This window comes from Miscanthus floridulus, chromosome 13 (genome assembly GCF_019320115.1).
Source record: "Miscanthus floridulus cultivar M001 chromosome 13, ASM1932011v1, whole genome shotgun sequence".
Lineage (NCBI taxonomy): Eukaryota > Viridiplantae > Streptophyta > Magnoliopsida > Poales > Poaceae > Miscanthus > Miscanthus floridulus.
Window position 1 is genome coordinate 35,318,010 of NC_089592.1, and position 71,381 is coordinate 35,389,390.

The window sequence follows — 71,381 nt, forward strand, 5'->3', positions numbered from 1 at the left end:
CTCTTGTGGGTTGTAGGTTCAGTAATGGTGCCACGATTAGCGATCTACGATGCCACGACAAAACCGAGAGCCTCCTGTGGTGGCCGACATAAGGTTGTGCTACTCGGCATGTGCTGGTATTGAGGTTTCTAGTCATGTCCCATTATGGAACCACACCGATGAGTTGTCTCCTTGTGAGCTTTTCCTTGGTAACCTCTCCATATCCAATCAAAAGATCCATATATCAGACCAAAAGTAGTAGAGCTTCCTTCTAAAGTTGCAAAGAGGATAACCTTTGAAGAATAGGTCATCGACATGAACATTAGCAGACTGCAAGAGGTGGTAGGCCAGTGACTCTGCTTGACTGTCATTGTAATGACATCAGCCATCTAGTGAACAACTTATGCCACCACTGTTGGGTCAAAAGGGCACACAACACTTAATGTTAGACAAGTTATCAGTCGGATAAGGATCGATCATCACATTGTGCTTATGACCTGGCTATCCAAGTCTTAATCTCTATGTGCAAGATGATCACACAGTCAAAATCAACCATCTCTAGTGTGACCCTTGTTTGCTGACTTCAATGGCGACCATCTGTTTATGCATCAACCACAATTCTTGTTGTCAAGAGTGAAGATTTGGAACCTTTTTAGTGTTTAGAGACAACTAATTAGTTACCAGTAGGAAGGTTAATCTCTAGCTAGGTAACAACTCTTTGGTAGCTATGAAGGCTATGTCTCACAGAACAATGACCAACAAGGAGTTAATCAACTAGTCAATAGCCTAAGTGGCACTCTATCTTCTAGAGCCACTATGATCAAGTCAATTCCATCTTGAACCATCACATAGATAGTGAAAATGTTGTATCAGCTAAGTAAAGAGCTAGAGAAAGCACATCCCTAGTTTCGGTCAGCATCATTATGTATATGGTGCTATCAAAGGATTTGTTCAGGACTCTATTGGATGAAGCCCAGGGGGTAGTTAGAAATGGTTCCTTATCTTTGTAGGACTGTCCCCCCACATGGAGTATGCCTTGTGCCCCGCAAAAACAACCCAAAAATCAAGTGCTTGTGCATCGGCGAGTTGGTGTCTAAATCAACGGTTGAGGTTGTTTCCTAAGAGGCACGTAAGGAAAAACCCTAGCCTCCATCCTTAGTGAGAAAGCTACTGTTGCTTCTATAAGAAGAGTTCGAGAGTGCAGAACACACTCCACAATGTGTGATACAAAGAAAAAGAAGAGCGGAAAATCTATCCAAATTTTATGGCACCAAACCAGTTATCTTTAAGCCGGTGATTAGAAGCTCAAACATGGTTGGATTGCCACAAAACTTGGCAAGCTCATTCCTTGCTTAAGATACTTTGATGTCTTAAGTTGGTTTGAGGATTGGTTGAGTAAAGCAACGGATTTGAGAGATGTTTTGTCTATTTGGGGACAATAAAAATTTTAGAATAGAGCAGTTTTGGTAGATGATTTGTTTGGAAAGTCAAATGGTATCTGTTGGAGCTAAATTTTGGTCAGTAGTTAGAGGACTCTTGTATCTATATGCCTAGCAAAATTCATGTGCAATGGAGTAGTAGTTTGTGAGATATGAACTAAAAACCAAGGTTGTACAGAATCTGTGATTTCTCTATTGACTGCTATCATCCCTCATGTTAGAAGGTTGTGTTTGTGATTGATGCTAAGATTAGCAACATGGTCAATGTTTTGCCATTAGATAATCCATTAGGTGCCCTAGAGGAGACTCCTTACACCCCATTGTGCCTTACTTCTGCCTTCTCATATCAACAACGGTTGGCCAATCAAGGTATTCTACAAGTCAATTTGTGCCATTGCGAGTCAGAAACAAATTGAAAAGTGCCAAACAACAGATTTTAGATTATGATTATGAGTTGTTGATTGACATTAGAAAGGAAGCTTCAATGTCAAAAGTAGTCCAACAAGGCTAGTTTTGCTACAGTGCAAGTCAACCCAACTTACTGTGCAACAACACCATGAAGAAAAATTGTACTCAATCTTGGTAGTGTATTGTTTCTCTAGTTTGGTGAATAATTGCAACCTTGTTGTCCTCTAGGCCTTGCTATCACCCTTCTACAACAATGATTTCCAAGGTGGACTTGTCCTTTGGTACCTTGCATGTGCTTTTACCCAAGAGGTTGCATCAGATTCAACCCAGATGACTGTTGCTGCTTGGATACGAGGATTCCCTCAAATAATGATCATCAAAAACACTAAGTCAATAGAGTCAGCTATCACATTCACCGCTCACTCAATGGACTTAGATAATATAGTGTTATCATTAGAGAAAGAGAACTGCACACATGGAACATTATGTAGTTTTCCATTGGTTGGCATCTGAGTGATTGAACAGTTACGACCAGCATAGACATTATCTATTGGTTTCTCACAGCCTCAAAGGATGTTTACCCCATCTATGATCTCATCCCTTATGGAAAGTTGTATTCAAGCTACTTTGGTAGAGGACTACTTTTCGAACTTTGTAAACGAACATGGAACCATTGTAATGAGTAGCTTTCAGAAGCTTGTAGTCTAGTGCAAAGTTCACATAGTCCATGCTATAGGAAAATAGATATTTATGAGTAGTTGGTTTATGCTCTGTAGCACTCCCCGTATACTGAGAACAAAGTACTGTGCTATCTTGGATTCCTCCCAAAGTAACAATGCTTGATGGGAATCAATGAAGGAAATTCTATAGATAAAAATTTACTATGAAGAACAAGTATCAGAGAGTGTCTTAACAAAATTAGCCTCTCTAATGCTCAGAGCTAAGTAACCTAATGCTATCATAGACGTTGAAAATTGGATGGCATGCTTCCCTTCCCTTAAAAGTCTTTCGCACCGAATCTCGGGGTGAGATTCACATAAGGGGGGAGGGATGTAACACCCTAGGTGTTAGCCACTTGCTAGGCAGTGGGTTTGATCTCAAACATGATAGATCAAGAGGTAATCAGGAGCTTTAGTTCCTTATCTCTGAAATGGTGAAGGTGTTGAGGTCAAATCTATGAAATTGAGTCCCAACTTGAACTTGGACAATGCACCTTGCTTACATGTTGACCCTTTTCAAATGTAGGCTTGAGTAATGTGGAAGGTGCCCCTTTTCATGTGCCTCACATCTATTTCCATCTACATTGACTATTGGATAAGTTTCATAAAGTTTGGAGCCAAGAAGTCACATGAAATGATAAGTTATAATCTTTCTTGAATTGCTTCATCAGGTAAATGGGAACATGGGATGTCTACCAAACCTTGCTACCTTAGCCAAATGCCTCTAATTGGATTCTACAACAAAAGCTATGAAGGGTTCATGTTGAGCAAATACCTAGAAAATGCTTCAATGGATCAAAAAGGATGATTTAAGCATATTTAAGATGCTATTTTGATCAAAGTAGAACTATAAGTTCTATTCTTATTTTGGTGTTTGACCCTAAATGAAAGTTGTAGCTTGGCCTCTAGGGAACAAACTTTGTTTAAAGGTCAAGAGCTAGTTTGGCCCCTAAATTAGTCAAATTGAGGCCTCAAAACTGAACCCAGTGCTATTTTCAGGGTCCAAGAATCGACTGGCTGGAATTTCAGTGACAATGATGATTGGCATCCTGCATTCTCCACAATTTGTTAAGCAATTTGAGTTGAGCCAAAAATAAGTGTTGGAGATAATTCCATGAAGAAGGTATAGGAAGAAGTTGGATCAAATTTGACCACATTTTGACCAAGTAATTCGAGCTCAAATAGAGCAAAGCTTAACCATTGTTAAGTCATTGATAGTATGAACTTGGGGCTTAATTAGCCACTAATGGAGAGCTCTAATTGCCAGGCATGCTTAATGAGTTTTGTAGATCATCATGTGGGCAGCAATTTTGCTATAGGCGCCTAGGTCTGAATCCACACGGAATATGCCGAAATAAGAGCTTGAACTTGTCCACAACCGTGCCCGTCAGGTGTTAGACGTAATGTCCATGCGTCCTCCATGAACCGGTCGTGCCCCCACCATGGCTGCTGTCTACCCCTGCCTTCTACTCACGATGGATAGATGCCGATCTGCCCCAAGACACTCCCTACTCCCAGGCGCTCTCTCTCACTCGCTCTCGCTCTCCCTCACCTCTCTCAGCACTCCTTCTCGCGCTCACCATGGGCCACCAGGCCAAGCTCCTTGGCCGTTGTCGTTCCTCCACCCCCGAGCACCTCACAGCCCGGCACCACCATCACCGCCTTCACATCGTCATTCTCTACCTCGCACACAGGCTCACCGAGAAGCTCCATCGGCGAGTAGCCACCATCGCCGAAGCCATGCCTCTGGTGCCGTGTGGACAGGCCGATCTAGCCTACCTCGGGCCGTGCCGAGCAGCCCCACGGGTGCGCTCAGGCCCCTGGGTGCTCCCTACCGCTGCTGGCCCCTGCTAGCCAAGGACGGCCAACCCCGAGCCCGTCCTCGCTGGCCATCAGGCCGTTGCTGCAGTGGCCGAGCCACCTCCGTCCACCATGGGGCAAGCCACGAGCGCTTACTAGTGCACACGGGCCCCCTAGCACTCCGCCACAGCAGTTCTCCACCAAAGGTCAACCACCTCGCTGGAAAATCAAGTCGTCATCGACGTCCTCTGCTCCAACTCACGTCAGGGACCTCACGCAAGAATTCAAAGAAAGGGAAGGGCCTATCTACAAAGTCTATGACTCATGTGAATAGTGGATAGAAGGACCATTTTGCTAGAATTGGTATTTGAGGAAGGTTCAGGGTCTCCGATGCAAATGTGTTTCTCCTTTATTGCTTTTACTTTAGCTAAAAATTTGGAAAATCATAATAAATCATAGAAAAATCGTAAAATATCAAATGAAGACTTTTTGGAATCCTTGAGAGTATATCTATGCAGTAGAGTCATAATATCATATGTTTTAGTAGAAAGTTTTTACTGCACATATTTATCTTTGAAAATTAGGGTTTTCTAGGAATAAATTCATATCTAAAGTTGTGGTGCTCCAAATGATGTGAAATTTTTATGGTAGGCTACTGATGATATATGTGTGTTGTGGTAAAAAATTTATGTTTGTTAGATATAGTATGGTTGACTTATTGATTTAACTTGATTAATGCTTGATAAATGGTTTTAAATGGTTTATAGATAATTTATATAAGAAAAAATGTGAAATGTGGTTCCTTTCCTTTGCATGGTGATATTGTGGTCTGAGAAACCCTAACATGGCTCTGTGTTTATAGAAAATGTTGATCTTTAGATTTATCTGGCTCTCACATGTTTTCTTGCATTAGCAATTTGTCTTTTTTGTAATAATTAAATTATAAAACTTGAGCATGTGAAATTTGTGCAGTAGCCATGTTTTGATAACATATACCACTCATAAAAGTCTCAGACCCAACCTAGTTGTTCTCATATATCACTAAAATAATATATATGTTTATTAGGAGAAAGGATTAAGAAAAGCATAATTATAGATAAAGCTTGTAATTGTATTTGGTGATGCTTTGAGTGCTTGGCGTTCAATAAAGTGTTGCTAAGTATGTTAGTGGTGGTTGAAGTTCTTGAATGGCTCATGTGTGTATGCTCTTTGTTAGCAAAACAAGTGAAATATCAAATTGTTACATTCAAAAATGGCTGCGTGTGCATTTTCTGTTATGATGATAACTTCATGGGTCAAATGATGTTTTCTGTAAATGTGGTGAATACCAAAGTTGTAGATAATTTCCTTATATTTCTTGTCCTAAAATTTCATGACTTTATGCCTATTGGTGTAGGAGTTATAGATTTTACAAGTTTGCTGTTAGCTTTTGCATGTCCTCTGAATAGATCTAAATGATTGTATTGTTTGACTTATTTAAGCATGGAATTATGTCTTTTTGATAATAGGTGAGCTGTATTACTTTTCCTAAGCTTTCCAAAATGTGAGAGAACACCCTTTTTGGTGATCTAGAACTCCAGTTATAGCTGTTCAAAGTAGAATGGCATATTTCTATCCAAATCTAGACAGAGATGCCTTCTTGGTATTGTTTAACCTTGTTAGTTGTAGAATCATCTTAAGATAATAATAAGACACTTATAGATAACTTAATAATATTTTCATAAAGTTAATAATCATGTTTGTTGGATGATTAGAACTCCAGTTATGTATTTCTGAAGTTCATGTCAGTTTTCTATCCTAGTTTGTGCAAATCTGCTTGTTAGTGTCTTTCAACCTTGTCAACCTTTGAATCAACTCTAGGTTTAAATAACAAAGTTGTAGACAATTTTCTAATCTTTCCTAAAAGTCTAGGATCACCTTTATTGGATGCTTAGAACTTTAGTTATGGTTAAATTGAATGGCTGCTATGTTGCTATCTAATTTTTGTGCATATACTTGAAGTTGATTGCTTATGCTTGATCTTGATTTTGTGATTGCTAGGAGTAGCTGGTGATAGATGGTTGCTTAAAGTAGCTTAACTTGAGTGCCTCATTGGTGAAAGCTTGGTGTTATTTTCTTCTAACTTACCATGATAGGTTTGTACAATAATTAGTTAAATGACTTGCTCTCTAAGTGCATATGTCTTGAGGTGTAACCTCATACTTGTCTTGAACACTCTTATGTGATGCATCTCTTATTACCATTCTTCATATTCATGCACTTGCATTTTGTATCTCATCTAGATGCGCTAGATGAACCACGTGAAGGATGTAATGTTGAAGCCTAACCCGAAGATGGTGTATGGTAGACCTATCCTAAAGATGGAAGGACTAAGCAAGTGCTAGGACCGGAGATGTCACCAAGATGGTGCGAGCTAACTGAACTGACTTGTGTCGGATCCTAGGCAAGCCCCGGAGTATTTTAAGTCTCCTATGTTTTTATAAATATCACTTGCGTCCTTTTTATGTTTGATGCATTAGGTTATAGGAGTTGATTGGAAACTCCTAATGCATATAATTTCCTTGTCCAGACATATACCTTGAACCCTGTATAGGTCTAGGATCGAATATATGCTTAGCTCGGTAGAAGTCGGGTGATTTCCTGTCACCTATGAGAGATAGGTGGACACTGAACCACGGTTGGCTATATTTGCTATTGTGTAAAAGAACCATGGGATGTTGTAAATTGAGGATGGACGGAGTCTATGTTGTAGGTTGACTCATGTGATTCTATCTGCGCCGATTAAGGACCGCATCGTTGTTGGTCCTCGGTCATTTTGAATGCATGCCTCTCACTTAGCTGGCTGGATAACTCATTCTGACCATGAAGCCGAGTAGCTCAACTCAGGCTAGGCCTCATCCTATCAAAGTGCGCACTCTGGATGGTAGTAAGGATGTGCGGGGAGCCAAATGTGAGCCCAATGGCAAGCCGGTCCTAAACGTCCTGGCAGCTGGTTGTCCCTGATTGTGCGGTGTTGATCGAACCCATGAATTAGACCCGAGTTGTACCAAAGGTGACCTAAGACTACCTTGGCATAGGTATGTCTAGGTTTGTGTTAGGAATAAATTCCTAGCTGGTTGAAATCGATTCGAATCGTTGTCTCTCCCAGATAATGAGAAACTTGACTGAGCTTCCTTCTATAGTAGTGAGTAAATGCAAGTGGAATGGTTCCAAGGATGATATAATAAATGGCTATGGTTACTATTGTTATGCAACTAAATGATATACCACATGTTTGGCATAGGTTAGTTGCTAATCTAGAGGTGAATAGCTATAATTAACCTGATGATTAAATTATAAAATGCATAGCTTAATTAGTGGCTTTTTGTGCAAAATGGTGTCAAGCTAGCTCCACTTATATAGCCTTGCATGATCCTTGGTGTCACTTTATTTTGGTTTATGACCAGTAAGTCTAGTTGAGTACCTTTTTGTACTCAGGGTTTATCCCACCATGTTGCAGGTGAAGTTCTCGGCCTGCTAAAGATGGTGGCTAACTGCCGGTGGGCTCGGCGATTCTATATAGTGTTCTTATCTATATGCTTTTGTCAGAGGATGTCACATATGTTAGGAATGTATTTGGAACTTATATTATTGTAATAAGTTGAAAGCTATTTTGTTTTCACTAATCAGTTTTAAAGCCCAAACTTGTATTATTATTTGTGAACTCATTGTAAATATTATTTGCACTGCAACTCTATGTATATGATGTGTATTTGCTTAATCGTGTGATCTTGGTTGTGATGTGGATTTACCGAGGTCCTTCGTGACACTCGATGGACTACCAGGTTTATATAAGTGAAAGTATGTGCGCATCAACGTGTTAAACGGGGACTGCCGTACTTGATCTTGTATAAATTGGGCGGTTCTGTCACACCCCGGCAGCTATATCAAGCTATAGGACAGATTTCTTGCTAAGCCCTAACCAGAAATGTTGTAAAAGCACATGGTTGGATATAGACAAGTCTAGGCCAAATCTGGATAAAATTGAGTATCTCTTGCCGTAGGGCAGTGACTCGGGATATAGGGAAGAATGCAAGATAGAATATGTTTCTTAGTTCTTCCCAATCGTCAGCTACCTTCCCCACATTACGGGCATACCATTGTTTCACCCTCTCATCAAGTGAGAAAGGAAACAACTTCAACCGAAGTGTTTCTTGTGACATGCTTGAGATGGTCAGGCAAGCATAGAGCTGCCCAAACTCCTATAGGTGATGGTAGCGGTTTTCATAATCCAACCCTATGGCTATGACCTTGTTCCCAAACCATGGCTATGAAGCCAGGGCAGAGTTCATAACTAGAAGTTGTGATTGGCTTCGAGGATTGTGGTGGTTCAACGAACTTGCCCTTGGGAGCAGAAAGGTTTTGAATGGTAGGTTGCTCCATTGAAGAAGAGTAAAAGGTAAAGAAAGGTAAAAACAAAGGATACATAGGCAAACTAGGTTCAGAGACTAAAACGACAACTGTTCCTCGACAACGGTGCCAGAAATGCTTGTTGGTGCTTCTTAGCATAAGCAAAAAGTCTATAAGCGCACAGAAGTACCGTTATAGCACTTCACCTAGTGGTATTTAGGGTATCATATTTCCATGAGGAACGGTAGTGTAAGTAGTCTCTTGGCTAGTTTACCTAACAAAAATTGGAAGAAGGGTAACTTGGGTAGTAAGGTTCATCTAAGGGTAGGAACCTTAAGTGAAGATAACTTTGCTACTATAGACTCACTTCGAGCACTGGATTGCAAATGGTCTACCAGTCGATGTCGGTCTATAGCTCTATGCTATATCTGAATGTGGGGGATTATAAAGGATGGACGGGACTATCACCACCTGCCGCCTACCCCTCAACCGAAGGATACAAGGCAAACGAAGGTGACTTTTAGCTTAGACACCACGTCTATGCTATTGGTCATTACTCTAGCATTGGCCAGGAAGTTCTATCTTTATCAGAAGTCCTCTACTAGAGCACCCATCATGAGGAAGGGTGATGAACCCACAAGTAAGTAGTAACAATGATATCTTTTACTTAAGGGATCAAACCAAAAGATGAACATGAACTTCTTACTCCAAGTAGTAAGACGAACGTAGAGGTTCAAGTGTAGAGAGGGCCAATAAGTCTAGCACTCCATCCACTTGATGTACAAGGCTTGCCGAGTACAAGAAGTAGAGGGCACCGCTACTTCACTATTCCTCTAACTCTTTCCTTTCTCACTCCCTACTATAGTCTAGCTAGAAGCTAATGGAATGTATGTAACCCTTGTTCTTCTTCTTCAATGTGTATGATCCTCTCAAATGTGAAGAGGGGGCCTCCTTTTATAGCTTGAGTATGATGGTTTGCTCGTGTATTTTAGGAAAGCACTACATGCAACCACCTCCCCCTAGCATTGAATGCACTACCTAAGCAAGGTGGGGCTGAGCGGAGCTAGGGATGGTGCGCCCGCACCATGGGTGCGGCCATACCCTGGGCCATCCCACTCACCACCGCCTTGCTCTGGTGGGTTACTAGGTGGGCCTAGATGGCTCCCACACTAGTGTTCTAGTCCAAGTCTAAAGTTTGGATGGGCTTTGCTTGTTGTTTTGGTTGAATGTGCCTTCTTGGTTGCGCATTTTGATGTATTTTCAAGTGTTGTCCTGCAAAACATGTATATACCAAAACTCATGGAAAAAATGAGTTGTAAACCCTAATTCTAAGTTTTGGTATTCATATTTGTTTTATTTTGTTTAAATGTTGGTGGTAGAAATATGAGTTAAGCACCGCCAGCATGTACCTTAGTGGCCTTAGCCATGAAGCATGCCGATGGAGTGTCGAAGAGAGAAGGCTTCTCATGTATGGCAATGCTTGCAAGAGCCTTCTTCTTGGTGGTCTTGTCATCATCACTATCATCATCATCATCACTTGAGAAAACATCACAATCCCTAGTGACCACATATGAACCACCCTTCTTCTTCTTCTTGAAGGCCATCTTGTCCTTCTTCTCTTTCTTTTCCTTCTTGTCCTTCTTCTTGCTCTTCTTGTCATCATCATCATTGTCGCTATTGTATGGGCATTGAGAAACAAGATGATCTTTGCTTCCACACTTGAAGCACCTTCTTGATTCTTCCTTGTTCTTGGATGAAGACATCTTCCTTCTAGCATGATAGCCCTTATTCATCATAAACTTGCCAAATCTCTTCACAAAGAGAGCCATATCATCATCATCATCATCAAAGCTAAAGCACTCATCTTCACTTGAGGTGTCTTGCTTTGCCTTGCCCTTGGATGAAGTGGCCTTGAATGCCACACTCTTCTTATTCTTCTTCTCATCCTTCTTTTCATCTTTCTTCTCCTGCTTCTCTTCCTTCTCATCATCATCTCTATATGTATCATTGGTCATCACATCTTCCAACACTTGGTTTGGTGTCATGGTGTCCAAACCACTCCTCACTAGAATAGTGACCAATGTCCCAAACCTTAAGGGTAGACATCTCAAGAACTTATGAGAAAAGTCCTTGTCCTTCACTTCTTCACCAAGTGCCTTGAGATCATTGACTAGCATTTGGAGCCTATGAAACATCTCTAGCACACTCTCATTATCCTTCATCTTGAAGCTAGTAAACTTCTCCTTGAGGATATATGCCTTTGCACCCTTCACGGCTTGAGTACCCTCAAAGGATTCCTCCAACTTCTTCCATGCCTCATGATCTATCTCAATGTTCTTGATTTGCTTAAATGTTCTCTCATCCAAAGCATCATGATTGGCACTAAGAGCAATGTCATTGTTTTGGAGCAATACTTCTTTGGCGGTGGTGGGAGCTTTGAACATTGGCAACTTCAATCTTGGTCTTCATCATCTTCCAAACCCTTCTATTGATTGACTTGATATAGGTGGTCATCTTTGCCTTCCAATAAGGATAATTTGCGCCATCAAATTGGGGTGGCTTCTTGGTGTTGTTGATTTAAGCTATTTTGACACCAAAGGTTATTAAGCTTCAAATCGAGGTGACTACGGCTCTGATACCATTTGAAAGGTCCTAATGGCTAGAGGGGGCTGAACAGCCTATAAAAATTTCTACAACAACACTAAGCAAAGTGGTTAGACAAAAATAAGGCGAAGCAATACTTGCACTAGCCTACTAAAAATACAAGCCACCTACCATAATTCTAGTTACTAAAGTCTCTAAGCACACAATGCTAGGTCACTATTGCTAACTTAGTGATCTCTCAAAGACTAACTAAAGAGCCTCACTAACCACTAGACCCGACACAAGCTAGCTCTCAAAACTAAATACACTAAAGAGCTTAGCTACACTAGAAATGTAAATACAAGGGTGAGGTAATGAGATTATACCAATGTGGTAAGTGATGAACTATCAATCAATTACAAGATAACCAATGAAAACCTTAGGACAAGATGACACAATGATTTATCCCCAAGGTTCACTTGCTTCCCGGCAAGCTACATCCTCGTTGTAGTGATTCACCCACTTGGAGGTTCACAGGCTAATAGGCACCACACGCCTAACCCACAATCGGGTGCCGCACAACCAACACAAGATGGGGATCCACAAGCTATAAGCAATCCACTAGAGTACCTTTTGGCTCTCCATCAGGAAAATGTCAAGAACCCCTCACAATCACCACAATCAGAGCCAAAGACAATCACCTTCCTCTGCACCAAGCCATCTAGGTGGCAGCAACCACCAAGAGAAACAAGTGAATTCCATAGCAAAACACGAACACCAAGAGCCTCTAGATGCAATCACTCAAGCAATGCACTTGGATTCACTCCCAATCTCATAAAGATGATGAATCAATAATAAAGATGAGTGGGAGGGCTTTGGCTAAGCTCACAAGGTTGCTATGTCAATGCAAATGGCCAAGAGTTTGAGCTGGAGCCAGCCATGGGGCTTGAATAGGAGCCCCCACGAAATACAGTCATTGGCCTCAAGGAGCAGCTGGCTGTGTAACACCCCAGGTGTTTGTCACCCGTTAAGCAATGGGTTTGAGCTCAAACATGGCATGTTAAGTGGTGATGAAGGTGTCAAGATCAAATCTACAAGAGCGAGCTCCAACTTAAACTTGAGCAACACGCCTTTGCTTGCATATTGGCCCTTTTCAGATATATACCTAAGTAATGTTGAAGGTTCATCTTTCATGTGCCTCACATCAATTTCCACCCACATGGATGATTGGAAAAGCTTTGTGAAGTTTGGAATCAAAAAGTCACATGAAATGATAAGTTATAATCTTTCTTGGATTGCTTTATTAAGTGAATGGAATTATAGATCATCAATCAAACCTTGCTACCTTGTCCAAATGACTCTAATTGAAATCTACAACAAAAGTCATGAAGGGTTCGTGTTGAGAAAAGGTCAAGAAAATGCCTCAATCGGCCAAGAACTCTAATTTAAGCTTTACCGTGATGCTACTTTGACTTGGTTTGAAATATGGCTTACGGTGCTTGTATGGAGTTGCACCTAAAATTAAAGTTGAAGTTGGAGTGGAGTAGAGCAAACTTTGTTTTTGGACCAAGAGCCAGATCAGCTTGGAAATAGGTCAAACAGAGGCTCGAAGATTGAATCAGTGGCTGTTTTTGGACTTATTCTAAGCAAGAAATTCATCGTCATCGGCGTTGGCATGTCCCGTTCTCATGTTTTCGTTCAGCAACTTGACTTTACCCCAAAATAAAAGTTGGAGTGTATATGATGGAGAAGATCATGTAAAAAGATGGCACCCGTCTGACTTCGTTTGGACCATCAATTTGGACTTTTGTTAATCGCTCTCAACGCGTTGATGCTATTATCTTGGAGATTAATTACCCACTGTTATGTTGCTCAAATGACTGGAGTGCCTTGATGAAAAATGTAGAGCAGGCCGAGATGAACAAACTTCATTTTTGGCCCAAGGTCTGATTCGGCCCAGAAGTGGCCCAAATTGGCTCCCCACCTCGCCCACACCAACGCGCACCAGATGTTCGGCGGAAGGTTGATGCGTCGCCCATGCAGCAGAGCACGCCCTCCAATGTTGCCACGCATCCCACCTCCGCGCCACGCGTCCCTGCCTCTCCCTCTCACATTTGGTGAAGCCCGGCGCCCTCCACACTCGCTCGGCACTCTCCCTCACTCGCCCTTTCTCGCTCTCTCGTGCTGTGACGCCGTGCGCAGCTGCGTTCGCCATGGCCGGCTGGCCAAGCTCGCCACCACCACATCCCTATTGCCTCTGAGCCACCTAGTGACCCACCATGTGAAACACCACCTCCGCCTCTTCCTCCTCTATGACCAGCGCACCTCTACTGAGACGAAAACCACCGGAGCAGCCCGGTCGTCAGAGCCGCTGCCGTCACCGCCGCTTGCTGCAGTGGCCGTGCCACCACAAGCCACCTTGGGCCAAGCTAGGTAGCCTAGTGTGTGCGAGTGGCTCCCTAGTCCTCCCCGACACTCTGCCGTCGTCGTCGATGACCACAACCGCCGGAGCCACGAGCTGGCCGACCTTCCTGCTCTACCGTCGAAGAGGAAGAAGCTAAAGGACTTCGCACTGGAATAAGGGAGAAAGGAGGGGGTTAAGTGAAGAAGTAGTGACTCAGTTAAATAGTGCCATAAAGGATCTTTTCATTTGATTATAATTGGTGAAAATGGCAGGGACCTCGATGCAAGATTTACATTTCCTTTTCTCTGATTTTTGCAGATTTGAATGATCAACTTTGAAAATTCATAGTAATTTGTAGAAAAAATAGTAAAATAGTAAATGAGGACCTTTTGGAATCCTTATGAACTTATCTATGCAGTAGATCCATAATATGACATGTTTTAGTTTAAATATTTTTCTGTAAAAATAGATTTATGCAGTTAGGTTTTAATACTAGTTGTGTCTTGTCTTTTTCATAACTACATTTGTTATGCTCAAATAAATGTGAAATTTTTATGTAGTGCTACTAAGGTTATGGTTGATGTCTGGTAAAAATTTCAGAAGTTTTGGTTTGATGTTTTAAGAGTTATAAAAATAACAAATGCCCTATGTTGCTTTGCCCCTATTCTAAATAGGTCTACATGACTGAATTAATTGGCTTAGTTAAGTTATGAATCATGACTTAATGAAAATACATGAGTTGTAGTACTTTTCTTAAGCTTTCCAAAAAGTTAAATATCATGATTTTTGGTTAAGTAGATCTTTAGTTATAGTTGCTTAAATCCCTATGGTTGTTTCTGCCCAAACCCACACATGATTGCCTTGTTGGTACTGTGGAATTAGCTTTACGTGTTTATAATAAAGTTGTTTATAATTTTCTAATATTTCTAAAAAGTCTAGAACCACATTTATTGTACAAGTAGAACTATGGTAGGTTGACTCATGTGATTCCATCTGTGCCAATTAAGGACCGTACCGTTGTTGGCTCTTCTGACATGATTGAACGCATGCCTATCACTTAGATGGCCGGATAACTCATTCCGACCACGAAGCTGAGTAGCTCAACTCAGGACGAGCCTCATTCTATTGTGTGCCCTCTGTGGGGAGTGGATCAATAGATCGTGGGCAAGCATGACCTGAGTGACCTGGTTCAGGACTATGGGTAGGCATGGCTTGAGTGACCTGGCTACCGCCAGTCCTTGATTGTGCAGCGCTGTATGAACCCATGAAATATGTACCTAAGTTATACCAAAGGTGACCTAAGGTTGCCTTCGCATGGTATGCTTTTATCTAAGGATGTCACTTATGCTAGCAATGTATTTGGAACCTATATTAATGTAATCATTTGAAAGCTATGTTGTTTTCACTAATCGGTTTTGAAACCCAAACTTGTAATATTATTTGTGAACCCATTTCTAATATTATTTCTGCTGCAACTCTGTGTATGTGATGTGTATTTGCTTAATCATGCGATCTTGGTTGTGATGTTGATTTACCAAGGTCCTTCATGACACTCGGTGGACTACCGGGTTTATATAAGTGAAAGTATGTGCGTGTCAATGTGTTAGCGAGGACAGCCGTACTTGATCTTGTATAAATTGGGTGGTTCTGTCATAGGCTGCACGCTGACCGAACACGCTGGTCGGGGCAACCGAACGCACCTAGGCCAGCGTCCGCTCAACGGATGTGTGCCACATGTCCTCTCCTTCGAACATGAGCTGCAGATCACCAACGGCTAACTGCCAGAGCCCGCGAGGTTAAAGTACGACCAGACATGCCAGGCGTCGATTGGACGCACCATCCTAGTGTCAGGTCATCCGCATGTGTGAGCCATAGAATCAATGAATGGACGTGCTATTAGTATGACCGAACATGCCACCAACGTGGAGTCCGGTCACTTCTAGTAAGGGTCTAGAGACGCATTTCTGTCGCACCTAGATGCCCTTCCTGTTAGGGACCAACATCAAAGCCAACAGGGGTTGTTGAATTAACAACTTCGAGGCCCCTATGAGCGCACATAACAACTCCTCTTCTGGATTAGTGAGAGAGAGAGAGAATACACTACGATAGTGCTTAGATCACATTACAAGTTTAGGGCATTAAAGTTTATAAGTCTTGGTTCACACACTTAGTTCATCACATGGTCACACATTACAGTCTACGTCAAAGTCTAGTGGACATCTTTCAACATAACATAGATGATAACGAATACATGGGTGGCCACATCCATGTATCTATGGGACATGGGATCCTTCACCACTCCTTATCCAACGAAGGTTCGGGAGCATAGAAGAATCCATGCACAGGGGCTACGGTACCTGCAAAACTTAAGATCACACAGGGTGAGTACTCGATTGTACTCCGTAGGACTTACCCAGTATAGTAAACAAAAATTATGCATTTGGGTAGTAGCAAGGATTGTGTAACTTTGCATAAAAGCATTTATACAATAAAGTAAAGGTGATCTATGATGTAGCAGAATTAAGCATCTGGTCCTCCTCCCGCTGTGCGCCAAAACTAAACACCGCCATGCCAGCACTGACCAGACGCAGGAACAGTGTTCCCCATGTGTTCAGTCCTCCTTTGCGGCCAGTGTCTGGTCACAGATCGAGAATGCTCCTCCTCTGTGCAAGACAGACCAGACTCAGAGCTGAGTCCGGTCCTGGGTCCGGTCCAGCCTCTAGTCCCTAGCAACTCCTCCTTCACTTCTCCAAACTTCACCACCCTTGCTCAAATGTTCCAACCACCAACTGTATCACTTTGTGCACATGTGTTAGCATGTTTTCACAAACATTTTCAAGGGTGTTAGCTCTCCACTAGATCTATATGCATATGCAATGAGTTAGAACATCTAGTGTCACTTTGATAACCGCATTTTGATACGAGTTTCACCACTCTTAATAGTACGACTATCTATCCTAAATATGATCATACCCACTAGGTGTCTTGATCACCAAAACAAAATGGCCCTATGGATTTCACCTTTGCCTTGAGCCCATTTTGTTTTTTCTCTTTCTTCTTTTCCAAGCCCGAGCACTTGATCACCATGGCATCACCATCATCATGACCTTCACCATATGCTCCATCACTTGGAATGTACTACCTATCTCATAATCACTAGAGTAATAGGTTAGCACTTAGGGTTTCATCGATTCACCAAAACCAAACTAGAGCTTTCAGATAACTAGCATGCATAGGATGGTAGCTAGACTTGTGTTTTTCAAGCAAAAACTAGAACCTTGCTTATAATGTTGATCTCACGGGGTTTCTAGTGCTTTTGTTGTCTAGCTAATCATGATGCTAAGGATGGTGTTAAAAGTGCAGCTCCGATTGGTATCACGCTTCAAAGGTTATTCTATACACCTTAGCATCACTTAGTAGTGGCAACACTCCCACAAATTTTATATTTATGCATGTGTGCAAAATTGAAACCAAACCATTTGAGCACACATGTAGAGGGAGTTATCACTACCAAGTCAAGTTTTATGGTGCTTATCCAAATCTTGACATAGAGCTTAAATGTTGGACAAGTAGCATAAAATCCAAATCAAGTTAGCAATTTACACTTGTGAGGTGTAGCTTGAAATGAGCTTAATTTCCATATCTTTTTAGAGTTGTCATCAATTACCAAAAAGGGGGAGATTGAAAGGTCCTTGTTTGGTTTTGGTAATTGAGTGAGAACCCTATGTGAACTAATGTGTTTAAATGTGAGATACACTGGTGATTAGTCCATAGGTACACTTGTGTGAGCAACACATGCCATGGAAGTGGAAATAGCTTGGATATGTTGCAAGGCTCACACATGTGATGAAGGAGCTCATTGCATATGAGACATGACATTGAGTCATGTGACTAAGATGGAGAAGATCAAGACAAGACTTGGCTTGATGGACCGGTTGCAAGCGTGAAGGGCAAGTTGGAGGCTTTGGAGCGATGGACCGCGTGGCGGTGACGCTTCAGCAAGACTTGGCGCCAATGGACGAAGGCAACGGTGAAAAGAAAGTGAGGTCAAGATCGATGAACCAACAAGGTCATGTGATGATATGAAGTGGATCATATCATTTGTTGATCAAGGTTGGTGCATGTGTTGCATCAGCATCAATGGAGATGGAATGGAATGCGCAAGGCAAAGGTATATTTGTAGGGCATTTCATTTCATCGGTCATATGTGTGTAGGAAGTTTATTACCGGGTTTAGGATAGATGGTCGTACTATCAAGAGGGGCAAACTTGTTTGCATATCGGTCATCTAATGCCACTCGAGTGATCTAACTTTGCATCGTTGCTAGGATCGAGTGGCGTGGTGATTTAAATGGTTAACTCCTTAAAAATGATTGTAAAAATACTAACACACATACACATGGTGGTGTACACTTGGTGGAGCTAGCACATTTACGAAGGAGAAGGAGTTTGAGTTGGAACGGATCAACTTGGTGAAGAAACGGAGACGAGTCGTATCAATGTGAATGATCGGATGCTGGCTTGAACATGATCGGACTCAGGTTGCCTGCATCCAGTCATGTCGAGCAGTAAGGCATGGTCTCAGGTCTTTGACCAAACCCTAGCGTTGAAGGAGGACCGGACTTGGTGCAGTTACTATTACTGTGTCTGGTCCTGGTGACATGGCGGCATTCTAGCGTGCTAGTGTTGGGCAGAGAGGACCAGACCCTAGGGCACGTCCGGTCACCCACGAACAGACGCGTCCAATCACGGAAATTCTTCTTTCTACCCTCTCTAGAGTCGATTGGACTCCGTGTGGGCTTGAGTCAGGTCGCAGGGTGCCACATCCGATCATTGCTGGCTCAATACGCAGGCGCGCAGGACAAGACGTTGGGGGGCTGCATCCGAAAGTTGCTAGCCGTCTTCGATCATCTCTTTGGCACACGCGTAGAGGGAGCCAACCCTTGGGATCGCATAGCTGAGGTTGAATCATGTGGACATGTGTCAGCGGATGCATGACCGGACGCAGGACCTAGCGCGTCCGATCATCACGACCGGCGCATTCGATCGCCCCAAGTTTTACCCAATGAAGGGGTATAATAGCTCTATTCACTTGGGGGCTATAAAACCAAGCACTAGCCACCCTTGGGCTGGTTGCTGAGCACCCTCACGCCTATGTGGCTTGTGTAGGCGTGCTTAGGTGCCCTCTAACTCACATACGCTTGATAGTGATCATCCGATTGAGTGTGAATGTGATTCTAGTGTGATTGCATCCTAAGGTTGCATCGAGTGGGAGTAGTTGATCGAGTTGTAAACCGGTGGTGCTTGTTACTCTTGGAGGTTGCCACCTGCTAGACGGCTTGGTGGTGGTCTCCATCGAAGCACGCAAAAAACTTGTGCGGTGCTCCGAAGAAGTGATTGTGAGGGGTACCATGCTCACCCCGCGGGAGCCGCGAAGAGTAACACTAGTAGAGCGTGTCATTGAGCTACCCTCACTTGTGGGTGGGTTATTGCGGTGCCCAATGTGTGGGCTTGACGGGTGATGCCAATTAGCCACCGAACCACCCAGAGAACGGTCGACACAATGGGGACTAGCGTGTTGGTAAACACGTGAACCTCGGAAGAAAAATCATCGTGTCATCCTTGTCTCCACGTTGGTTTGCATTCTCCGTTACACAAGCTTGTATTTACATTTCACATATTGTGCTTGTGTAGTTGCTCTTGTAATTAGTTAGCTTATGTAACTTGCTAGTTACCTTCTTGCTTGTGTAGTATAGAAGTAGCTCCCTTTGTTTGACTAATTTGGTTTGAGTAACCTTGTTAGTCACACTGCTTAGTTTGAGTAGCTAAGTAATTTGCGCTCTCTAATTTGGCTTGTATAATCTTGTTATTGAGCATTGCTAGTGAGCTTAGGAGCTTTGTGCTTTTGCTTACTAGTTTGTGTAGGAGCTCCTCCAGTTCCCAAAGTACTAGTTGCATAGGTTTATGTGACCTTACTTCTAGAATTGTTTAGATAAGCTCTAGCTAGCCCGGCATCTTTGTTGCCTAATTACGATCTTTTAAGGTGCTCGATAACTTAGATAGAGGGGTGTAGTCCTGGCTAGACCGATAGTTTTATTTTCGTATTTGTTTTGGATAGCCGGTGCAATTAATTTTAGAAATGACTATTCATCCCCCCTCTAGTCTGTCATCTCGACCCTACAGCAATAGCGTCAGGGAGTGGTTGCGACGTTGTTGGCCCCCTCCTACACGACAAAGAAGCACCAGACGATGCCGAGACAAAGGACGGTGATCCCCTAACATAGAAGCCTTAGGCCAGAACCAAAACCGACTTGTAACATGCCCTGTTTAGGATAAGGGAGGCATGGGCTCCTTAGAAGAGGAGGATCGGGTCCTTGACCGCTCAACCGGACTCAATAGCCAAGAAATCTAGGATAGCACCGTGTAATCCTCTACCATTCTCTCTCAATTTCCACCACTGTAATCCCCTGATTAGGCATTCCTAACACGAAGAACAGCATACTGCTGGATGTAGGGTTCAGAAGCCCGAACTAGGATAAACCGATCTATGTGCCCTGCGTGTTTTTAGTGTCCGAGCCATCGGAGACCCACACACTAACCTCTGATGAACAACCCCGATGCTCATCGTAGTTCGGAACACATGATAATCGAGCCTTTGGTTGCTCACCGGTGGGCTCGCAGACGGCAGGTTGTGTGATGCAGGTAGGGATCATTGCTGGTAGCGTGGGAACGCCGATGTAGTCGACGACGGGGTTCAATTCATGGCATGCCGTGGACGAGGTTGGCCTTGGTGGGGCGGACGAAGACGTGCTCGCAGTTCTCTTGCAGGCTTCAGCTCCTCTCTCAGATGATCACAATGACAATGAGCCTGTACTTCCTACGTACCTTCAAGATAAAGCTTAACTTCCTACTTCCTAGCCTACCCTCATCTTTTTAATTATATATATAGTCCAGGTTTGGGACTGTTATCGGGTTCCAAACTTTCTTGACGTAGAGGTACACATATAGAGTAGACACGGGAGACATGACACGGGAGATATGTGTTGCGTTATTTCTTTAATGAGCAGTAAAAATTTTCCCATCCGTTATAGCCAGTTTTTTTTTAGAAAGGATAGCAAAAACTTCGCAGCAGGTTTTATTAGACGAATAAAATAAAAAGAGAACTGTATAAGTAAATTACAGGGATACAGCCACGCCCCAACAGTCAGAACAACTCGAAACAACCGAACAAAGCAGCACGGGCGTGCGCTGTCCCAGAAGCACAAAAACAAAACATGAACCCAAAAACAACTTCTACCATACTACTGCGTTTATGTGCTTCCCTGCACCCACGTCATTGCCAAGCAGCATTGAACAATGTCATCCTTGCATAACATAGCAACTTGTCTTGGGCTTAGAGTCTTTTTTTTTTTAAATTCTTCTATTTCTTTCCTTTCAGATATTCACCAAAAATAGATTAGGATGTCACCTAGATTCGGTCTCTGGCTTTTATCCACTTTCCTTGTACATTTCCAGCAAAATTTATAAAGCGAACCTATTGTAATCCGTGTTGAGGGCTGATAGATCGAACCACTACTTGATAATTAATTTTTCACATTTCCTTAGTGAACGGGCAATCTTTGCAAAGGTGTAAGGGCAGTCCCAATGAAAGAAACTAGTAATTTCTATAACATAGGATACCACACTAAAAAAGTATTGCTTTCCAACCCATGGTTTCTATGAGTAATAATTATTTTCTCTTTCTCTCTCCCAACTCTATTTTCTTCCTCCAATGAGAGTGCGGCACGAGCCCCCTAAAAACGGGTGGTTTCTCCCCAATGGCGATTTCATGGTTTCTTGGTGCATTGGGTCAAGAGAAGACCTGATTTCTTCATGAGGAAACCATTTCTAGGATTTTTGTTCTCTTTCTTCATTAATTACGTTGCCATGTCAGCGTTTTGCCTACGTGGCAAGTCATTTAATGAGGATAGAAACTATCATCAATACACCATTGGGACTGCCCTAATAGAGTCTACAGGTCGCTTCCACAGTGTGCGGTCCGAAACGTCAGTCCATCCACGCTCCGCTAAGTTATTAGGCTTTTATCCACTTTCCTTCTGCATTTTCACCAAAATTTATAAAGCGAACCTATTGTAATCCATGTTGAGGGCTGATAGATCCAACCACTACTTGATAACTAATTTCTCATGTTTCCTTAGTGAACGGGCAATCTTTGCAAAGGTGTATTGGAGTCTACAGGTCGCTTCCACAGTGTGCAGTCCGAAACGTCAGTCCATCCATGTTTCGTTAAGTTATTAGCCGTTGGGATCCGCTTGTGCAACAAGGTCCATGCAAAGAAGCGATACTTTGGCTCTGCTTTAGACCTCCAAATCGGCCCTATTTTGATTTTGCTAAAAGTTCCATCAAATTGAATTCAATATGCACACTTTGTGGTGTATTCTCCATCCGCCGTCCATCGCCATTTGATTTCATGTTCCATCGCGTTGTTCAGTCTAATGTCCCTAATGGCCTCCCATTAAGTTATAGCCAGGTTTAGGTAGACTATCAAATTCTGGCTTTTATCTTGTTGCAAATGGTCATTTGATACATCCAACCGGTTCAAGTATACTTCGTCACTTATATCTCTAGACTAGAAAAATGTGGAACTTCACATTGCATTTTCCATTTAGAGTAGGGAGGAAGGGTAGAGTACGTCACGGTAAGTACGTTCATCACTAACTCATGGCGTACACACGGCACGTACACTTTTAAACAGTGATGATATTATCAATATCTGTTTATTTTTATTCTAAACTTAAGGTACAAAATACATTATTTATAATGTTACATCTGGATTGCATAGGTAATTAAAGCAAACATGCGTTACATTAGGGTTACCATAGCATAGATAGATAGATAGATATATTTGTAGTACTGGTATATTACCCACCAATTAAGCCAGCAGGCCCATAGAATGGACGCTGGTTGAGAACGTTGCCTGCTGGTGTATAGTAGTAGTTGATGAAAACGCCGCCATTGTCACACTTGACGCGCGCGCAGCCGATGGCCTTGGTATCGCGCCAAACCACCTGGGTGTAGTGCCCACACCTGAGCTCCTCCGGCCGTCCAACCATGCACGTGCCACTCGCGGCGTCGAAGTTTCTCTTCTCATTGTCCACCCACCATGTCTGCACGGTCTCGGCCACCGTCAGGTCGCTGCCAGGTGTGCCCACCATGATGTTTTCACCGTAGCCCAAGCTGTCGCGCGTGGCCTGGTCCGTGTGGGTGAGCCCACAGTCAGCGGCACGTACCGCCGCGTAGGCGCGCGCGTACCTCGCCGCGGTCTCGTCCCAGACCACGTCCTAGCTCGACGCCCACCTCGCGACGGGCGGCGTTGTGGAGCGACACGAACTCCTGGTCCTGTGCTGTGGTCTGAGCCATGGAGATGGAGGCCGCCATAGCCATGCAGAGCACAAGCACAAAGGCTGCTGTAACTGCCGCTTTGGTTGTCTCCATAAATACCTGGCTAGCGCTGGCTTAATTTGCACTGGACCAATAGGAAACTCTGATGAAAGATGTGAGTCTCGATCTGTGATTGTGTACGTACGTGTGTCTTTTTGTTGTGTTTGTGTGAGTTTAACTCAATGATCGAGGTGCTTATTTATAGCCGATGGAGAGAGGAGGAAGCTCGTGTCTAGTAATAAAAGAGCATTTAAAACATGCATGGTTTGTTCTACGCTGCCTTTGACACACACACACACAGAGAGAGAGAGAGAGAGAGAGATATATAGATATAGATATAGATATAGATATATATAGATATAGATATATATATATTTTTTGAAAATGGTTAATCAACTGCGCTTGTTGTTGGTTTCTAACATAGAGATCAAGAATCTGCGACTGCTGTCTCTCAGAGTCTTTTCTGAATTCTGCTATGGCCGTATGCATACATGCACAAGTTAGTATTTCCCCGTATTTAATTTATATGATGACCTCGTTAGGCCAATCTCAATAAGTAGTTTCATGGCGCGTTGTTTTCAAGACTACCATGTTGTATAGAATAAAATAAAATATAGATGAAACACCTACTCTCAATAAACTATATGAAAAACCCCACCTACAAGTGTTATAGTCGTGCTTTGCTTGTCTTTGACCGGATTGCTTTCTTACACTAATTTTTTTATAATGCTAGGAAGCGGGCGTCTGTCCGCCTAGACGCTCCGTTGGTGGGCCACGACGCCAGCCCAACTACCCCCTCCTATCCACTCAGGAGTTTCTAAAAAAATTACTCTCGTCCAGTCACTCCATCCGCTCGTCCACTCGCTACTATCCGCTCTAGGGGCAATGGCCACCGCGAGGACCAGGCGGAGGCACCCACAACGTCCTCCACTGCCTAGGGTGGAGCGGTGCGGTCGGTTGCCTCCGAGGCGCAGCGCTTGTCACTAGCCCTACCAGGCGCGGTGCGCGGCCCCTCTCACAGTCGCGACGCTTGGCTTCTAGCCCTACCAGGCGCGGCTCGCGACTGCCCTCTCCCAATCGTGCAGCCGCTGCCTCTCCGCCACGTCGCAGAGCCGTCGCCACCGGGCCGCTGACTCCGATGAACTCCACACGCTGACAAGCCTCTATTCTCCCAAGCAGCAAGGAATTGTTGCACTAAAAGCACATGTTGCAAGTGTATGTTTTATGTGTTTCAGATGTTTCTAAGATATGTTGAGTGTTTTCATATTGATGTTACAAAAAAAAGGTATATTGGGATGTAGCATATGTTGCAATGGTTGTACACATATATTGCAAACATTTGTTCCCATTTATTTATCTGTTTTTCATACGTATGTTGCAAGCATGTTTATCTGGATGTTGCATATATATGTTTTACATATATGTTGTAAGTGTTTTATCTAGATGTCGTGTATGTATGCAATAGTTTTCAAGTATTTTTGGGTGTTTTTACAAGTATTTTAGATGTATGTTTCAAGTGTTTTATCTGTCTTCTTTTGTATGTTTCCAGTGTTGTATTTGGATGTTTTAAAAGTAGATCGGGTGTTGTACATGGGATGCGCGTGGGAAACGGAAAGGGCGCAGCGGTCTCCGTGAGGGCGACGTCTGGGCGTCGTGGCCCACTTGTGGGCACGCGAAATGCAAGCGTGAGCGGTGATGTCCGAGCAGCACGGGCCCCACGTGGACGCGAAATGGGGGCGATTACCGCCGCGAGCATCCGTCTGGACAACTAGGCGCTAGCAGTTGCATAATTTTTTTTTCCTAAACTTGGGTATAGGATAGTCAATTAGCACTTTATTATAAACGGACGAAAACAAATAATATCACGACTTATTTGGTGTACCGATTCTATTCAGAACTATTTGGAGAAATATCATTCAAGAACTGTATAGCACTGGGCGACAATTTAGGATTGTCTCAACTGTACAAGGCCCATAAAGCTAATGACGCCGGGCCGATCCAGTTTGATTCTTCTGCTACCAAGCCAGCCCACCGTGAGTGGAGGACTGCAGCGAAACTTAGGCCAACTCACACCGGCTCTGGCAGTCTGGCTTCTCACACCGGACTGCAGAGAACATAGAAGTCGCTATATCAATAGTCGTTTGCTCAGTAAGCTGGAACATATGTAATCACTGTGTGCCATCACTGCCGGTTATGGCCGGTGTGGGTTCAACCGATCCGGCATGGTAGATTACCGGAGCCATGAACCGGCAGTGATAACCTATTTTACAAAAAAAAATATATTTTTTTATTTGATATCGGATTAAGATAAACCTATATCAAAATTGTAGAGTTGAAAGAGATCTAAAACTTTGTGGTTCACAACTTCTGATTTGAGATGGTTTACAAGTCCAAATATGCAATATAAGTTCTCATAACAGATTTGAGACGATTAACAATGTTAAATAGAAATGAAGTCAACCTCAAAGTTGTAGTACTCGACGAGATCTACAATTTTGCAGCTAACAACTTTTTCATTTAAGATAATTTTGAGTGTCAAATATATAATATAAGATTAAAAATTGTGTAGTTAAAAAGATAGCGCTAGCTATATAATCACATTTGTTGCATAGCTCAATGGTATGTGTGCTCGAGGGGACGTTTACGTTGAGATGATCTGAGTCCGAATTTTGAGAAACACATATTTTTTATTTTTTACCAATTATCATTGTTGGTTCTTGACCTGCATCAGTGCTGATTGCCCACTGTTGGAGCCAAATCGGGCATTGATAGTTGTCGATTCTTGACCCGACAGTGATGAGGCTGCCCCATCACTGTCGATTGCCCAATGTCGGAGCCAAATCCGACAATAATAGGGGATTTAGACCCAGCGGTGATTATGAAATCTGGCGTAGTCACTTGCGTTGACATTAGATTTGGCCAACATAGGCTAGATAGCTCAAGGCCGCAAATAGTCTAGAAAACTAGATACATAGTGGAAGGAGGTCTAAGTGATATGGCCGATTCATTGCTCATTCTTCAGCCCTCGCGAACACTTCCCTAAAAGACCCATTGGAGAGATGCACAGCGAGGTGCCCAAGCATAAGCAATGCACCTAGAAGTTAAGAATGGGGGCAAATCTCATCACGAGAAGTGATGGACAAGGGTGTTGGAAGAGCTTGATGGTGTAGAAGCTAGAAAGTATAGATAGGTATGCTTTTGAGCATTGGATAGATGGATTTCTGAGTCGGCCATGATTCACTCATATAAATAGTGGGGTGATCTTGTTTTACTAGGGAATTTATTCCACACATGTTGGCAGGGGCGGATTCAGAACGGGGCTGCGCCCCAGGCTGAGCTGCTGATTCACGTTCAAAATAGTCTGATCTTGCTTCATAGGCCTCCTTTTGTCTAATTAAGATCATAGTTTTTTTAGGCTAAACACCACATATGTTAAAGGGGCTACATAGACTCACCCCGGGCTACAGCTCGGGCAGCCCGGGCCCTGAATCCACCCCTGTATGTTGGTATTTCTTATGCTCACGTAGAGAATTCCGCAAGCACACAGAATATATTACTTTAGAGCTTCCAAGATATCGTTATTTGTTTTATCGTCACTTTCGTCGCTCAGCTTTAGCCTATGACACTGTCCTCTGCTACCTTAAATGATGGTCTCAACGCCACCCTTATACGCTAGTACCAAATATTTGGAGACACCAAAATTTTTTCGTGGTCTCGGTGACTCGCCGGTCACCCTTAATCAGCGTTGAGGTGGGTTGAATATTCCTCTTTCATCCGTCAAGCCTTACAATCCTGCGAGCTTGCCTCACACTACCCGAACACTTGATCTCTAAGCCAGTAGAACTCAAGAACCACCCCACGCCCTGTATTCACTAAAATTGCTCTTTGCCTTCCTCTAGTGGGGGTGAGCAGAAGAGCCTCCTCACAGACTCCTTGTGCTTCTACGAAGCCGATCTCTAAACCATCTAGAGGTGAAAATATCCAAAAGTAACAAGCAAATCTATTTACAAATCAATCACCTAGCACGACTCGATTAATATCTCGATGCAACGTACTAAAAATGCTCACCCACTCTCCAAATTATGCTTATCTGGCAAATGTACGAGAGGGAAGGTAGAAATAAGGCTCTCACGGTCTCACCTGCAAGTTCTGATTTGCTAGCGTGCCTCGTTGAATTCCACAAGTTCGTCAACAATGCATGGACCAAGCATTGGTTTTGTACTGTTAAATCTTGTGTCACGAAGCGCGTGTTCAGTTCCACCCCAAAATCCAAAAAAGTGCTACAGTACCTATCACATCGAATGTTTACGGTCATGCATGGAGCATTAAATGTAGACGAAAAAAAACTAATTGCATAGTTTGGTGGGAAATTGCGAGACGAACGTTTTGAGCCTAATTAGTCCATGTTTGAACACTAATTGCCAAATAAAAACGAATGTGCTACGGTAACCTAAAATTCCAACTTACTGGAACTCAACACGCTCAAAGTCACAATCGGTTGGGAACTAGTGGGATCTGCAAGTACTTGGGCGTATATTTTTCTCCGCAGCCGGCAGTTGCATTGCATCAAGGAGACGGACAAGACAAGCATGTGCCCCGCTCGCCGGATCCAGAAGACATCCATGCTGCCGTCCGATCTCATGTAAAGAACCTTCCTTCCATGTTCCATGTCGTCTCCAACATGCGCTTATTCCCCTCCCCGGCTCCTTCTCCAATCTCCACTCCGCACCCTCCCTCCCAGTCAAAAAGTCCAATTCCCTGACCCTCGACCGCCGCTTCCCTTACAAAAGCCTCACCAATCCATCCATAATCCATTGTCCTGGTCCCTTCCACCACGCGCTAACGACTAGCCGCCAGCCGGCCTCTCTCCCCACTTTCTCCTCGCTCCGATCCCCTTTCTCTTGAGACCGACCAGGACCAGCCATGGCCATGGATGCCCCGGCCGCCGCCGCCACCACGAGCCAGCAGCCGCCCTCGCCGCCGGGCTTCTTGACGTTCCTGAAGCACGGCGCCGTCCTCCCGGCCCGGAACGGCGCGCTCTTCGCCCCGCTGCTGGTCCTCACGGCGGCCCTCGCCGCGGCGCTGCTCCTCGGCAACGCCCTATCCGTGCAGCCGCTGGCGGCCGCCGTGCTTCTCGACGCGGACGCCATCAGCCGCGTGGACCCGGCCACCGCCGCGTACCGGGACCTCGTGAGGGCCCTCCAGTCCGACCTCCGGCTCCTGCTGCTCGCCATCGGAGCCTGCCTCCTGGGCGCCGTGGTGGCCGGGTCCGCCATCAAGATCGCCACCGTCTTCGCCGCCGTCGCCGCCTTCTCCGCCGCCGCCGCCGACGGCGACGGGCGCGCCGCCACCGTGTCCGCGGCGCTCGGCGCGGCGAAGGGCAACATCTGGGGCCCCATACTGACCGTCGCGTTCGGATACGTCCTGGAGCTGGCCTGCGCCGCCGCCATCGTCGCCCTGGCCGTGCTCGCGGTGGTCCTCCTCGACTACTCCCTCCTGCTCCTCTTCCTCGACACGCTGCTGGCTCTCCTGGCCGTGCTCTTCCTCGTCTACCTCACCGTCGTCTGCACCGTGGCCGTGGCCGTGTCCGCGGCGGAGCCCGGGCGGCGCGGCGCCGGCGCGGTGGGGCGCGCGTGGCGGCTCATGCGGGGCCGGGGCGCGCAGGCCGTGGTGTACGTGGTCGCCACGTGCGCGCTCGGCGCCGCGGTGTCGCCCGTGTACACGCTCGCGCTCAGCTGGTGGCCCCGCAGCGCCGCCGCCGGGGTGGCCGCGGGCGTCGCCTACGTGCTGCTGCTCGGCGCCGTGGAGGTGTTCTCCGTCGCCGCCGTCACCGCCTACTACTTCGAGTGCAGGGAGAGCGTGGAGGAAGTGGAGGAGATCATGGCGGGCCATAGGTACATCAAGCTGCCCAATGAGGACGAAGCCGCCAACATCTGACTAAATCATTTTCTTGTTCTTGTGGATGGAAAATTCTTTCAACGATTGTATCTGCCAGGCACACTGATGTTAGTAGTATTACTGTTTGGGTAATTGATTGTTGATTGAAAAGGTAGAACCAGAATATATAGCATATGAATTGACAAATTACAGATTGCATTTTTCCGGTGCCATTCTGCGTACACAGGTTTCATCTACAACATCTCGCGAAATGGAATCTCTGAATATTGGAACGAGTATTACCGCAAAATCTTCCATTCCTATGCAGATAGGAGCTAAAATCGGCAGAAGAGAGCTTATGCACTAAAAAACATGAGGCAGCTAGTGCAATTACCACAAAGCAGATAAGAGTACCCTGCAAGTTGCTGATGAGGAGTCAGGGCACTCCCAATGCAGAAACCACTATAGTTTCTATGGATATTAATTGTACTGTCACCTAAGCGTTTTGCTGATGTGGCAAGGTAGTTATTGAAGAGAGAGAACAAAAATCATAGAAACTGGGTCTAAGTTAGAAACCATGTCTACACGAGAACCAAGACATGAAGGAATGTGATTGGTAGAGAATGAAGAGAGAGTGTATGTGATTGGATAAAAAGTTGTTCTGTAGAAACTATCCATTGAAACCATGGTTTCTATATATAGTGTCTATGAAAATTAATAGGTATAGAAACTATATGTAGTTTTTAGCATTGGGACTGCCCTCATGCCACAGATTGATGGAGCAGTGGTTTTAGGCAGGGCAATAAAGAAAGCCGCTGGCTGACGGTTTCTTGTCACACCATATACAACGGCGTGATAATAATACTGATGAAATATGAACTCAAATCACTCAAAAAGGCATCGCGAAAATCGCGGCAAAAATTCTACGGTACCTTTGATTCTTTCTTCACGTCCACGGGAACGAACGCGCTGCGAATATGCCCGACGACTAGTACCACTAACGGCACGGCACGCAGCAGGAAAGAATGCGATTCGACGGACCACTGAATCTGAAAAGCATAGCATGTCGTTTTCAGAGACTCAAAATAAGGCGGCCGGTTTTAAATACCGTGGAATCATGGTACTCCAGTTTCCCGTGGAGCAAAGGATGAATATGATTCCACTAATCCATCATAGGTTGCTATCAGCTAAGACGATGAGAGTCCAGAACAGGCTCAGCTCCGACCTGTATTTCGCCAATCAGATCACTTTGATGACATTTCTGCACCCTTTTACGTGTGCTCAACAGCTACTTTCCAACTTTTACTCCGAGAGTTAAAGAATGAACACACAAAAAAAAATCTGGGATTCAGGAAATTTTTTCGGGCATGAACGTCGATCTGCTATAGAAATTTCATGGCCTAGAAAATTCTATTCTGCTCACGGGTACATCGCTAGTACTCATGGCATGTGCACCTTCATGTTCACGGCATAGGAATCAGATGGTTAGAATTTCTCCCACATGAAAACCCACTGACCTCCCTCCAATCATGCCTTGCAAGCTCTTACCCGCATGTTTCTTGCACATGTAGGAAATCACAAGGTAAGAGATCTTCAGCATTATCTAAAATACATACATGACTCTGATCGTACGTAGTAATGCCAACTGGGCACAGTCACATGCCCACACTGGGAAGACCCCCTTCTTTCTTTTTTCTGTAGCAATTGCTTATTTTGCTAACTGAACAATTTAATTATATTATGTATTGAACTGACATCATGCAGCATATGCTGCAATGAATAATTGTCACACACTAAAAAAAATTCATGGCTAAGCAGTTAAATAGAAGTTTTACACTCTGGCTAACCATGTGATTTTCTAATACATGAGAATACCAATGGAATGCTTATCAGATGCTTTAGCTACTACTACTATGATGTGAATTCTCCAGGCATTTTGCATGCTAAAACCAAGCTTTACATTCAGAGGACACATGGCCAAAAAGTAACAACCTTACCAGAGAGCATGGTTTTCATGTGACATCTAATTTACTTCTCATCTCATGGTCCAGAGTTATTATTACGGTCAAAATTTATTGCTCTTCTCAAATAAATTACTATCACATAATTCATGATGTCAATTGCATCAAATGTATTTGGTACAGAAAAAAATAACCAGTATATAAGACAAACAATACATGTTAAAAGGAACCAAAACTTCACACTATACTCCTCTGAATAACAAAAGATAATCGACCACGGAAATAGAATTCACACTGCTATCTGACCTTCTTCAAGAACTGCACCTTCTCAAACTCTGGACTGGCATAGCTCTTCTCCACCTCCCATGCATGATGAGACATCATGTTGAATGACGATTTTACCCCCTTCTCATCAGAGACCTCCCTTGAAAAAGGGATCCGAACAGCAAAGACACCTTCCCCAGAATGAACATGAAAATCGAAACCTAGCCTGTCAACCCATATCATCTTCACATCTGCCACCTGTCACCACAGGACAATATGAATTCCTGAGATGCAAATCTGACTACAGACCATGTACTCTGTTTGGAAAAGCAGGGCTGCTCTAGGCATTTTGTGAACTTTGTTCAAATTACACCAAATGCCAAGGATTTGGATCCTGATCCCCTCTATCCAAAACATGCCCTAAAAATAAAATTCTCATAAGACAGCATAAGGGATTATTGTGAGCTGTTGATAATAGCCAGTCATCCAACTTTCGGATTGAAAAAGTACATACATTTCACATCAGCCTAAAAGGTGGATTCTACAAAACATGAAACAAGCACTTCCATTCCTTGGCATTGGCATCTATTCTAACAAGGGGCAAAACAATACCAAATTATGTACTTTTGACCCACTATTGGAATATTTTACTCAAAATGAGGTAATTTGATTATATAGTTCATAAATAATACAAAGACCAAAAAAATCAATTTCATTGTTTTAAGATACCTATCAAGAAGCAGAGAGCTTTCACTGGTTTCGCAAAAATGTATCTTGCAAGAAATAAAGCAGTAGGAAAATTAAGGAGATCAGTACCTGTAAATCTGATTCGACATATATGCTGTATATCCTATGGACGTCTTCAGCATTTTTGCTGTTAAATTCCTCCACGATGTTTTCAGCAAAATTGCGCAGAGGATCAGGTTCTGCACTGGTGTACTCCGATGGAACTACCCACATACCGTCCTGAATGGACAGAATAAATCACCAGGCAGCAGAATTGCATAGTTTAGCGAATCTTTAGTGTCAAACAATCCTAAGTGCTAAGAGGATAGAAAGTAAAGTGTGGAAGCATTTTATTTTTATTGCAGCATATTGGAGAGAGAGCGCCAGGCTCTTTGACTTGCATAATCTTCAAGGGTCAAGAGAACATTTGAGTAATCCATACTACTTATAAAGTTTCAATTTGGCAAATTAAGAAGATCATAACCAAGCATTGTTGTCGCTCATTCTACAAATATAAAATATTTATGATTCTAATCCCCTCTTTTAATCTTTTAATATAATAGTGCCAACGTAATATGCACTTACCATTGGTTAATTACAAGATAGTTATGATGTCTGCAAAATATTTTCAGGAATTGTCGTGTAAATAATAAATTGTGACAAATTCGGCCAAAAAAGCCCATTGTGCTAGGTGGGCCTAGGGCCTTCGGGTGGCTAACCAATCAGCAATAATTGAAACTCAGTCCATGGATAACTCAGTGCAATTTCTACCTTCTCATTATTCCCACGAGTGTTGGAAAATGTGAGCACGTATAACTGTTGTAAATGAAGAAAATTAGGATTTCTTTCCTTCAGATTCAAACGGAAACCAAGCGATTTCATAGTCAAATGATAAACAATCTACTCCAGTAGGAGTACTATAATAAGAGCTCTGAGTTTCACTTGTTTATGATACGAAAAACAAAAAAAAACAATTTAAAGAGAATAAAAAAATTGAATAAAAGATTATGTTCTACCTCATTGAAATCTTCCATGTGCAAGATCCGATCAACAGAAATTAAATACAAAAGATCTTGATCAATCTCTTCCCCAAATTTCTTTTGCCACCTAGTAGAAAGCTTCTGCATAATTTAACAAACAATACAAAGTATTGGTCCAACCATGCTCAAGTGCTTTGGTTAAAAACAAATAAAAACAAAACTACACTCAAGCATGGGAAGCAATGGTGGCTCAGAGCCTCAGAATGAGTCAAAGAAAAAATTATGGAAAAAGATAGTTCATTTACAACATAGTATATTAGGACATGCCGTGGGTGGACTGTGGACACACTGCCATTATAGACAGTGGCTAATTGGTGTCCTATGTCCGATGGAGGGCCCAGGAGAGGACCTGGCCCACCCAGGCTGGCATTCCAATAAGGCCTCAGGCGCCCTGGTGGGCCCAAAGCAGACCCAGTGTGAACAGTATCCGCGGGTACTGTAGCTCCGCATGTGCTGTTCACCCGTGATACTGTAGCCCCGCCATCAGAGATTGATTAGATAGGAGTTTGGTTTGTTTAGGAAAGGAGGATCCATATCTAATAAGGACTTCCCTCGTTAGATTACTTATGATACAGTCTTCACGGGACTAAAAGTACAGGGGCTATATAATCATTGGAATCAAGCAAGAACAGCCTAAGGGCTTCCCTATCCCTCTCCCTTCTCCCTCTGTTGCGCCTCCTCCTCCTCTTCTCCCCCTGCGCCGTCCCCTCTTCCTCCCCTAAACCTAGCCGCCGCCACCATAACCGCAGCCACCCCCAGCCCTAGCAGCCCCAGCCAAGCATAGTAATTTGTGGTGCCTTCACAACAAAATTCATGTCTTTAGCAAAATGCAGCACGCTAATAATTTTACCTTCAGCACAGACTCATCACTAGGCTTAGATAAGGCACCAAGCATAGTACATTGTGGTGTCCTAGCCCCACTCTGTTGAAACTGCAGCCACCAAGAAAGGAATGGTAAGCATATATATAAATAAAAGAACCACACTGCTACCAGTGAAGACACTTATTTCATACAAAAGAGAAGCATGAGAATTCAAATATTTTTGGCAAAGTAGTTCCATTATAACACTAATCAACCTTCTTAATGAAACATGTTTTGCAAAGTCAAACAGTAAATAAGTCGCAAAGTTCCATTCTTTGCATGATTTTCTTAACACCCTTACTATGTAATTTGTCCAACATAAAAAAAATTACAAATAATGTAACAGTCAAGAACTTCAATCTAATTCCCACATCACATAGTTAGGCAAGCTTCTATCGATGTGGATTGCATATTGAAACCAGAAATGCAAGCTATTTCATACAACTCTAGAATCCGTGAGCATTTCGCATAGTTACCTCAACACGGAACGCCAGATAAGAAGATGAAAAAGGAAAACTGAATCTTTCCCAGGCTTGACACTACCTTAGCACAGGAATTGTATCTTATAGAACCCCTAAAAACCCAAACTTTATGAGGAGCCGAGCAGCGTCCCCTCACCTCGACGTGGAAGCTGGACGGCGCATCGGGTGCGGCGACCCCCGCGGCAGCCAGGCAGAGAGCGGGCGCACCGGCAGCATCCGTGACGAAGCGCGCGCCGACGCCGAGAGGCCAACCGTCGGGGCCCACCACGGAGAGCGTCCCAGACGCGGCAAGCTCCACGACCGTCCGCGCTACCTCCGCTGCCGACGGTCGCACCCGCGCCGCGGACACCGGTGCCGCTGCGGCCGCCGACGCCGCGGCTACCACCACCCGAACCCCGTGCCTCGCCGTCGCAGAGGAAACGGAGCGCAGGGAAGCCGGCTTCTTTGTGAAGAGGGTGCCGGGGGAGGGGAGCCGCGATGAGAGGAGGGAAGGCGAAGACGACGACATGGCCAGAAAATTGGAGGTTCAGATTTGGTAGGGGATCTTGAGGGGTCCGATTGTGAGTAGATAGGCGTCCAAACAGTCAACGGTCAAATGTGCCTTTTTTAAAACAGCAAATATGCAATTTCATCACTACCTGCATCGTCTTATCATTTACTAAAGCCCTATTTAAATTCATTAGCGGCTCCTAGCTAGCTATAGCTAAAAACACTTCTAACACATGGAATGGCAGAACTTTTGATCTTAATCTTTTACGGCAAATCTTTAGATATTCAAACATTACATCTTAGTGTTTAAATGCATGGTAAAATTTTAGTACCGTACCAAACAAAAGACTGATTTGCCCTTGTTATCTTCTTCCTCTGCTCGTCCGTACATCAAGCTCATGCACATCGGCTGCGCGTGAGGGGCAAGCAGCGGCCTCACTGGCGTGCCCTGCTCCTCCCAAGCAGCCAACGGCTTCCCTGCCCCGGTGGCCCGCCTCACCGCCCTGCCCCGTTGCCTCGTGCGTGGCCAGCCACCACGTTTTGTGCCGCCCTGGGAAGCCCTAGCTCGAGCTTGTCGTGGCTGTCCATGCCCCGCCCAGCTCCGACGCCCGCCCCGCCTAGATCCGGCGGCCACGCCCCGTCGCCCTGCACCTTTGCCCCGCGCACGGCCCGCCACTGCGTCCTGCGCCGCCATGGGAAGCCCTAGCTCGAGCTTGTCGTGGTGGCCAGCGCCCCGCCCAGATCCGGCGGCCGCACCCCACCCTACTCCAGCGTCGCACCCCTGCAGGTCAGCTGCTCCAACGCCCAAGAGACCACGCGCGCGAGACAGAGACCACGCGCGCGGGGGTAGTGGGCGTCCTGCTCCCGCCCCAACGCGTTTTTGTCCAACTTTGGGCCTCTTGGGTCCCAAATGCCAAAAAGTTTAGCGGCTCAGGTTTTGCTCTTTTTTTGCCCATGCTGTTTATATCCATTTTGCCAAAAAATGGACTAAAATAGCAAAAGTTTTGGCAAAAGAGGGGAAATAAACAGGGCCTAACTAGGAGAATACCCCGCACGTTGCTACAAGGATTCTATATAATTTAAAAAAAATAGACTATTTATATTTATAGTTATATGAATAAAACTATCTTAAATTAATTTTGGTGAATGGTTTGACACATCGATGTGGACAACTAAATGTATGTTAGTGAATGAAGAGATAACTATCATAATTACATGTGCTGGCTATAATTGCAAGTTGTGGTTGATTGTTGATATGGATAGCTTGCATGTTGAGAGAAATCTCTAGTGGGGTTTAGCTTTATAAGAGTATAGGATAACTAGAATAATTTCTATATTCACTTATTACAGTGCCAACTAAGCAAAATAGTAATATGACATTGGAATTAGAGAAGAGAAAGAAGGAAATAATTTCTTGATAATTTTTTTTACGAGACCCAGCTATAGACGCAGATGCTCACAAACACGAGCGCACACTCACCCCTAAGAACGCATGCACACGCACCATACCCCTATAAACACCTCCAAAGAACTGAGTTGGACTAGCAAATCTCGAGATTGACGAAGCTACCACAGGCGCCTTGCTGTCGATAGGCACGTCGCCTACCACTGCAATAATAGCGCCATTAAATCTTAGAATAAATCCAGAAAAATACGATCACTCATATAAAAAAATTATGTCTACATAAGAAAAAAGACATGTGATTGAACACAATTTTTTTTAAAAAACTAACTATTAAAAATATGGTTTTTATATATAGTGTCTATATAATTTAATAGGCATAGAAACTACATATAATTTTTAGCATTGGGAGTGCCATAATAGCTCATAGTTGTTAGTTGGTATTAGCTAACAATTAGCTAAATTATTAGTTAATCTTATTTGGATTAGGTACTACTCCCTCCGTTTCAAATTATAAGCCGCTTTTGATTTTTCTGGTTTATCCATTTTACTATATATCTAGACATAGTATTATATTTAGATGCATAGCAAAATAGATATACTAAAAAAAAGTTAAAGCTACTTATAATTTAAAACGGAGGGAGCAATTATTATTAACTAACTATTAACTTCATGGATTCAAACAGGGTGTAAGATCTTCCAGATGGATCTAATGTGATCTGGAATTTTTGCATGTTTGCACAAGATCTTCAATTTACATGTGACTATTTAAAACATGCTTTAAGCGGTAATTAAGCAACCGAGAGAGAGGGCCTGAGAGGAGATTTTTAAGAAAAGAAAAATAAAAAATTATTTAAATACATATACATTTAGTGGCATAATCTCACCATGTTAGAGCATGATTAATAATAGAGCCAAGTGCTTGTCTATAAGTTAAAGTTGTAAGAGCCAAGTTGTCGGTGTTTCAAACAAACACCAACTAGTAAATTTATAATTGTTGCGTGTTAGGCTCGGTGGTGTACTAAAGGACACAAGGTTTATACTGGTTCGGGCAGAATGTCCCTACGCCCAGTTTGCTGCTGCTCGTGTTATTAGTACCGAAAAAGGTTCGTAGTAGGGAGTACAAACGATCGAGAGAGGGACGGATCCCAAGTCTCTGAAGGTCGAAACAACGCTAAGAGCTCGGTTGTTGCTTGACTGTTTGTTGTGTGTAAAAAATGATCGGTCTCTTTAGTGGGGTGCCCTGCCCTCCCTTTTATAGACCAAGGGGGGAGCATGGGTTACAGATGGGAGAAAGAGAAAAATCAACGGTAGAGAAAGTCCTTTGAGGATGCCAGGTCTTTCTTTTCCCTTGAGCATGTCCTACTGATATGGCGGACCACGCCAGGGATAGCATGTTCTACCGATCCTGATAGGGCTGGGCTCTGACTTTGTCTCAGCGAGTGGTCATGTCCCATTCTCCCCCGACAGACGGTGCGGTGCGTTAGGGCGCCGAGCCATGACTTTATGGGGAGTAGACGGGGAAGTGACTATACGCTTATCACTGTAGATGATGTGAGTTCTTCCTTGGATTGTAGCGGTTGTCATATGCCTGTGTTAGTATCCGCGCCCGAGGGCTGATGGCGGCGCCTACAACACTGTGGGACAAAAGTCGGCGCCTACAACACTATTCGAGCACTGTTAGATCGGAAAGGGCTTAAAGCGCCCGTCCCATCGTATCCTGACGGCACCTTCCTGTAGGCGTGCAGGGCATGGTCCTCGGTACTGCTGTTTAACTTGAATGTCTTGTCGTACCATGTGCTTGTCATCGTGAAGGAGAAGAGTGCAATCGTCAGGCGAGGTGGAGCCTGTCCTCAGCCGTTGGGCAAGGCGGAGCCAACCCTCAGTCGTCGAGCGGGGCAAAACCAGCCCTCGGATGTCGGGTGGGGCGGAACTAGCCCTCAGACGTTGGGCGAGGTGGAGCCAGCCCTCAGCCATCCGGCGGGGCGGAGCCTGTCCTCAGACGTCAGGCGAGGCGGAGCCCGCCCTCGAACGTCGGGCGAGGCGGAGTCTAGCCCTCGGGGGTCGGGTGAGGCGGAACCAATCTTCCATCGTTCGGGCAAGAAGTGTAGTAGCGTTCTTGTCTGACCGGAAGCGTCAATGTTCGATGGTTATTAGTTCCACCTCATTGGATACCCCGGTATTAGGTCCCCGACACAAGTTATACAATAATTCTCATATTTGTCTATAAAAAAAAGTTTTTTATTATTATGTGGTACTGTAACAGAACCGACCAATTATACGAAATTAAGTAAGAAAAGCATCCGCTAGAGCAGACGATTTAGCAAACTTAAGCCCGTATAACCCGGTAGTCCGTGAAATCACGAAGGATTTCAAACCAACTTCCATTCCAGCCAAGATCGTAATAAGTTTAGCGGTCACCATCACATATTACATAAAAGTTTGCATCTCAGATACATCAGAGTTTAAACATAGTTATTACAAAATGAGTTCGAATAAAAGTAGCGAAAGCCATTTGTTCAAACCACACACACTCACACGGAGTTCAAATACAGTGCCAGCTAATGATCATCTCCAACAAAAGCATCAGATGAGACGTAAGGAATGACCATGCCCATGGTCCTAAGCATCACCCATCGCAGGATAAAGGCAGTTGATACAGTAGCCGTAATACATCTGCCCATTTGCAACAAGTGGGAATAAAACCCTGAGTACGAGAAGGTACTCAGCTAGACTTACCCGACATAACCGAAAATAAGTGACACCAAAGATTATGAAGGGCTTTATAGTAGGGTAGCTGATTCATTTGCAAAAAGAAGCATTTTTAGCAATTCAATAACATTTCCAAAAGCATTATGGTCAAGTTAATTGTTATTAACCTGTCGACTAGATTTGCACCTATACTAGAGCAAACATGTGATTAAGCCAATAATGATAACCCATGATCATTAACAACTTCCATATTGTCATATTCATTATAACTGTCTAAGTGTTCCATCAATATTACTACGATGAAGTAACTCAAGTCAAGTGCTCACTATCCAGGAGCGATGGCGATTCGAATCGATTCCTAACCAGTTGGTGATTTATTCCTTACATAAACCTCACTCACCCGCTAAAGTGAGATATTGATCACCGAGTCAACTATCTAGGAATCTCGAGTTTGCCAGGAACCACATGTACCCGGGGGCCGACCGACTGCACTTTGGTCTTATCATCTCGCCCCCGTGTCCTACCACACCTGCTCTGGCATAGTGCGCTGCGGGCAATCTACTCGGCCCGAATAATCTCCCAGCTTCGCAGTCGGAAGGTACTTTATCCGGCCAGCTAAATGTAAGGCATGCGTTCAACATGACTCGAGGCCCAACAACGGTCGGTCCTTAATCGACACAGACGGAAACCACTACAGTTCAAAACTCTGTAAGTCTCCGTCCGGTCTCAACTTCATTTAACACTTAGTTATACCATGACTTCATAATCATCCAAGCAGATCCAGGTAACCACCTATAGCTCGCAGGTGACAGGAAATCATCCGACTTCTACCGGTCTAAGCCAGCTAAGCATTGACTCGACTGCGGATCCCAGGGTAACAAGGATATAGTATAACAAAGGTAGACAAGGTATAATGTAGCAACGGTTGTAAACAATTCTTGAACGTAATGCATCAATTAAAGTAAAGCATTGAATTAATAATTGCAAACCAGGAGAAAATGCTCCGGGACTTGCCTCTCTCGAAGGAGCTCGGGCGGTGATCGGGGCACTTTAGAAGTTCCTCAACGTCCTCCTCGTCGGCTTCGGGCACTTCCTGCGGCTGCACCTCGAGCTGCTCCTCGGGCTCCTCGGGTATGACAACTGGGTTCTCGGTTTGCGATCCTGTATGATGCAATGTGCGTAAGTGCTTATGCCATCGGTGCATCGGATGAGATGAATACAATGGATATGCTTGAATGCAAGGTAGTCAACATCATCCAAGAACATATACTATAAGCACATGTCATCTACTGCATTCTCTCCTACTACTAATATGCTAAGTCAACACATCTTATTAAATGCTTCAAAGATACACCAAAGCTTCACTAATTTCTTAATCACACATAAAGCAACACTTGATTAAACCCTAATTAATAATAGGTTTGAATAGTAACATCTATTTTTATTGCTTAGAAAAATCTTAAAAAATTACCATAGCACAGTACTACCCTAAGTAGTCTACCATTAGATTTTCATGGTATTTGAATGAGTGGATTAGCCTACACAAAAATAACAAGCTATGGCATGATTATGAACATGAAAATACTTTGTACTGTGAAAAGTGTCAAACAACAGAGTTAGTATTTTTTCTATGATCTTCATAGCATACAATCACTGTACAAAAATTATCACATGCATGTTTTATACAATCTTTGCTCTCTAGCCAAAAATAACAAAAATCAGTCATTAAAGGCACTTGAACTACACCTCATTATTTTTCTATAGCACAAGCATGACACATATTTTCCTAGGAAGTATATTACATAAGAAGATTAACAAACTTGAAATCATATTTTTCTGAAGCCTATAGGTTTTTCTACATATTTTTCAAGTTATCAACAATATCAAGGATTAAATAAAGCTCTACAGAAAAGTATCTTAAAAATGACATGCAATAATTTTCTCATGTAGATCTGGTGGCAAGGAACCTAGAAAAATTTATTTCAATAGATTTGGAACAAATTTGAGTATCCAAACATTTTCCAAATCATTTCTCTTTCCAAATAATAAAAAGAAAAACTGAAACGAAATCTTCCTACTCCTACTGGGCCGGCCCGTGGGAACCATCTGGCCCACGGCCACACTTGGCCCGTTCAGACCGAGCGAAGGGGGTGCGGCGGCCTAGCTCGGGGCTTTGGCCCACGGCCACTTGGCCCAGCTCGGCCGAGGCAAGGAAGCCACGCCGACGTCGAGACGCCACGGTGGCGCGGCTCTGCTAGCGGGCCGGCGGCCATTGCTGGCCGGTTCAGGGCAAGCGGGCGAGCGCACGGGGTTCGTAAGCGAGTGCCAAACTTGAGCAGGCAGCTAGGAAGGGTGGAGGAGGGGAGGAAGGATGAGTTCCACGGCGGCCGAGCACGGCGGCGCCATGGCCGACGGCGGCGAAGCGCGAAGAATGCGCTACCTTGGCTCAAAAGACGTCACAACCGCGAGCACCAGGTGCCGGAGAGCGAGGCGGAGCTGGGTGCGCTGGATTGCTGGCCGTGGTGGAGCACTGGTGGCGAATTCGCCCGACGGGGCTGCGGTGGCGAGCTTGCTGCGCACGGGAGCTGAGGCTACTGCGGCTGGCTGAGTGGGGAGGCGAGCGGAGTGGAGAGTGCAGCACTGCTCGGTAGGTATAGGCGGGCACGTGGGAGCGGACGCAGGCTGTGGCTGCCGCGCGGCGAGCGTCGCCGACGCATGGCCGACACACGGCGGTCGCGTTCTGATGCGGTCGGGACGGGGCGCGGGCGAACGGCGCGGCGCAACGCGGTCGGTAGGCCAGACGCGCGCGGGCTGGGCTGGGCCGAGGCGAAGCGCGCGGCGCTGCGGGAGGCGGGCGCTACTGCAGGCCGGGCCGGCTTCGACCGTGGGCCGAGAAGCGAGGCGGTGGCCCGTGAAGGGAGAAAAGAAAATTTTAAATTATATTTTCAAGAATTTTTTAAATTATATTTTCAAAAAAATTTCAAATACCAGCTTTCAAATATCATTTTGAGCAAGAAAATGACATCTTTTGAAAATGTACCAAAAATGAAAGTTGCTTAGAATTTAATTCTCTACAACTTTGCTTTTATGACCAAAGTCCAATTCTTGATAGATTTTAAATTATAAAATTAAAGTAAATTTTAACTCAAAACCCTAATTTTGGAGAATTATTTTTAAAGCAGAATTTGGCAATAATTTCAATATAAACTTTGCTCCAAAAATTGCGCTAAATAATTCTAGATGATTTACAATCATAGCCAAACATGTTTTACTAATCTAGCAAGCATAATTTGGGCAAAATAACTCTAAACAAGTGTATGCAACATTCATGTTTCACAAGCATGTTTCGTATGTTTCGAAGCAGGGTTTCAGTTATTATTTACAGGATTAGGCATGTATGATTAGGATGCTTGATGATGCATGATATGCATGATTTGCGGTGCCTAAATGCTGGCATAACACCGGGGTGTTACAGGTACTATGTCTTACTTTCTCATTTCTACTCCTCGCATATACTCTTGTTTGGGCCCATAAATGTCTATGCTTGCGTGCCCAGCTTGGTGCTTGTAGAGGTCCAAGCTCTCTTCTCTCTCCTCCACATCAGCAAAAATGCTGACTAGTTTGGCTATAAGCCTATTATTGTACCTGCTCTTGTAGCAGACCGGGATTTCCAAAATAGAAATTCTGATCCTTTTGCCCCTCTGTGATAGTCCCAGGATACCTCAGCTATCATGGACATCCATATTACAGATGATTACAGAGTCATACAACATCGGAGTGCACAAATAAATATATTACAGTAATTTGGAGACATATAACAACATACAAAACACCGATATTCTATTATGGAAGCGAAGCTTGGTGATCTCCCATCTAGAGGCATCCTTGAGTGTAGAACGAAACCAACTACTAATCTCCACATCACTGCAAGTCAAGAAAATCTACACATCGCCAGATGTGTGCAGGCCATGGTCAGCACCGATGAGCTTTAGTGGAAAATAGAAAATAAAGGGATCTAGCGATCCTAATAGTTTGGCTATGGTTTGCATCCTTAGCGCATGCAAAAAAGCATCAATAATAAGTAAAGTGTATATCATCTCTAATCCCAAACCACAATCTCATTCTCACCATCCACTCATCATCATCATAAGTCATCACTCGTCATCCCTCACAACACTCTCAATCTCTCAGTCTAGCCGATGAGGCAGCCTCCACATGCCCCTCATCTAATCGGCCTCAAGCCATACCTTAGCTTCAGGGGAAGAAAAGCAAAGCATAAGAGAAGATAGTGAGCTAAACCCTGCACATAGGTCAGTGGTCATATCCGAGACCGTGGCTATACGCATAGAATTTCCCCCACATGAACACCGTCGATGTATCACCTTGATGAACACTGCCACCGCAAACTAGGCCGACTAACACCAGTCCTGCCCACCAACCGGAGCGAAGATATATAGTTGCCACTATATAAGTTTGGATCATGTCGTTGAGGTAGCATAGAGTAACCTCAGCCCTCCTAACACTAATTGCACAAGGCCATAGACCGTGTGCCTACTATCTCCCACAGAGACTGATGGTCGCCTGCACTAGTTTGGGCAATGGGTCACACCCATGTAAGCATGTGGTGTGCATGAAATAACCCGTGATTTATGGCTACAACCTACTCAGTCCTTAATTTGGCTAGAGCGAGCACCTTCCACCAATCTGTGTGCCCTCAGAGCACTAGATTCACCCCACAGAGGTGATGTATCCATCCCCAACTCCTCATACTAATGTCCCTCGAGGACCATCATCCCTTCAGGGCCCGTTTTCCTGCCATAGGAACCACACTAGGTGCACTCTGTACACCCCCGCAATCCTCTCACTCTGGCCAGTATCTCCAAGAATTAGGTCAAGGGCAAGGAAGACCTCCAGAACTCCTCACATCACCACCACCCACTTAGGATTCACCGCTCTTGTCATGTATCAAACAACACCACATGGGGGTGCCTCATGGCAAAACCCCATCCACCATCCACATCATCCAAACATCCATCACACATCACATAACAAGGAATATATGTAATTATGATGGAGTAGAATGCAAGCAATCATACAGACATATATAAGTGCGAGCGTAGAGCTGGGTAATCAGGGTTAAGTGGTTTCAATCAAGACAAGCAAGGCTCAGGCAATAGCATGCATCACATATTCTAGCAAGGAATAAATGTAAAGCGCTAACAGATCTACTTTGTAATGCCTAATAGGATTCTCTAAGTAAAAGGTGTTGCCATGACACTTGCGATGTCGAGGTAGTAGTGGTACAAGTCTCTGTCAGTCGATGTAGTCAATCGGCGTAGACCTCCACCTCTAGGGTTAGCTCCACTCCATGGGTCCTCCTCTAGAGCTAACGCACGTCCAACCAATAATCCTATAAGCTACAGATTATCACAAAGAGCCAAAAGAACGAAGAAGAACCAAATTCACTCATACATGGCTGTGGACTTATGGCTTGACTTACTTTAGGGGTTCGATGGGAGGCTAGGGAACATGGTAGGTGCAAGGTGGCTTCGAGCCTAGGCTAGGTGTCATGGTGAGACTAGGTTCGACATGGGCACATGGTTGATGGGCCCCTTATGTTGGCATCGGGTTCTCGGTGGCTACAGGGGTTGGACTGTCGAAGTTATGTCAAGCTAGGGTTTGGGTAAAAGCAAGGCGGTTAAGTGGAGGTCTGTCTATGCCAAGGGCTAGGATTAGGTTAGTCCTCGCATTACCACACTCAAAAATCGAGGTGGTTGCTCGAGTTGTAGGTCAGGGCTCTACTCGGTCATGCTGTGGCTGAGTCATGGTGGTGCATGTGTAGGTTGGTAGGGCATCATGTGCCCGATTGCTAGGTCAGATAGGTTACTCGAGATCATAAGTGAGTACTCAGCTGCTGCACAGCAAGGGTATGGGCTTGGTTGATAGGTAGCTAAGGGGGTGCTAGGGTTAAGCACATGTGCTGGCAACTGTGCTTTGTAATGGCAAAGCCCTTTGGCTCATCTCCGACACACAGGGTTGTCAGGACATGTGGGATCAGTGTTGGCACAACAGTGCTACGGGTATGGAGGTTGTGTGTGCGCTGCGACGGTGCTAAGGTGCGCTAGAGGAATTTCATGAATAGGGCTAGGCCCTAGGGATGCGTCCGGGCAGGACAGGGTTCACGAGGCCAACTAAGGCTTGATCCGGCCATCTATAGCTAGAAGCATCCTACTATGGCTAGCTACCAGCAGGCTACCACCAGCTGTGGCTAGCCAAGGGGTGGCTGCAGCCAGCCAACAGCAGCTATGGCTGGCCATGGACTAGCTATAAGCGGCCAGAGGTGGCTGCATGATCCGGTGAGGCGGCTAGTGTGTGGTGGTGGTCGGCCATGGCATGAATCCGGTGAAGACAGGGCTCAAGGCATCGACTTTGGGATGCAGGAGATGGATCCGGTGGTGAAGACGTGGTCTTGGGTGCAACAGGAGTCACTCAGAGCTCCAGGCAGTGGCTAGGAGCCGTGAATGACAAGGTGGGAAAAAGGTGGGGCCTTTGGCTCATGTAAGGTCAGGGCGGTCTGTGTGCGTGCGCGCTCATGCCACGGCATCGTCCAAGGGCGTGGCATGGAGCGCACGCGTGCTGGTGGTCTCTCGCCGAGCGATACGAGGTTCAAACCATGGTGGACACTAGTGTGGTGGCTACGCTCGATTGTGCTCGCGTGCGTGTGATGCTCAAGTGCATGGTCATGACCATGAGCAGTCCACGACGGCAATGGTGTGCCGAGAGTCGTGCGGCAGCGTGCGAAGGCACGGCCGCGCATCACCGCATCTAGGTGTGCGTGTGCTGGCACCGTGGCGAGCGCTTGTGCTACGGGCTTGCAATGGGGCTGGCAATATACATGGCCAACCGGGCCGCACGACACGGCACAAGCACGGACACGATGCGACACGGCACTATGGGGGCACGACACTATGCGGCACGGCATCCTACCATGCCGTGCTGTCTCGGGCTACCGTGCCCAACTCTCGGCCCAGGCACGGCCCTATGTCTCCTCAGCCGTGCCGTGCCGTGCCGTGCCCAGGCACGGCACCCCACCATGGCCGTGCCGGCCCGTGCCTGCAAGGGAGGTGACGAGGAGCTCGCCGAGCCAAGCCATGTCGCTGCGCGTGACGAACACACCGTCGTTGAGCCACTCCTCGGCCCCACTGCGCCCTTGCATCGTCGCAGCGGTGCCTCGCACGAACGCCGTCGGGTCGCCACAGTTGTGCCTCACACGAACGCCGTCGCGCTGCCGCCGTCGTAGCCGCACCTCGAGGAGAAGACGAGTGGGGGAGGACTGGCGTGGGACTGCCGGCCGTGTACGGTTCCCCGAGCACGCGCCTCCGCCGCTGCTATCTCCAGGGCCCGAGCCGCCGCCGCCGCATTCTCTCGGGCACAGCCGTTCGCCCTCACTGGATATGCGCCGCTGCAGCTCAAGAGGAGAAGGTGAAGACTGGTAGATACAGGGGCCTGGGTAGATAGAGTGAGCAGAGGCAGATGTGGATGGGGCGGCGGGTGGGAAGTTGATGATGCTAGGGTTTCTAGCTACGTTTTATACTCGTGAGGGTGCAACGCTGCGACAAAGGCCATAGCAGCCCAAGGTCCAGGTTGGCGCCTCGGTTTAGATTGTGCATCTAGCCCATTCTCCTTTTTTTTGTTGAACGTCCGTGCGTGCTGCGCTCTATGACTTTTTTCTATTAGATTAGATGGATCTGGATTATCTCCTATTCTTTCTTACAAATATAAAAAAATCAAATAAATAGAAGTAATAAATATAGTATTACACGAGTCTTTGAAATTATGGTATTACATAATTTTGAAAGGCTTCTACGTGCGACGCGGAGAGGCATGAAAGGCTTCTACGGTTGGGACTCAGGAAGAGGAGACGGGAGGAGTACCGAGAGAAAGAAATGACGGATAGGAGTGAAAGAATGAGAGAGAATGGGGAGGGAGTTGCTTTTATAGCTAGATAAGTCAATCCAACGGACAATAATACTCCAAATCAATCCAAGGGTCGAGAATAATCGGGCCACCATCGTGCCGGCCCATTAACCGTGTCGTGCCCGTGCCGGCACTACAGGCCAAACCTTCGGCCCAGGCACGGCCCTAAATTGTGCCCGTGCCGGCACTGGCACTATGAACATCGTGTTGTGCCGTGCTAGTGTCGTGCTTTTTCGGGCCGGGCCCGTGCCGGCCCATCGTTCCTGGGCCATTTGGCCATCTATAGCTGGCAAGGGCCGCGAGGTCAGAAGGCGTGGGCGCCACACTGCCAGCCTTGCGGGGGAACGACGGCCATGGTTACGAGGCTAAGCAGGTTGGTTGCGGTGTTCAGGTCAGCTTCCGTGGCTCCGGCGTGGCGGGCAGCTCTGCAAAGCCACGGCCCATGCTGCGAGGAAGTCCGAGGAAGGCCGAGGCTTGCTTTGGGGCGGTGGTGGCCAGCAGCGATGTCCATTGCCCGGCTGTAGCCAGCAGTGGCCAGCTACATACGTGCTGCGGCCAGCTAGCAGGCGACCAAAGGTGGCAGCAACGTCCGACGGGGTGGCTGCACTAGCTCAGGTCGGCGAGGCAACGACATGACCTTGGCTTGCAGTGCTGGTGCAGGGGCTTGGAATGGCGTGAGTTCGGGCAGTGCAGGTCATGGCCGAGGGGAGGGCGTCGGCGTTCATCATCGCGCTCGTGCTTTTGGGCTTGGCGGAGACGAGGTCGCAGCCAGGCGGAGCGTGTCAGGGTAGCGGTAGGCCGAGACGTCGAGCAAGGCTCCGGGTCACGGGCGGGTGCAAGGCGATGCCCTGGCTATGAGGACGGCGAGGCAAGCACAGTGTGGCGGCACTGAGGCCGTGTGGCAGCCGTGGGTGGCTACCTGCGTGGGTGTGCTATGTACGTCCGACGGTGCAGAGACAACAACACGACAGCCGTCCAGCGGCAATCCGTGTACATGCCAAGGGAATGCATGGCCGTCGTCAGCTGGAGCCCTGGCGATGATGACGACAGATGGCCATGGCTTCTAGAAACCGGTGAGGTAAGGGCCATGGCGTGTAGGTTGAGAGCAGAACAACGCTCGTGCTTGTGCGTGGCGTGTCAGGGCGCCGCGGCTCATGTGTGTGCATACTTGCCTGTCTGAGCACCCATGAGCGCGTGGGCGCGGTCATGGGCGAACGGTGGCGACACATCTGCAGGTGTTCAGTGAAAGGCCCAAAAGGGCTTGACTTGTGCTCAAGTGAACCCGTGATCATGCGTGAGTGGGCACAAAACGCCAAGCGTTGCTCCAGGGCGGCACGGGGACAGTGCCGGCAGCGATGTCCGGGACTGTGAAATTTTTATATTTTGGTCTCTTCTGAAACTAATTTTTAAAAAAATACCTACGCCAAAACATTTTCTTAAAATAGACCATTTTTAGGCGTCTTATCACATGACGCCGAGATATGAGGTTCGGCGTCGTGTCACTCGACGCCGAGGTATTGCCACGTCACGGACGACCGGGGTCGTCGGCGACACGGTGGCGCGTGGGTCCGAGACGTCGGCGTCGTGGAATCCGACGCCAAGTGCCCAACCTCGGCGCGGCTGGACTGCACGCCGAGCTACTGGCTCCATCCGGAGCGCGGCCCAGGCGGCCCAACAAAGCACGGTGGCCCAGTAGCTCGGCGTGGGGTCACTTAACGCCGAGCCTCCAGACCTCGGCGCGGCCCGACTCAACGCCGAGGTCTGGACCCTTTAGGCCGCGCCGAGGCCCCCTTCTTCTTCATCCCTCCATTCTGAAACCGCCGGCCTCCTCTCTTTCTCTTCTCTCCCGCGCCGCCACCAAACCCTAGGCCCCAAAATCGACCCTAGGTGCCACGATCTCGGCTCCTGAAGCTTCCTCGAGGTAATGGTCCCTCCCCTCCTCCAATCTATCCGCGTAGATGTGCTTACATTGTCCCTAATCATGTGGAATCATGGTTGTATGGTGTTTTTGGTATATTTGTGTTTGCATTTGTGAAATGTATGGCTTAGGATGATTGAGTGCATTGTTGTTTAACTGTTTTATGTGCTGAACATGTTAGGTTAGTTGAGTTTCTAGTTATTTTAGTCATTAGGGTTCTTTGTTTATTGTAGGTGTCATTAGGGTTAGTTATTTGTTGGTCATTAGGGTTAGTATGTATTTTATTTATTTGTTGGTCATTACATTTCAATTTTTTATGACTAGAAATGATTATGTTGTTGGGGTTGAAAAAGATGAAATGATATATTTTAGTTTCTACTTATTGGATTGAAACTCGCATGATATATTCATATGTTACACTACTTGTGTGATGGCTGTAGATGGATAAATTAGTGAGGTTGCATCATGGAGGCCGTATTGTTAGGACAAGAGATGATAGTTTGGAATTTCTGGACATGTGTGAGGAGTTGTTGATTTTTTCTGAAACACCATCTTTGACCCAGTTAGTGAAGCGAGTGAAGGTTAAGTTAGGCTGGAATGAAGGAGACGTGCATGTTCAGTTTGAAGGTGTCATTGATGTTGGGTCGTCGAAGGGTCCTCGGATCAAACGTCTGCTCAAAATTACAAGCGAGTCTGAATGGAATGATTACAAGGCAGTTGTATTGGCCTCAGAAGTGCGATCTTTGGATTTAGTAGTAAGTAAGGAGTCTGGCTTAGGAAATAATAACTTCGAAGCATGGCCATCTTCCCCCGCTCACATAGGTTATGGTCCTTTACTTGAAGAAGAAATACTTGTCACACAACTAGGCTATAGTGGAGATGAGGAAGAGAATCTGGTTGCCGATGGTGAGGGCAATCATGATAGTGATGAAGAGGATGATGATTATGTAATTGTTGATGCAGAAGAAGGTTTGGACGACGCTAGCGGAGACTTTTCTATTGAGGATGAGCTTAGCGACGAAGATGATCTTAGTAGTGAAGAAGACTTTGGTGATGCTAGGGCTACGAACTGTTTTGACATGGAGATAGCTGGAGATGATGAGTCCTTTGTAGAGGAGATAGCCGAAGACTCTGATGACGATCGCCCTGTTGGTCGTCTAAATTTTTGGGAAATAGAGATATTGTCTAGGGTCTTGCCTTGGAGAGATCCACTAGTTGGTGATTTCGAGGACCTTAGCCATGGTCATAGGGCAGTAGCTGATGGTGGGCCAAGTGATACAACTGTGCTTGATGTTAGTGGTTGCCTCATCATACGGAAGGGCATATTGTTTGCTACCATGGATGAGTTGAAATCATGGTTGCAAGAGTACTTCATTGTACACAACCGACCTTTTAGGGTCATCAATTCATTCAAGGAGAAGAGGTACATTGTTGCTTGTGAAGAACAACAGTGTGGTTGGAGAGTATGTGCTAGGAAGATGAAGGCAGGCAAATGGAAGATTACCTCAGTGAAGTAACCACATGTTTGTGCCACTGCTGAGGCAGAAGAGAACCATCTGCAGCTCAATTCTAGGTTCATTGCAAGGCAATTATGCCCCGTGGTGAAGCATATGCTAACCATTACGGTGTCTGCGTTGGTTGAGATCATCTTCCAACGGTACAATTACTATGTCAAGTATGGGAAAGCATGGAGGGCAAAGCAGCATGCACTGGAAATAATATTTGGAAATTGGGAAGAAGCTTATGAGCGCCTCCCTGTAATGTTGAACGCAATGAGGGCTGTAAATCCTGGGATGCACTTTGAGTATTTACCTAAGGAGGGTGAAACAAGGAATGGTAGCTAGGTATTTGGAAGGGCGTTTTGGGCATTCGGGCAGAGCATCGAAGCATTCAAGCATTGCAGGCCCGTCGTCTCAATTGATGGGACCTTTCTTACAGGGAAATTTGAAGGCACAATGCTTATTTGTATTGGGACAGATGCAGAAGACCAGCTTGTGCCATTGGCCTTTGCGATTGTTCGGAAGGAGGACACGGATAGTTGGTGTTGGTTTCTCAGGCTAGTAAGACAAGTGGTAATTGGTCTGGGACGTGATGTTTGTGTGATATCCGATAGGCATGCTGGCATTCTGAATGTCGTAGAATAAGAGATTCCTGGTTACGGCCAAATACATCACCGGTGGTGCACCAGACACCTTGCTCAGAATCTTATAAGGCGTGATCACACAAAGGACAACTTTAAATTATTTGAGGAGGTTTGCAGGCAGCAAGAGGTTCAATTATTCAAAGACAAGTTAGATACCCTGAAGTTAGCCACAAATGTTGATGGCAGGCAATTCTTGAGCGAGTTGATGGCGTCGAAGGATAAGTGGTCACTTGCATATGACACCGGTGGTTGGAGATGGGGCTTCATGACTAGTAACATGGCAGAGATGTTCAACAGCCTTCTAAGAGGTTGTCGTGGTCTGCCTGTGACTGCTATTGCCTCATTCACCTTCTACAAGTTGAATTCTTGGTTCGTTTTGAGGAAGAAGCATGCGAGGTCTCTATGGACAGCAGGCAAAGCTTGGCCACTTTTAGCATCTCAGGAACTAGCTTTCTCAAAGAAAAAGTCTAAATGACAGAAGGGTTCATGTTTCGATCCGATCAATCATGGATATGAGATTCTAGAGGGTGGTGGAACTAACATTGGTGGTGAAGATCGGGGTGCTCGAAAACATAAAGTAGTGATCAATTAGAACAAGTGTATGTGTGGAAAACCGATCATATACCATAGGCCTTGCTCCCACATGATTATAGCCTGTCGCCTTAGACGTGTTGACGCTGAGGTCCCTCCCCGTATGGCCGCAGAGTTCTCTTTGAGGAACCTAATGAGCACCTGGAATCCTCAGTTCGAGCCATTTCTTGACGAGAGTCAATGGCCTACTTATGATGGCCCCAAGTATGTGGCTGATCTTGGTTTACTCTGGAAGAGTAGAGGACCTAGGCGGCGGAAGCGGTTCAGGATGGATATGGACCGAGCCACGAAAGGTAGATCAACCACGAGTAAGGTTGGGAGACATTTTGTAGAGGACACCCAAAAGAGCCGTTGCTCTGGTTGCCATAAGTCGGGCCACAATAAGAGAAAATGTCCTGAACTACTTAGACAACAGGTATCCACCAAGCTAGCTACTTGAATTGCTTTGTGTAATAGTACATTGGTTTACTTTTGTTTTTTTTTATTTTTATGTTACTTCGTACCACATACACATGCTTTAACTTATACTAATGCTTTGGCATTGCTTATGTTGCAGGATGGATCGGTTCTCCCTTCTTGATCCAAGGTTCGATGAGCACCATCGGGCTCGGAGGATCAAGAACGGAGAGGTATGTTCAACAATTCGTATGAAACAGTGCATTGTTCATCTTTTGCTCTATAGTCCATGCTCTTTATAAAGTGACATGAACTAATACTTTTTCATGCTTGTCTTTTTTTTGCAGGTTTTGAATGTGCTGAGGCCAATGACACATGAGGCCTCTACGACCATGGTTTACGACGAGAGGTACATGCCCCTCTTGAAGCTGGCAAACCTTGCTACCGTTGCTCGTGTTTGTCATCGAGGCACGCCACCTTTCAACCCAGTGGCGCTGACGGCGTTGATAGATCGGTGGCGTCCGGAGACACACAGCTTTCACCTACCATGCGGGGAGATGACGGTCACTCTCGAGGACGTTGCCATGATCCTTGGAGTCAAAATCTGAGGATTCCTAGTGACAGGAGACACGGAGTCTGAAGGATGGCAGCAGCGGGTTGAGCACTTCTTGGGATGGCCCCTAGCGGCAGTTGAGGCTGGCAAGAAATGGCGCAGCAGTGGGGTGTCCCTGAGGTGGCTTCGTCAGCAGTTTCGGGAGTGCCCATCCAACGTAGACGCTGAGACCGTGACATACTACTGTCGGGCCTACGTCCTGCACATGTTTGGTATGGTTCTCTTCCCTGACGGCACTGGAGACACGGCGTCCTGGATGTACATCCCGTGCCTTTTGAACTAGGAGGATGCCGGCAATAGGAGTTGGGGCTCGGCTATACTTGCCTTCCTGTACCGTTAGCTTTGCGTATGATCTAAGAGGTCTCTCATGGGTGAAGTCACTCTTCCTCTCCAAAGGAAATTCCTCTATTGGTTCTTCAAAAGAATCAGGACCCAGAGAACCCTCCCACACAATCGGAGGTCCCTTCCTCACCCCCTTTCCTCTCCCTCCACCAAAACCCTTCCCACTCGAGGAACCTCCGCTCGACATTTGCTAAAACTAAACCAGAAAACAAGTTGTGTGGATGTGGAGCAAAACATGGAGCACTATATATAGAGATGAAGGTAGGTTCACCATGAATGCTACTTGACAAAAAACTTGTGTGCGTACTCATTTATTGAATCTGCAAAGGCTAGATGCTTCATCTGAAAAGCCTACAACCATGACTGGTCATTTCATCTGAAAAGGCTACACCTGTGTTTTGTCACTTCATCTAAATGTAGTACATCACTCTGATATTAATTCATTGCGTATACAGATACAACAGTAAACGAATCTAGGCTTTTCAGTGAGTTTTCAAATAGACTTGTAGCCCTTTCAGTGACTGCAACAGTACTTGTAGCCCTTTCAGTGACTGCAACAACACAAGTAGTCTTTTCAGTGATACAAACAGTAGCACTACAGTCTTAGGATAGTTAACGAAGTACAGGTGTCGATGTTTCGGACTGGGGGGGTCCTTAACCAACAAGTGAATTTGTGCTGCGTGCCCCTAATCCCCAATGGTGATGCAAAGAGACACAAGGTTTATACTGGTTCAGGCAATCGACGCCCTACGTCCAGTCTGAGAGATCGATCTTGTATTCCTTGCACCAAAGTGCTCGTAGTAGGAGGTTACAAGCTAGGTGAGAGAGGGAGCTAGCCCTAGGTCTCGGCAGGGGTGGTGCGGGCTGCTTGAGGCGTTGTTCTCAAGCAGCGTAGAAGTGTGTGGTTCTATTGGTGAGTTCCTCTTTCTGCTCGTTGTTCTCCTCATACCTAGAAATGGCCTCGGCCCCTCCCTTTTATACTATAAGGGAGAACTAGGAACGTACATATGTTGCTACATAGCGTTCTATAAATGGGGATGGCGTGTCCGAGCCCTGCAGCCGGCCACTGTTGTGGTATGGTCGATGGAGTGGCCCCATCCTTGTCGTGCAGAAGTGACGCGCCGGTCATACTTGATCTTGTGCGTCGTGGGGCTCTAGTACAGCTTGAGGCAGGACATGGCGGGTGATGTGCCGGTCATCGTGCGATGACGTCGTAGGGAGCCGAGGCTCTGTAGATGCCAAGGCCGAGCCTTCGTGGGGGGTTCGGCGGACATGGATCCTCAGGCTACCGAGCCCCTGAAGCAAACTGCCGAGGCTTTGGAGGGAATTATTGGACCTGGGTACTGATTTCGAGGCCACAGTATCCCGGACGTGGCTCCCCACGCCGCGTTGTTCTCGGAGCAGGAGTTGGCAGCACAGTGAGGCATGGGTGTCAACCATGTGCATAGCGGTGGGCACAGTGGCGGGTAACCCCTGCCCAGTCCTACCTCCTGTCCCGTCGGCCATTCCGCTGTACTATGCCGAGCGTGCGGCCGATGTCAGTGGCAGCAGTTGGCTGAGTTAATGCGATGCGACGTTTTGTCAGAGGGACAGGTGAAGGAAGAGGCAGCGGAGTGTTGCCGAGCCCGCCTCGCATGAGGCGGAGGGTCGGCGATCCGGCCGAGGCCTGTGACGAGAGGGGGTCGGCCGAGGCCTTCGGTGGGGGATCGCCCGAGGCCAGCGGTGAGGGGGCCTCGAGCGATACGGAGAATTGGCCGAGGCCTTTGGTGAGAGGTCGCCTGAGGCCAACGATGAGGGGGCCTCGGGCGAGTCAGAGAGTCGGCCGAGGCCAGCGGTTGTTAGCTGGTTTCGATCTTTACGAAGTCTAAGCAGTCGTTTTTTGGTTCTTGCTTAGGGTACCCCTTCTCACGGTATCCGACAACAGGGCATAAGACCATCTGAAATAAAATCATAGTGCATTACAACATAATAAAAAAAGTCCAGGTAATAAGTTCATCTAAAATAAAAGCAGAGTGCACTACAACATAGTAAAAAAAGTCCAGGGCTACACGACATCGCTCGTGAATGAACCAAATACCTACTGAGTGCAACGAGACCACTTTCCCTTCCTCTCGGCATCGGGATTCTCCTCCATCGCTGCCTTCGCTCGGCGCACACGCTCAAGCTTCTTCTCCCTCTCCGCCCTGTACGCAGCAACACGTCTCCTTTCCTCCTCTTCCTTATGCTCCTTTTCTATAGCCTCTAGTCTGCGTCTCTGCTCAAACCTCTCCTTAACCTCCGCATCCCACTCCTTCAGGCCTTCTAGACGCTGCTTGTCCGACTCCTTGATCTCAGTGTCAATCCACTGCTCAAAGTCACATAGTGGTGGAACGGTCTGCAAGAAAAACAAATTGTTACAAAACAAATAAATAAGCAATACTTAATATCACAAGAAAATTAATTAACACAATAAAAATTCCTTACAAACGATGCACGGTGCTGTTGCTTTGTAGGTTCCCATGCATAATTAGGACACATCCAGTACCTCTGTCTATATGTTTCCTCATCTTCAGAGATGTCTATCTTGCAAGGATCACCACAAAAGCACATTGGTCGAGAAACACCTTCAGGGAGAGGCTTTAGGTCGTAGGGATTTGCCCTCTGGCGACCATAGCTACAATTGAAAGAATTTAGTCATATTAACGGAGAACCAAACCTAAACCTAGGGTTTTTTATTTGTTGCACAGATAATGAATAAACATTGGGATTACCTTGGAATACGAGCTTTACCACGCCTTGACATCCTAACATTACGTAGAAAAAAAATCAATTCAAAGTACCTTGCAACGAATGTAAAGGTACTAACACTAAATCACCATACCTCCCAAATAAGCTTTTCATTATAAACCCTAAACAACTTTGAATCCCAACAAACACAAAATTTAACTCAATGATTATAAACCATAACATATACAACAACAACAGCAACAACCATATATTTGGGTCATTCAATCATTTGAACCACCATACATTGCATGAATGACATGAACATGAACCAAACCTATAATGCCAAGTTCAAAAACAAATGAATCTAAATGGATGAATTGAAAGAGGGGAAAGAGGAGTACCTTGGCAAAACGCCTTGGTCATAAAAAATTGAAATGTAATGACCAACAAATAAATAAAATACATACTAACCCTAATGACCAACAAATAACTAACCCTAATGACACCTACAATAAACAAAGAACCCTAATGACCAAAATAACTAGAAACCAAACTAACCTAACATGTTCAGCACATAAAACAGTTAAACAACAATACACTCAATCATCCTAAGCCATACATTTTGCAAATGCAAACACAAATATACCAAAACACCATACAACCATGATTCCACATGATTAGGAACAATGTAAGCACATCTACACGGATAGATTGGAGGAGGGGAGGGACCATTACCTCGAGGAAGTTTCGGGAGACAAGATCCGGGCACCTAGAGTCGCATTTGGGGGTTAGAGTTTCGTGGGGGCCGTGGGGGATTTGGGAGCCGGCGGTCTTCAGAATTTGGGAGCCGTGGGGGAATGGAGGAGGGGAGGGAAGAAGAAGAAGGAGGCCTCGGCCTAAAGGGACCAGACCTCGGCGTTGAGTCGAGCCACGCCGAGGTCTGGAGGCTCGGCATTAAGCGACCCAACGCCGAGCTACTGGTCCACCGTGCTTTGTTGGGCCGCCTGGGCCGTGCTCCGGATGGGGCCAGTAGCTCAGTGCGCAATCCAGCCGCGCCGAGGTTGGGCACTTGGCGTCGGCTGACACGACGCCGACGTCTCGGACCCACGCGCCACCGTGTCGACGACGACCCCGGTGGTCCATGACGTGGCAATACCTCGGCGTCGAGTGACACGACGCCGAGCCTCATATCTCGGCGTCATGTGCTAAGACGTCTAAAAATGGTCTATTTTCAGAAAATGTTTTGGCGTAGGTATTTTTCTAAAAATTGTTTTCAAAAGAGACCAAAATACAAAAATTTCACGTCCGCCACTGGCAGGCAAAGGCAACGTACGCGTGGCTCGGTGACGGGTATGATGGCGCAGCTTCGGTGGCAAGGCTGCCGTGCGCGTGGCGTCCGCTGGGGCCAGGACTGTGCAGACCCTGGGCAGCGACTCCCATCGCGGTGAAGAAGGCAACTTGAGGTTGAGGTCGTCTGGCCGACCGACCGCTCTGGACGCAAGACCGGGGCTGTGACGTTCGCGGCTCCGTGGTGCAGCGCGGACGGGACGACACGGAGAGGATTGCAGGGGGGGCTGCTTTCGCTGCGCCGATCCGTGGCAAGCCCAGGGCTCCATGTCGGCGCCATGGCCACATCTTCGGCTTCTTGCACCCCCGTGGCGTCGACGGTGGTGGGGTAGCGAGGAGAAGGGTGTGGCAGAGAGGAGGAAGAAGGGGCTATGGTGGCGGCCGGGCAGAGGGAGATGGTGAGGGCTCGGGCTCGGCCAGGGCTTTTATAGCTATGGCGCTAGGGTTCTAGGTTGGTGCACTGGCGTCCGCTCCGTTGATGTGACGGCTGGCTTGACGTGGTGGTCATCCGGGGCCTAGAGCAGGTGGTGTGGCTCGGAAGCTTCGCGAAGCGAAGCGTCGGGGCTCCGTACGCGCGGTCAGAGCGCCACGCTTGCTAGCGCTTGAGGTGGTGCATGCTAACACGGGCGCGAGGGCATCCAAGGCAGGGTGGTTACTGGTTAGGCTTTGCTCGGACGCTGGCTGCTGCCGATGAAAAGCAACGGCGCGGGGATAGAAAAGGAAGACGACGACGCTGTTCTGATGGAGAAATTAAAGCAACGGGAAGGAGACGGGGCTGAGCGACGGAGGAAACGATGTCATTGGCTTGCTTTTCCCATAGCGGGCGACAAGCGGGTCCTGCAGACGGGGCCGTACAGTGGCATGCACGTGACGGAGAGGATCCAAAGAAGGACAGCGGCGTCCTCGTGCACGTGCTATGCGCGTGCGAGCATCACCGAACGGGAGCGGCGACGCTTCCTGCTCGTGCGGGTCACGTGAGAAGCAGGGGAAGTTGGGCTGCGCACTGCTGCTGGGTCGAAAGGAGCTCGGTTGGGCCAAGGAGGAGGTGGGGCGCCTGGGCCGAGAGGAGGGGAAAGGTGGCACTGGTGGGCTAGGCTTGTGCGGCCGTGCTGGGCTAGGAGAGAGGAAAAAGGGGCAGTTGGTGAAGGGGTTTAAGCCCAAGGGGGAGAGGGTTTTCCCATTTTGCTCTAGGGGTTTTTGATCCAAACTAAGAGCTAACCAAACCTATAATCAAACAATAAACTCCCAACAAGAACAAACTCAAGGCACTCAATTATGATACTAAATTATATACGATGCACAAGATTACCATGTCCTAGTCTTGAAGTTAGGCCAAGAAAGAGAGGAATTTGGCTGGGGTTCAACCTAGTGAGTACATGCAACACACATTCTAGGAAATTTTTTAAAAAGTTCGTATTTTTGGGTTGTACAAAAATATGGGTTGTTACAACTCTTATAATACAAGTGAAACAAAGGTTAATTGAACTTTAAAAATTAAAGCAACGGTCTTTGTTTTCAGGGAGCTCTTTGGAAAGATAAGCACCCTCTTTTTTTTAATATAAAATTCATGCTCCAGGGCTAGTGTATACTCTGCCAACCAGAAAATATCATGGAGTTCAATACAAGACCGGAGAAGCTAAAACATTTAGCCATCGGACCTCCAAGACTACATGGCTAAAACAAGTGGGTGACAAATGAAAGTTCTTGTACTAGAGTGCAACTCCTTGGGACCTAACAGCATGTTGGAGCCAAAAGTCGCCTGGTGGAGTTATCGCCTTTGCGGGAGGTGTTTCAAGTGGAGAAATGGGTCAATTTTGTGAAGTTGGGTTCTGTGTGGGCCATTTAATTGGTTTTTTAGGTTAGTGTGGTGTTTTCTGGAAAAAAATTTTACCATGTGCTTTTGTGGACTTTATTGGGATGGTGTTATGTACATGATTGTTGTAAATGGTTGGTCTTTGTTAATTCTAAGATCGGCCCTTTGCCCTAGAACTTTAAAAATTTAAAGCAACACAAACTCTATTAGAATTTATAAAGGTTCACACTAAGGAACAAATATCTTGTCTAGACAGGAACTATTTCACCCACTTGCTCCAATGCACATGACTGAAAAGATCACACTAAGGAGTTATTAGGACCATCGATTAACAAGGTTTGCACTAAGAGAGGGATACTTAAGTGCAAAAAGTAAACCTATCACTAAGCACACTTAACATTCAATTCTGGTTGTCACAATAAAATTCCACACACCAAGAAGCAAAGCAAAAGCTTAAGACATCAAAGTAACGCAAGAACGTAAAACAGACAAAAAGCAACCAGGTTTCCCTCGTGCTATCATGTTGATGCCCTAACATCCTAATCCACATTGGAGCTCCGAAGAGTCACAAAGACCCAATTTTCTTCACTTGAGTCACAAGTCTCAAGTCTCCACTAATGAATACCTATTATCCACTCTAGAATAGTGAGTTTCAAATTGAAAGCGCTAGTTTAGTTTTGATAATTGAGTGACAACTTGTGGACTAATGCTTTGAGTGATAAGCTAGGTTAGTCAACACCAATGGCGGAGCATGGCATCAAACAAAGGCTAGTTCAAGTAGCTTTTGACTTACCCTACCTATGCACTACTTGTTGTTGCAACACCTAGCAAGGGAGAAAGGTTGGAGCCTAGCTTCCACTACTAGCAATATCCACTTTTATGACGAAAATCTTAATGACGATTCCAAAACTTACGACGAATATTCCCGTTTCGTCATAGATCAGTTGTGACGATCCTCAAACCATCCCTTTCTATGATGAAATTAGATATAGTCATAAGAAACATCATAGAAGAGCACATGGTTTTGTCACAGATCACTCGCGTGACTCATCTATGAGCATCTTTTTTAATACTGTGACTAACAGGGCTTCATCATTGAACTAATTACACATCTGTGATGAACGATATTCAATCTGTAACGAACAGAGCTTCGTCATGGATCTCCACATGGTATGTTCTTTATCCGATGTGTACCCATGGGACCTGTAGTTACTCATATGTGACGCTTGCAATTCATCATAAAAGTCTGCTCGCTCCTTTCTCCATGCGACGTGTACCAGTGGAGCCCTTCTTCATCTGACCAGTGGGATTTGACGGCTTGCGTGTCACTTGTGCTTGTGGACCCTTCTCCATCCAACTTGTGGGAGCTGACGACTTGCGTGTCATGTGTACATGTTGAACCTTTCTCCATCTCCATCCGACCTATGGGACTTGACGGCTTGCGTGTCACTTGTGGACCTTTCTCCGTCCGACTTATGGGACCCGATGACTTATGTGTCACTAGTACTTGTGGGACCTTTCTCCATCTCCATCTAACCTATGGGACCTGACCTTTCTCCATCTCCATCTAACCTATGGGACCCAATAGCTTGCGTGTCACTTGTACCTTGTCTGCCATCGGGGTTTAATAAAATCTAATTAAAAAACCATAAGACCTGGAAGTCGAACCTAGGACCCAGAGCAAGGAATGGACCATCTTCACCATTGCGCTAGATGCCTGATTGTGTTGACATGTCTTTGGAGTCCTTATAGTAGTATATATTCTCTGTGTGGATGCCCTATAGGTTGACCTATATATTGGATATCCCCTACAAGTAGAAATAAATCTATGCCCGTTGGACTTACAACGGCGGCAGCGGAGGATCCCTAGTGTGCTGTAGTGGCTTAGGCATCCTTTTGGAGTCTAGGCGGTGTGGGGCTTCTTGGTGGAGCACCACGACATTGGCATCCGTGTCCGTTGTGTGCCGCGACAAAGGCGACAGATCCGGTTCGTGGGTCTCCTTTCTCGCCTTTTCCTGTTCGCTTCACTATTTTGGTCCTTGCTTGAATATGAGGTATACAAGAAAGATTGTAGCATTGAAGATCAGATTAGGCCAGTGATGATGAAAAGAACTAGGAGGTGGCACTAGTTGGTTTTCAGCCGATGTCTTGGTTTTCTACATATGTTCAGTGTTCTTACTGTAAATGCCTGTTAAAGTTGCACTTTGGTATGAGTTGTGGACTTCATAGATGGATCGTTGTTGGATTATTTTCCTCTTTAGTGATCTCATTACCGTGGAAGCTCTCATCCTACTACACACTGACTAAATGGAGGAGGCCCCCAATAAGAGGAACGCACTGGCCAGCCTCACGGAGGATGTCATTTTTGAGATCCTCCACCGCCTCCCCGCCCGCTCCTTATTCTGCTACAAATGTGTCTGTCGCTCCTGGAAATGCCTCATCTCGGACTCCAACAACCATAAGAATCTACCCTAGACTATGGTCAGCTTCTTCTATGACAGTGATAATAGCAATCAACACTTCACCAGCGTCCCTGGTGTACGCACCCTCCTTGGAATTCTTACCCTTCAACATTGATAATGTACTTGTCTCGGATTGCTGCAACAACCTCATCCTATGCTGGTGCCTTGGGGCTGATGGATCATACCGCTATATTATTTGCAATCCAATGACCCAGAAGTTTAATATACTGCCACCTAACACCCATGATGTTTGCCATTTTGTTGGTGAGGCTCGCTTGTGGTTCAATCCGACAGCCTTCTTGCACTTCCATGTGATTGAATATGTGGATGTCAACGCTGTGTGCGTAGGTGTGGAGATATACTCATATGAAACTATAGCATGGATCTATAAGGAATCTAAATGGGGTGAGCATACTGATGTGACATTTTTTAGATCACCAAATGTGTTTCTTAATGGTTGTCTGCACATTATGGGGCACTCTAGGGTTGCTGCTAACAAGAAAAGATAGGGGAGATCGGGTCACCCTGTCTGATTCCCAGTGTTGGAGTAAAAAGGTTCTAAGCAGTTATCATTAAGCTGAATCGAAAACATTACTAATGTAACTAACCTCATTACCATCTCAACCCAAAGCTGGTGAAAGCCCATACGAAGCTCTCAAGTACGGCCATTCGACCCGATCATAAGCTTTCCTCATATCCATCCTGAGGGCAATCCCTGGCACGCTTCTTCTTCATAAAGTGTAAACACTCATACGCCATGATTATGTTGTCCGCGATCAACCTGCTAGGTACAAAAGCCAATTGTTCTTCAAAGATTATCTCCGGCAACAACACCATCAGTCTGTTCGCAACCACCTTGGAAACAATTTAATATATCACATTACATAGACTAATCTTTCGGAATTGGCCCAAATATTCTGGGTTCTCAACCTTCGGGATCAACACTATAATTGTGTCGTCGATCACCTTTGGGTCATCATCCCCTCATAGGACACGTAGCACTGCTGAGGTCACATGAGGTACACACAAATCCCAATATTGCTGGGAAAAATGAGCCGGGAAACAATCTGGTCCTGGTGCCTTAGTAGGGAACATCTAGAAAAAAAACTTCCTTTACCTCCAGACCTGTAAATGGCATCAACAGCTTATTGTTCATCTCTGAGGTGACCTTCACTACAAATTTCATATTATGCACTCCTTCTGCGCGAAATAAATTGCCATAGAAATCCCTGGTCACTTCCCTCATCTCCTGCTCATTCACGGTAAAATTCCTGTCGGCTTTCTTTAGCTTAGAAATCTTGTTTCTCCTCTTTTTGCGGCTTGCACATAGATAAAAGAACCCGGTATTCCATTGCTCACATGACCAGCCCAGCCAATCCCGTAGTTAGCCCAGACCCGTCTTAGCAATGCCCGGCCCAGGCTTCACGGGCCCTTAGGTAACCCAAGTGAGCCTACGTTCTCAAAGGGCAGGGCCCAGGCCCATGCATAGCACGGGACGGTTGAAAGCCCATCGGATGGCTAGCGAACGGAGGCTGTGCTCGTGGTTTGCCGGTGCCGTGTGCCGTGTGCCGCCGTCGCCGACTGTCCCTCGCTGCCTGAGCTTGGCCTTCGTTCTCGGTTCCGTCCTCATCATTTGCGCCTCGGTCAGAGACGCAGCATCATCTGTGACTGTTTTTGTGCTTATATTAAGTTTAAATCTCCTCAATCTTCATATCCTGCTTAGGGCACGTTCAGTTCTCATGGAACCGATTGCTGGAATGGATCCGGCCAGGAACTGTGTTGTATTTCCACCACCAGGAAATGTTCCGGCTGGGAATCAGCCTTAACGAACGGGCCCTTAGTTGGATCGCCATCACATCAGTCCCTCAATTTGTTATCGAGGGGGTTTGATTTTGACTTCTGTTTGTTGATTCTCTCGAACTGTACGTAAGAGGGGTTTGAGTTTCAATGGAGATTCTTCCTTCTCCCACGACCCTGATCATGGCGAGTCAGATAAAAGAAATCCCCATTGATCGAGGTGACGAGCATGTGCACCGAGCCACCGACGGCGATCTGATCGAGCAGGCTTTCCAAGGGACCACAATGTCAGATTGTCAACGGTTGTTAAGCTAGCTAAGAAATGTAAAATTTCCAATATATTTGCCTTCCGCGTGTATTCCATTCCCACAATAGTTCACCGTGCCTGGAAATTAAAGACTTCATTTCCATTTTGTTCTATATTAAACTATTTTAGATTTGACTGAATTTATGAAAAAAGTATCAACATTCATGATGCATTCTATAAAACTATATTTCAGGTATTTATTTGATAATATCACATATATTCTAAAAATGAAGTCTTTTAGGGAGGGAGGAGAATTCCCCTTTAGTTTCGACTGTCCCAGTAGTTGACAAATGATAGGTTAAAATTATATATGGAACGATTCTTAACTGTTGACGCCGATCGTCCTTTCTCCCTCTTGGTCCTTTTTGCCTTCATTTTTGTAAGCACTTTGGGCATGAGTACTTCATTGCTTCACATTTTTGTGTTCAACTGTAATAAATTCTAAAAAAAAAATCATGTGCATTACAATTGGCTATTACTTGGTTGACAATTAGATATACGTATGGACATATATAAAAGGTGAGTATAGGTGATATACTGATACTAGGTCTACGTCTCGCTTGTTGTTAATTATTGTTTGCCTAGCAAACAGTAATATGCAACGCCTTATATATGTAGCTGACCATAACCCTAAAGGCATTATTACAAATTGTAAAGATAATTTTCAGTGTTCGAATATATAGTTGACAAATGGCAGTTTAATTTAGTCATTGAACGATTTTTAATTGTTCTTATGTCAACCGTCTTATTGTCCCTGATTGATTCCTTCCCTTTACTTTTGTATAATAGGCGCTTTCGGCACACTTCCCAAGATCAGTTTTTCCCCACGGCAAGAAGCACTCCCCTCTGCTGGGAACCTTCCTTCACGGGCACTGTCTCTTCCCTTGCGTTGGAGTTGGTGGTCATACTATTACAAATCATTTGAATCTTTATGGGGGTTTTCCTCATATTCTGATCATATCATTTTAGTTTTTCCAAATGGCCGACAGGTGTACTGTGGTTTCTGCCGAGCTTGTATTAACAGAGTAGAGAAACAAATTAAAGTTTTGGAAGTGAAAACCGACCATATCACCAAGTGCTTTGAGATTCCGAAACATATTATCAGTGTTTCGAGTTGCCATCAACAAGTAAATTTCTAATATTGCGCGTCTAGCTCGGATGGTGTGCTAAGAGGACACGAGGTTTATACTGGTTCGGGCAGAACGTCCCCACGTCCAGTTCGTTGCTGCTGCTCGTGTTACTAGCACTGAAAGTTTATAGTAGGGGTTACAAACGGTTGAGAGAGGGACAAGTCCTAAGTCTCTGGTGAGAGGAGCGAACAGGCGCCGAAGGCTCGGTCGCTTCTCTGCTATGTGCTTGCGTGTTCGAATTGGTTCAGGGTTCAAGTCCGAATCGATGTGATGTGCTGTGATGCGATCGATTCGACCCCATTCATGGGACGCCCTGCTTTCCATTTTATAGGCCAAAGGAAAGCACGTGTTACAGTCGAGGAAAAGGGGAGAACGAAAAGGAGAAGAAGTCCTCCAGGATCGCTGGGCTCTTCTTATCCTTCATGCGGGCCCCGCCGACCCTATAAATGTCAAAAGGGATAGCTCCACGTCACGGCCCTGTCCGCCACTAGCGCCATGCGCAGGCGTCGTCTTCCAGTCGTGGCGTTCCACTCCGTCCTGGCAGACGTCGTGGTGAACTGACGCGCCTATCAGTACCCATACGAGGGTTAGGCTGAACAACACCGGTACGCCCAACGTTGTTCCTGATGTGAAACCCCAGGTATGGTCCGCCACGGCCATGGGTTATATTGGGGCGTGCTGGTCACCTCCCTAGTGTCAGAGTTTTGACCCAGACCCATTTGCTTCGACCTGGAGTGGTTGGTGGCGGTATGGGTCTCCATCGGGCGAGGCAGACCCCGCGGCCTCGGTGTCGGGCGAGGCGGAGTCCTCCCCCAGAGGCTAGGCGAGGTGAAGTGCCGGCCCAAGGCTCGAGGGAGCGCAGACCCAAGGGTAAGGCGAAGCGGAGCCTACGGCCTCTGGGTCGGGCGAGGCGGAGCCCGCGGCCTCGGTGTCGGGCGAAGCGGAGCTCGCGGCCTCGGTGTCGGGCGAGGTGGAGCCAACCCCCAGAGGTCGGGCGAGGCGGAACCACCCTCAGGGGTCGGGCGAGGCGGAGCCCGCGGCCTTGGTGTCGGGCGAGGCGAAGCCAACCCTTAGGGGTCGGGCAAGGCGGAGCCAACCCTCAAGGGTTGGACGAGATGGAGTTTGCGCACCTGGGGGTCGGTTGGAGCTGTAGTCGCGCTCTTGACTGCCCGGATGAATCAATGTTGATGATTATTAGCTCCTCCTCTTCGGGTACCTTAGTATTAGTCCGCGACACATATTGTTCGGGGTTCCTTCTTGGCTACCTCTATGGTCTACTCCACAAACTTTAGATCGATTTGAGTTATGCCATTGACGACAACAACAACAAATTATATTAGAGTTAACGACCACACAGGATGGAACTTACTCATGGACATTTGAAAGCATACAAGATTGATTTTATCCATTGACAAGTATCTGTTACACCATATCGATCATAATGTAATGTTGAAAGAAAACAAGGCTACTGAATACATAGAGCAGTACTGATATATGAATGTAACGAACCGCCTCCCCTAGTAGCAACACAGAAGCACTAGCTAGAGAACAGAAGAGTAGAGTTCACCGCACAGACTCTTTGATCTCTGAACAAAAAATATCAAAAGGATAAAATTAAGAGAAGAATGTCTAAAAATTAATCCGATCCGTCCATCGAAGTTGTGCCTTCCATGGTGATGGTTACACCTGCACGCATGCATGTGAGACTGACTGTCCATGTGGCCTGCTGGATCGATCGACGCCGTGCATGGCGAGCCGGCCGCTAATTAAGTTTATTCTTGTGGCGGCGGCGGCTAGCTGACCTGCTCGCCGATGAGGTCGAGGCCGACGGCGAGGAAGGTGACGCCCTGGAAGAGCAGGAAGTAGAAGTGCAGCCCCTGCTTGGAGAGCAGGCTCCGCGTGGCGGCCGTGAGGAGGAGGCACGCGAGCGCGAGCTCCTTCTTGAAGATTCGGTTGGGCTTCTTGGCCTTGCTGCTCTTCTTGGGCGTGGCCGGCGCGGCGGCGGCGGCGGCAGCCAGAGCTGCGGCGGCGTCCTCCTTGTTGGCCCACTCGGCGGCCTCCTGCTCCCTGAGCCTGCCCCACTCCTGGAGGCCGCCCTCGGAGACGCCGCGCACGAGCTTGGCCGGCGGCGGCGCGTGGGCGTCGGCCTCGGCGAGCGCGAGGATGTCGGAGGCGGACGAGGTGCGGCCCGCCTTCTTGGTGACGATCCACTCGTAGGAGCTCCCCAGTTGGAAGAGGCCGGACACCATGGCGTTGAACTTGGTGACGGACATGGTGTTCTCGAAGAGGAGGTAGGGGATGATGAATGGGAACGACTTGGGCGCCGGCATGATGTTGAGGAGCGACATGAGCACCGGGATGTAGCAGATGACCCAGACGGGCAGCTCCGCCTCCGGCACGAACATGGTGAGCGGCAGGATCACGCAGAAGAGCGTGAAGGAGTAGAAGGGCAGCACCAGCTTGCGCAGCAGGAAGAAGAGCATCACCAGGTTCGCCTTTTTCCAGAACGGGATCTGCACGTATGCATGCATTCATTTCGATTCATAAAATAAATGGTAGTGGATCTGCACACATGCAAGCTAATTGGCTGTTGGATGCTCGTCGCTACCTTGGACCTGAAGATGGCCGGGATGCAGAGGCGGAAGAGCTGCATGGGGCCGGAGTGCCACCTGTGCTGCTGCTTCCTGTAAGCCTGGTAAGACTCCGGCAGCTCGCAGAGGACCTGCAATATATGCACACACATGCATGTGTCACAGCTCGATCACAATGTCTAACACCGTAATGACCTGAGATCAGATGGACAATATATAGTACCTTGACGTCGTTGAGGAAGATGAACTTCCAGCCGTTGAGGTGCGCGCGGACGGCGATGTCCATGTCCTCAACGGTGGTGCGCTCCATCCAGCCGCCCGAGTCCTCGAGCGCCTTGATGCGCCACACGCCGGCCGTGCCGTTGAAGCCAAAGAAGTTGAGGTAGACGCCACTGACCTGCTGCTCGACCTCGAAGTGGAAGCACAGGTTGATGTTCTGCAGCCGGGTCAGCAGGTTCTCGTCCTTGTTCACGAAGCTCCAACGAGCCTGGACCAGACCAAGCTCCGGGTCCTCCTGCACCACACCATTCGGATCACGTCGTCGTCGGTTCAGTCAGCTAGCTAGCCCATGCATGATGCATGGATAAGAGGGTGTTTGGTTCTCATGGACTAAAACATTTTGGACTAAAATCTGCACTTTAGTTGGACTAAACAGCCAAATACTTAGACTAAAAGTGGACTAAAATCCTTTAGTCCATAAAACTAGACTAAAATGGACTAAAAGGTGTTGGAGACACCCATGCCTCTCATTTATTGTCCTCTCCTTTACTTTAGTCCATTTTAGTTCAAGGAACCAAACACCACTTTAGTCCACTTTTAGTTCATGGACTAAAATGGACTAAAACTTTTAGTCCATAGACAAGAGAACCAAACAAGGCCTAAATCGGGCGTTTGGATATTTGTCAAAGATTAGACTATTTTGTCTCACTACCATGTCATGTGGATCTAGATTAAGATAGGTATATATAGTCCTAGGATCGATGTCATTAAGGTGTCCATTCTTGTGTCATTAATATAAACACCTATCTATTGATGTGCACCACCAACCAATGGCTTAACTGCCTAATAAGTCAACCTAATCTGAGATTTGGACATACATATATATACATGGGTCATGCCATGCCTACTAGTACTAGCTAGAAGTCAGATTTGGAGTGACGACTGTATATCATCCATGACAGTTTCCTGTCTCATGTCTAAACGGTGTTTCAACACGTCACCGTGTACCTATTTGTTTTTTTTTTGGCCTCCACTGAGACTGAGAAATGAGCTAAACGACTGACTAGAATGAGTTACTGATCTACTGATCTCGAAGTCATGGCTTTAATTAGGCTCATGATCTGAACCAAGTTGTAGATCACATGCTTATGGAATAGTTTACGTACATCAATCTCGATCAATCTAGCTACTAGAAGGCACCATCATCATATAATATACTTGCACCGACGTTGAGATCTGAAGCTAGCGCTAGCTATGATGTGATGACTGATGAGCTACAACGAGATCGATGCATGCAGTAGTATAGAAAGAAAAGTACCTTGAAGTGTGGCACAGTGAGCTTGAGGAAGTCCGGGTTGGGCTGGAAGTCGGCGTCGAAGATGGCGACGAACTCGTAGTCCTTGACGTAGTCGCATGCCATGGCGGACTTGAGGTTGCCGGCCTTGTAGCCGGTGCGCGACAGGCGGTGGCGGTAGATGACGTTGACGCCGCGCTGGCTCCACTTGGTCACCTCCGCCTTGATCAGCATCTGGCACACCTCGTCGTCCGAGTCGTCCAGCACCTGGATCAGCAGCCGGTCCCGCGGCCAGTCCAACTCGCACACGTGCGAGATGGACGTCTCGTACACCTGCAGATTCATGCGTCCGTCACGTCACGTCCGTCCTAAGAAGCACTGTGACTCTGTGAGTATGTGCCACTACTGACCTCTTTCTCGTTGCACATGGGCATCTGGATGAGCACCATGGGGAAGTAGCCGTCGGCGTCGTCGTCGGCGTCACCGTTGTTCTCGACATCCGCGCTCTTCCTTGCAGTTCCACGAGGCTTGATACCGCTGGACGCCGCCGGGATACGAGGCTTGATGCCGCGGATCTTGATCCAGAAGCACGCGAGGCACTGCACGATGCGGTCCACGGACTGCACCATGAAGAGCAGGATGCAGAAGCTGGACAGCTTCTGGATGGCCCAGGCGATGTAGTCGACGCGGAACTCCAGCCAGGCCACGTACGCCCGGTGCAGCCACCCCTGGATCTCCTGCCGCTCCGGCACGCGGAGGTGGTCGGGGAGGTGCCGCAGGTTCTCGGGAAGGTGCCGCAGGTGCTCGGGGAGGTGCTGCAGCTGCTCCTCCAGCTCCTGCAGGTTCCCCGGCAGGTGCTGCGGGAACTGCCACCCCTTGAGGTGCGCCACGGTCTCGAAGGCCAGCATGGCCAGGGAGAGCAGCAGGAACGCGCTCAGGAATCGCAGCATGACGCGGCCGCGGCCCGAGGCCTCGGCGTCCGGCTCGTCGTCCGCGTCGCGGCTGCGTCGCACGCGGCGGTTCACGGCGCCCAGGACGCCCCAGAAGCCACCGGCCAGCCAGGCCACGCACCCCACGGCGCGGTGCGCGCGCAGGAGCAGCACCCACGTGAACTGCTTCGCGTTCTTGCCCCGGGCCTTGTCGGAGGGCGGCATGCCGGGCCCGTCGATCTCCACCAGGGAGTAGGGGTTGTCCATCTTCACCACCACCGGCGTGCCGCGCTGCTCCTCGCTGCCCCACCACGAGCTCGGCGGCGCCATGGCTGCACGTAGGAGCTAGCGGCCGATCTCCCGATCAGTGGACGCGCTCTCGGAGGCGCAGCCGTTTAAGCGTGTTGCTCCCGAGAACACCACAGCCCCCTCTGCCTGGCCTTTCGAAGACCTTTGGCTGTGCTAGTGAAGTGATGGTGCTAGTTGCTAGCAGCAGCAGCTGCTGCTGTCTAGATCTTCAGTTTCTTACCTCAGGTGAACTTAATCACCTGCAAACATCATAGCATATACTGATTATGAACTTGCCAAATGTAGTCTTAACAGTGAACAAAAGGATCTACTGATCAGACCATGCATTACATACCTTGTAACCTGATGAGAGAAGCCTAGCTTCTTCTGAGCTTCAGATCCAAGAAAGGTACGGTGTGACGAGTACTACTGCCTCGGACGACGAGGCAATGCACACAGAGCCACACACGGACTTTCGCGAGCACGCACGCACACTCTCACAAGAGCACACACTCTGGTGTCTAGAGATGAGCTCACACACAGTGGCTAGCTGGTCGAGTTTGAGGAAAGTAGAGATACAGTGGAGAGTAGTAGTGAGTAGCTTGGCTGGCTGCTACTGCTACTGCTGTACTACAGGCTCCAGACTCTAGACTCCAGAGTAAAGCCTCATGGAGTCCACTGGGAGGGTTTTATAGAGCAGGAGAGAGGTCTGCACCGCAAGTAGTCACACTACCGGTAGACACTGCCAATCTCTCTTTTCTTTATTAGAAAAATTGAGAAAAAAATTGGAAAAAAATAATCACGTTTTTTTTTTTTTTTGCAGTAGCGTAGTAGAGGCTGCAAGGCTTTGACCTGATTTGTGCATTAAATTCATGTTAGGGGTGTTACATGCTGCTTTGACTTGGCGGGGGATCGAGCCAGGAATCTGCCATTGCCAGCACCGTGTTCGTCGATCGAGCCCATGCCATGTGGGGTCTTTTAATGAACCACAGGCCGCAAGCCCGTTGCGTTGGTAGAGAGGGATAGATCCAGCCTCTCTGGCTTACATCTCAACTAAGTACTGGAGTACGTAGTATATTACTACTGCTAATCTATACTATGTGCTACAAAATGCATCATGCGTGCTAATTAAGTGTGAATTAACCGTTAGGCTCACAGCAAGTTGCGGTATCCAGCAACAAATGGTGGTAATTAAGAAGCTTCATCAGAATATCTTGGGATTGCATTTCTTTAGAACTTTTCTAGCTAGTCTGGCATTTTTTTTTTCCTTGACGGAGTTTCTCCTGATTGGCACAGTGCTCTGCTTTGTGTCCCATCCTATGGGCCGTGTATGCAAGTTGGACGTAAGCTTACTGGACTAGGACAACTAAATTATATATGGAGACATTTTTTGTATCAATATTATAATATATGTTTATATTTATACCCAGATCTTTTAAGATATTTTGCTGTTGTTAGATCGCGTTTGGTTGGAGGAATTCCACCCCAATTTCACTAGTGTTCAGTTGTAAATTAGAGAGATGAGCTCATCCTCAAAGGGAA

The 71,381-nt window shown here is 46.5% G+C and overlaps 4 protein-coding genes across 4 annotated transcripts; 1 reads left to right on the plus strand and 3 right to left on the minus strand.

Moving 5' to 3' along the window:
• Positions 1-22,641: 22,641 nt before the first annotated feature.
• LOC136499729 (pathogenesis-related protein PRB1-2-like) lies at positions 22,642-23,158 on the minus strand. Its single transcript, XM_066495279.1, has 2 exons — positions 23,033-23,158; positions 22,642-22,971 (listed from the first exon to the last, which is right to left on the minus strand). Exons 1-2 carry the CDS (start codon positions 23,156-23,158, stop codon positions 22,642-22,644), a joined length of 456 nt encoding a protein of 151 aa, XP_066351376.1.
• A 4,585-nt stretch (positions 23,159-27,743) lies between these two features.
• LOC136501253 (uncharacterized) lies at positions 27,744-29,267 on the plus strand. Its single transcript, XM_066496753.1, has one exon. The coding sequence runs from the start codon at positions 28,085-28,087 to the stop codon at positions 29,096-29,098; it is 1,014 nt and encodes a 337-aa protein (XP_066352850.1). The 5' UTR covers positions 27,744-28,084; the 3' UTR covers positions 29,099-29,267.
• A 1,842-nt stretch (positions 29,268-31,109) lies between these two features.
• On the minus strand, positions 31,110-34,913 carry LOC136501345 (glutamyl-tRNA reductase-binding protein, chloroplastic-like). The gene is made up of 5 exons (XM_066496854.1): positions 34,510-34,913; positions 33,880-33,960; positions 33,006-33,110; positions 32,080-32,229; positions 31,110-31,521 (listed from the first exon to the last, which is right to left on the minus strand). Exons 1-5 carry the CDS (start codon positions 34,879-34,881, stop codon positions 31,297-31,299), a joined length of 933 nt encoding a protein of 310 aa, XP_066352951.1. The 5' UTR covers positions 34,882-34,913; the 3' UTR covers positions 31,110-31,296.
• A 31,106-nt stretch (positions 34,914-66,019) lies between these two features.
• LOC136501319 (probable xyloglucan glycosyltransferase 3) lies at positions 66,020-70,403 on the minus strand. The gene is made up of 6 exons (XM_066496829.1): positions 70,195-70,403; positions 69,033-70,099; positions 68,647-68,955; positions 67,333-67,623; positions 67,127-67,240; positions 66,020-67,031 (listed from the first exon to the last, which is right to left on the minus strand). Exons 2-6 carry the CDS (start codon positions 69,879-69,881, stop codon positions 66,312-66,314), a joined length of 2,283 nt encoding a protein of 760 aa, XP_066352926.1. The 5' UTR covers positions 69,882-70,099; positions 70,195-70,403; the 3' UTR covers positions 66,020-66,311.
• Between the last annotated feature and the right edge of the window lie 978 nt (positions 70,404-71,381).

What these genes read in the sequence shown, in the direction of transcription:
- LOC136499729 (XM_066495279.1), bottom strand. Translation starts at nt 23,158, where the DNA reads ATGGCGGCCTCCATCTCCATGGCTCAGACCACAGCACAGGACCAGGAG. An exon ending in TGGGACGAGACCGCGGCGAG is followed by an intron (nt 22,972 to 23,032) that starts GTACGCGCGCGC and finishes CACACGGACCAG; the next exon opens with GCCACGCGCGACAGCTTGGG.
- LOC136501253 (XM_066496753.1), top strand. Translation starts at nt 28,085, where the DNA reads ATGGCCATGGATGCCCCGGCCGCCGCCGCCACCACGAGCCAGCAGCCG.
- LOC136501345 (XM_066496854.1), bottom strand. Translation starts at nt 34,881, where the DNA reads ATGTCGTCGTCTTCGCCTTCCCTCCTCTCATCGCGGCTCCCCTCCCCC. An exon ending in GTGATGAGTCTGTGCTGAAG is followed by an intron (nt 33,111 to 33,879) that starts GTAAAATTATTA and finishes TAAATTATGCAG; the next exon opens with AAGCTTTCTACTAGGTGGCA. An exon ending in ATGTCGAATCAGATTTACAG is followed by an intron (nt 31,522 to 32,079) that starts GTACTGATCTCC and finishes CTGTGGTGACAG; the next exon opens with GTGGCAGATGTGAAGATGAT.
- LOC136501319 (XM_066496829.1), bottom strand. Translation starts at nt 69,881, where the DNA reads ATGGCGCCGCCGAGCTCGTGGTGGGGCAGCGAGGAGCAGCGCGGCACG. An exon ending in CCATGTGCAACGAGAAAGAG is followed by an intron (nt 68,956 to 69,032) that starts GTCAGTAGTGGC and finishes ATGAATCTGCAG; the next exon opens with GTGTACGAGACGTCCATCTC. An exon ending in TCACTGTGCCACACTTCAAG is followed by an intron (nt 67,624 to 68,646) that starts GTACTTTTCTTT and finishes GGTGTGGTGCAG; the next exon opens with GAGGACCCGGAGCTTGGTCT.